This window comes from Oryza sativa, chromosome 12, assembly GCF_034140825.1.
Source record: "Oryza sativa Japonica Group chromosome 12, ASM3414082v1".
Classification (NCBI taxonomy): domain Eukaryota; kingdom Viridiplantae; phylum Streptophyta; class Magnoliopsida; order Poales; family Poaceae; genus Oryza; species Oryza sativa.
Window position 1 is genome coordinate 6,305,185 of NC_089046.1, and position 72,089 is coordinate 6,377,273.

The 72,089-nt window shown below is 42.7% G+C and overlaps 2 pseudogenes; both read left to right on the forward strand.

The window, feature by feature from the left end:
* The first annotated feature begins 24,697 nt into the window (after nt 1-24,697).
* LOC136354778 (uncharacterized) lies at nt 24,698-31,714 on the forward strand (annotated as a pseudogene).
* Nucleotides 31,715-40,805: 9,091 nt separating this feature from the next.
* Nucleotides 40,806-44,516, forward strand: LOC136354779 (uncharacterized; annotated as a pseudogene).
* The last annotated feature ends 27,573 nt before the right edge of the window (nt 44,517-72,089 follow it).

Here is a 72,089-nt window from a genome sequence, read left to right on the forward strand (position 1 = left end):
AATGCATTAACATTATTTAAAGTACAAAGATTAATGACAATTACTTCGAAAAATTATTTTTGTCTGTAAGAAATTAAGTGGATAAATCGTAATAAGCAAATATATGACTTATAATTAATAAAAATTCCAATAATCATATATACTTAGCATATATATGAATGATATTATTATATTGGTAAAAACTCTAATTAAGATATGTATGTACATACTGCATGATTTAAAATTAATAAAAATTGTAATCATCATATGTACTTAGCGTAGGAATTATATTAAATTAAATGCTAAAAACTCTAATTAACATATGTAAATGCCACATGCATGATTTAAACCTTTTAAAAATTCGAGTAGTCATATATAAGTAGCATATGAAAGATAGTAAATTAAATTGTGAAAAACTCTAATATATGAATGATAGTTTTAAGAATATATTAAATTTAATACTTTTTAAAATTCTCCAGTCAATTATAATTAGCATATGAATGATAGTAAATTAAATGTTAAAAACTCTAATTAACATATGAAATTGCCACTTGCGTGATTTAAAACTTTTAAAAATCCTCTAGTCAATTATAATTAGCATAGGAATGCTAGTAAATTAAATGTTAAAAACTTTTAAAAATCCTCTAGTCAATTATAATTAGCATAATTACGGCACGTACTTTCTCCTCACTATTGTTCCCTCCTTGTAATCGCTGCGTGAGTAAGGGGTGTCTTCATTTGATAGGAGGATGCTAGGGTCAATCGTCACCGTGAAAGGGGGTTGCCCATCCAACTGATCGTAATCCTCGTCAGTCTTGTCCTCAACTCCGACGATTTTTCTTTTGCCTGGAAGAACCACTTGACGCTTAGGCTCATCAGGCCCTCTGCCCTTCTTTCCTTTGCTAGACATGTCCTTCACGAAAAAGACTTGCGTTACATCATTGGCAAGGACAAAAGGTTCGTCCGAGTATCCAACCTTGTTAAGGTCAACAGTTGTCATCCCACTGTCATCAATCATTACGCCTCCACCAGTCAACCTAACCCATTGGCACCGGAACAGAGGAACCTTGAGAGGACCATAGTCAAGTTCCCATATGTCCTCGATGGCACCGTAATACGTAGCAGTTGTTCCATCGTGTCCCATGGCATCGACACGAACAGCGCTGTTTTGGTTCGTGCTCTTCATGTCTTGGGCTCTCGTGTAGAATGTGTACCCATTGATCTCATATCCCTGGAATGTCGCGATCGACCCAGACGGTCCCCTCGCCAGGAAGGCAAGTTGTTGGTTGATCGACTCGTTACCCATGAGATGTTGTCGTAGCCACGCGGGGAAAGTATCAATGTGATGCCGTGTAATCCATGCATTGGACTTACCGATGTTCCTGGCGCGAACTAGAGCCAAGTGCTCCTCGATGTAAGGAGCTACCAATGAAGAGTGTTGCAGAACAGTGAAATGGGCTTTACGGAATAAATTGTTGTCTACCGTCGTTATTGCTTTCCTTCCGAGAGTTCCCTTTCCCCGTAGTCTCCCTTCATGGCGTGATTCAGGTACCCCGATTGGGCGAAGGTCTTCGATAAATTCTACGCAAAATTCGATGACCTCCTCTGTTCCATAACCCTTGGTGATGCTTGCCTCTGGACGAGCACGGTTACGAACATACTTCTTCAGAACGCCCATGTACCTCTCGAAAGGAAACATGTTGTGTAGGTACATAGGCCCGAGAATACGGATCTCTTTCACAAGGTGACAAAGCAGATGCGTCATTATATTGAAAAATGAAGGTGGAAATATCAACTCAAAACTGACGAGACATTGCACCACTTCATTCTGAAGGGCTTCTAATCTATCCGGATCGATGACCTTCTGCGAAATTGCGTTCATGAATGCACATAGCTTTGTTATTGTTGCCCGGACATTGTCTGGAAGGATACCCCTTATTACAACTGGTAGCAGTTGTGTCATCAACACGTGACAGTCATGAGACTTTAGGTTTGTGAACTTCTTCTCCTTTGTGCTTATTATTCGCTTGATATTCGTGGAGTATCCAGACGGTACCTTTATGCTCTCCAAGCATTCAAACATACTTTCCTTCTCTGCCTTGCTAAGAGTGTAGTTGGCTGGACTCAAGTAATGGCTTCCTTTCTCCTTTGGTTCCGGGTGAAGGTCGCCGCGTTGTTCCATATGCTTCAGATCATTACGTGCTTCCAGTGTATCTTTCGACTTTCCGTATACACTTAGGAAGCCAAGAAGGTTTACGCAAAGGTTCTTAGTGAGGTGCATCACGTCGATTGCGTGGCGTACGTCCAAGAATTCCCAATATGGTAACTCCCAAAATATAGAGTTCTTTTTCCACATCGCCGCGTGACCATCTTCGCTCTCTATATGCTGGCTTCCAGGCCCCTTTCCGAACACTACTTTAAGATCTTTAACCATAGCAAACACTGTTTTCCCGCTGCGATGTTTAGGCTTCGTACGGTGGTCGGCCTTATGTTGGAAGTGCTTGCCTTTCTTCCGTACCGGGTGGTTTGCTGCAAGGAATCGACGATGACCCATGTATACAACCTTCCTACAGTGCTTAAGATACGTACTTTCTGTTTCATCCATACAGTGAGTGCAAGCCTTGTACCCCTTGTTGGACTGTCCGGATAGGTTGCTAAGTGCAGGCCAATCGTTGATGGTTACGAACAGCAGCGCTCGTAGGTTAAACTCCTCCTGTTTGTCCTCGTCCCACACGGGGACACCTTCCTTCTTCCACAACTGTTTAAGATCTTCGACCAGTGGTCTTAGGTACACGTCGATGTCGTTACCAGGTTGCTTGGGGCCTTGAATAATAATCGGCATCATTATGTACTTCCTCTTCATGCATAGCCAGGGGGGGAGGTTGTAGATACACATCGTAACGGGCCAAGTGCTATGACCGCTGCTCATCTCTCCAAAAGGATTCATGCCATCCGTACTCAAACCAAACCGTATGTTTCGTGTGTCCTTTCCAAATTCTTTAAATTTTCTGTCGATGTTTCGCCACTGCGAACCATCGGCGGGGTGTCTCAGCATCCCGTCCTGTTGACGCTCTTCAGCGTGCCATCGCAACATTCTAGCATTCCCCTTGTTCCTGAACAAACGCCTTAGCCGTGGTATTATAGGGAAATACCACATCAACTTAGCAGGAATTCTCTTCTTTGTTAGCTGCCCGTCAACTTCTCCTGGATCGTCCTGTCTAATCTTGTATCGTAGTGCTTTGCAAACAGGGCATGCTTCTAGGTTCTCATACTCCTCACCGCGATATAGGATACAATCGTTCGGACATGCGTGAATCTTATGAACTTCCAGTCCTAACGGGCAGACTATCTTCTCAGCCTCGTACGTTGTCTCGGGCAATTTGTTTCCCCCCGGAAGAATGTTCTTGACGAGTTTCAATAAATCGCCAAATGCCTTGTCACTAACCCCATTTTTTGCCTTCCATTGCAACAACTCCAGAGTGGTATCCAACCTTTTGTGCCCCTGCTCGCAACCTGGTACAACGAAGTTCTGTGGTCCTCCAACATCTTGTCCAATTTATGGGCCTCCTTTTCACTTTCGCAGTCCTCCCTGGCGTCCTGCAACATCTGACCAAGATCATCCGCAACGTCGTTACCATCAGCAACTATTTCCTCCTCGCCCGTTTGATTTCCTTCAAATCCAACATACTGAGAAAAGTCCGGAATATTGTCGTCTTCCACTTCATCTTCTTCCATTTCAACACCTTGCTCTCCGTGGGATGTCCAACAATTATAGCTTGGCATGAACCCCGACTCAAACAAGTGGAAATGAATAGTCCTGGATGCAGAATACTCCTTCTGATTCTTACACTTATTGCATGGACAACAAATAAAACCCCTTTGCCTGTTAGCTTCGGCCACTCTCAAAAAATAGTGCACGCCGTCAATAAACTCTTTGGACCGCCGGTCAGCGTACATCCATTGCCGATCCATCTACATGAGTCAAAAAAACCGTACACAAATAATTATTCTTACAATAATGACAGTCAGACAATAATTATAAGATATCTTTATTCATACAAAAATCATAAAATATTACACCAAATAATTCTTAAAAACTATTTGTAAAGTTTTAAACTAATTTTAATGTGTTTTACTTCTTTTAATTTTCATTTTAGTTTGTTTTCTATTATTTAAGATTAACTTTCACTAGAGTTTTCCTTCTCAACTATTTTATAAAACCTTGTTTAGCAAATGAACTAAATTTCTATATATTCTTTCTTCCCCACACACATTTTCTCTCTCATCAACTTACAACTAAATTTTGGAGACAAAAAAAGTGTGCAAAACATAGTTGCAAATGTAGTATGACAAAAAAAAACATTGGAGGATGAAGTTGCAAACCTTTTAGGCACCTCCGATTTGTATGTAATCACCAAAATAAATTCAATAGAAATTTTGGCATGACCTCCCCTCTTTTTTGAAGAAATTTTGAAGCTTGCTCGGGCAGCTGGAGGAGGAAGAAGACATATATATAGGGGTGGGACTTTAGTCCCGGTTGGTAGCACCAACCGGGGCTAAAGATCACCGGGATCTTTAGTCCCGGTTGGTATATTACCAACCAGGACTAAAGTTACGATCTTTAGTCCCGGTTGGTGTTAACCAACCGGGACTAAAGATCCCGGGGGGCCTGACAGGCCCTGACAGCATTCAAACCGGGACTAAAAATGATCTTTAGTCCCGGTTGGTAACACAAACCGGGACTAAAGATCAAATATGCCCGTTACCCTTTTGAACCGGGACTAAAGATCATCTTTAGCCCCGGTTTTTATTGCATCCGGGACTATTGTGGAAATCGGCCGACCGACGAAAGATGGTTTCTCTACCGGTGCAAAGTTTAATTCTTTTTGGATGGAAAAAGTATGTTCCTAGCACAAACACACAAGCAAGCGCAGCAAAGGAATACCTGCTCTACTAAAATAAGTCCCATCACATATATTGCATTAAGTCAAGCAAGTTAATTAAGTTTCATCCATAATACATTTTTAGATATTTATATTCTTGCAGAGTGAACTTAGATTTAAAATTCTGTGACACTTCAAATACCGGGTTAATCCGAAATGAGAATTTGTAGTCTCATGGGTTTAATTTAGTTGCTGGGCTTATTAATTTTGTGCATGTTTCATAGCCATATATATAGAACGAAAAAAAAATGTAAGAGAGAGTGATTAAGGCACAATTAGTCTCCGGATAGTCAAGTCTTTGGACTTTTGTTTAGATTCCACCAGAGTGCAACACTGACTAATGACTAATTTTTTTTTGACAAGAAACAGTAATGTGAATGTGCAACATAGTACTGTATGCCTCAGTGCCTGATTCAAGTCAACCTGATCAGTCTCGGTTCGATACGGAATATTCGATACGCACAAGGCAGAGATGATCACTAGTTGGACTGCTAATATGTTTCTAGCACACAAACACAAGCAGGCAACGTTGAATTACCTACCAGATGATGTGCTATAAAATCTATGTGATTTTAAAATGTTTTTTCAGTTGAACTTTTTTAAGTGAATTGGGGGTTTATCCCATCATTACCTTATGGCTTTATGTTTAGATACCAAAGCTTATTGATGTGAGTTTTTACAACATAGAGTAAAGACAGAGGCGGAGCTAGCACCAAAACAACTAAGGTGGTAGTGCACAACTATTGAAAACCTAAAAAACTTCAATATAAACGCTGTACGTTCCAGTGTTTTTAAAGTGAGAAATCTTGGCTTTAGGGGGGTTCCTGTGCACCATCTAAACTGAACGTGGCTCCGCCACTTACTAAATATGTAAACCATTTCTATTAATTATTAAAAACCACACAAGCAGGCAGCAAAGGAGTACCTACTCTACTAGAAACGAGTGCCATCACAAAAAGAGTTTTCACCATAATATTGTACTTGCATTAAGTCTAGCAAGTTAAGTTTCACCATAATATATTTAAGGATTCCTATTCTTCGCACAAAGATAATATTGATATATTTGTCTCAAGAGTTTTCAGAATATTGTAGTTTTTCCTTTTTTCTATCAAACAAAGTAATTACCTGTTGTTTTACGTTTTTGTTTAGTAGTTGCCACACCGTCCCCAAAATTTATACCATTTCTGAACCTTTTGTAATTTTGATCCTAGTTCTAAAGTGCATCTGTGGTACACAAACAACAAATTGAATAATATAAATCAAATGGAAACATAAGGCCAGATAATTAGTCCTTGCAGAAAGAATAACCTGCAGTAACTGGACACAAATGAGCCACACACAACTTGTATGTATTAATGTAACCGGACACAAACGAGCCATATATATTAGGGCTAATTTTCTTAAAAAATTAACATTTGAAAAAATCTCTATAACTTAAAAGATCAGAAACATTTAGTGATTATTGTAAATATCGGTTAACTTGGTTACCTATATACAGAACATAAGAAATATGATGTTTTAATTATTTTTTCCTGAGGTACATATGGGATAATAGAATAAGGAAGAATCGAGGCTATAGCGCGCACAACTCCACAACAATCCTATTTCATCTCTCATGGAAGACAATGGTTACCTCACCAATTTGCTTCATACAGACATACACAATGCATTAATTCTAACGATCGAGGTAAAGAGAACCATGAGGCCATGTGCAGCACGGTGCTATTCTGGATCCAATACTTCTTACTTAGCCTCTGCAACCTAGCTAACAGTGCAATAAAACAAGTGTCAAGACAGGCTATGTCAAGAAATGCCAAGAAAAGTTTGACCCGAAATTTGTTGAGAGTCCAAGTCAAGGAAAGTTTGTTGAACAAAAATAATTGTGAGCTCGATCTCCAGTTTTTCACTGCTGCATGCTGGTCTCCGTACAGGTTTATGTTACCGTCGGTAACCACGTGGTTACTGTGGTTACCGGGTTTACCGCGGGGTACAGTAATATAAATACCATGGTAACATCCTTAAATTCAAATAAATTTAAAAAATAATTTAAATTTTCGATAAATTTTTCACGGTTTTTTATGGTAACTGTGCTTACCGCCGGGACGCGGTAACCCCGGCCTAGGCGGTTTGGGAAACCCTGCTCCGTACTGCCATCAGAGAATCGTACCTCCTTGGTCCCACTTCTTTGGAAAATGGAGATACTGAGGGCCTATTTTAGGCGTAAATTACACAGATTACATGTAAGTTGGAAGACGAATCTTTTAAGCCTAATTACTCCAATAATTTTACAATGTGATGCTACAGTAAGCATTTGCTAATGATGGATTAATTAGGCTTAATAAATTTGTCTCGCAGTTTATAGGCGAAATCTGTAATTTGTTTTGTTATTAGTCTACGTTTAATACTTCAAATGTGTGTCCGTATATCCGATGCATGTGACACGTGGAAACTTTTCACCTCTGGAACTTAATGGGGCCTAAATCAATAAGGGACAATTCATGGAGTTGGATGGAAATTTCCCGCCCAAGCAGCCAAAAACGGACAATGCATGCGATGCTCCATATCCCTACTGGTCGAGGAACCAAATCAGGAGCGAAAGTTCCGATACCAGTTCTTCCCATAGGCCGTTAGTGATATGACTCTACTGGACCATCCTTTCTGTTACTAGACGGTCTGGACAGTTAACTTCCCTATCGGCCCATATATGAATTCTGTAGTGATTCTGTTACAAAATAGATAGGGCTCTAGATCCAGCCCCCAACCTGAGCATATAGCAATCATTCTCAGGCAAAAGGCACATGTGGTGAATTTTTGTCTAGAAAACCATTTTGGGACAATTTAAACCTACAATTTGATTAGAGATATCTCACTTTTCGTTAGGTGCTTCAAAGGTTAGTGATACTAATTTTGTGGAACTTTTTATCAAAACTTGCTTAATAATATCACAATATTGTCTTGGTTCATTATGTGGATTTTAAAATAGCCTTGAATCATAGATATTTAATTTTGTTCAAATTTATCGTAGAATCTAAAGCCTCACATGTTCGGACCGTCGATGAACAGAGAGGTTTTTCTTTTTTTTTTTTTTTTTTTTTTTTTTTTTTTTTTGGAAAACCATGAACGGAGAGGTTGGTGCTCACTCTACTACCAAGCAGACGACGACCGTCCATGGACCATGTGAACTGTCCTTGACATCCTATGATTAATTTAGTTTCTGAATTATTTTTTTAAAACAATTACAATTTCGGACAAATTTTCTTAATTTTGGTCGAGTAGCATGTCTCTGAGTAGATTTTTCTGTTTATGTAGAATGTTTATGAGTAGAGAATTTGTACGAAAAGTCTCTCTCTCTATATATATGTACGTATGTATGTAAGCATGCATGCAGGGCAGGCAATTTATTATTCACATACGAAGTTTGTGTAGAAAAACTATTAGTCCTGTATAAAATTTATGTGTAGTCGTGTAGAAAATATATAGGCTAGGGACAAGTGAGAAGAAGAAATACAATGACTTAATTCAGTAGGAAAAAATTAGGAGTTGTTTGGATCATGGCCACACTAGCTTTACCACGCCATAGTTTTAGCAGTCACAGTTTGTTAGGCATGTGTTTAGTTCGCTATCATAGTTGTTGTTTGCTACATTTTTTAATAGCATGTCCCACACCTCATAGACTTAATTTTCCTGTCAACTTTGTCACACTTTATGGCTAGTATTTTATCCACCACACTTTTGTGGCTGCTACAACTTACCTAATCTTAGTTGTGGTAAATTGTGGTCGGCAACCAAACACAGCCTTAATAGAAGTTGTGCACATGCCGCGTGAGTGAGGAAAAAAAGATAAAAAATTATTGCCCCACATTAATTAGATAATAGAGAAAACTATAGATAATTTCATTTTGTATATAGTATGATACTCCCTCCGTTTCAAAATGTACGATACTGTTGACTTTTTAACACACGTTTGATCGTTCGTCTTATTAAAAAAATTACAAAATATGTAAAACTATACATCATGAAAATATATTTAACAATGAATCAAATGATATAAAAAGAATAAATAAATAATTAAATTTTTTGAATAAGACGAATGGTCAAACACGTACTAAAAAGTCAACGGTGTCAAACATTTTGTAACTGAGGGAGTATATGGAAGAGCAATTAACACATAGAAATATATAAAAACATTGTTGCCTCACACTGCAGCTTCCACTGGTCGTAGGATAGGTTGTAGTACACGCAGATCGATCGGGATATTGCATATTTGCATGGCTCTCAAACATGCAAATAAATACTAGTATTTTATTTCAACTGTATCTTAAGTTGTAGAAGAAACTCTGTTGGTACGATAACTAACAATAATACTGAATTCCTTCTGATTCTTTTTATATGAGATGTTGGTTGATTAGAAGTAAAGTAATAACCAACGCCTTACAACTTATGTATAATCACTGGTAGAGAAACCATCTTTCGTCGGTCGGCCGAATTCCACGATAGTCCCGGTTGCAACAAAAACCGGGACTAAAGATGGTTAAAAAAGGTAACGGGCATATTTGATCTTTAGTCCCGGTTGGTAACACCAACCTGATCTTTAGTCATGGTTCAAATGCTGTCAGGGCTTGTCAGCCCCCCGGGATCTTTAGTCCCGGTTGGTGTTACCAACCAGGACTAAAGATCGTAACTTTAGTCCCGGTGATCCTTAGCACCGGTTGGTAACACCAACCGGGACTAAAGTCCCACCCCTTTATATATGTCTTCTTCCTCCTCCAGCCCGAGCAAGCTTCAAAATTTCTTCAAAAAAGAGGGGAGGTCATGCAAAAATTTATAGTGAATTTACTTTGGTGATTATATACAAATCGGAGGTGCCTAAAAGGTTAGCAACTTCATCCTCCAATGTTTTTTTTGGTCATATTACATTTGGAGCTATGTTTTGCATACTTTTTTGTCTCCAAAATTTTGTTGTAAGTTGATGAGAGAGAAAATTTGTGTGGGAAAAGAAAGAATATATAGAAATTTTGTTTATTTGCTAAATAAGGTTTTATAAAATAGTTGAGTAGGAAAATATAGTGAAAGTTAATCTTAAATAAAAGAAAACAAACTAAATTGAAAATTAAAAGAATTTAAAACTTAAAAAATAATAAATAAGAATTATCTGGTGGAATATTTTATAATTTTTTGTATCAATAATGATATGTCATTATTGTATGACTGTTGAAAGAGTTTGTGATTATTTTATCATTATTGTATGACTATCATTATTATTATTGTACGAATGATTATTTGTGTACGATTTTTTTTTCATTTCATGTAGAATCGGCAATGGATGTATGCTGACCGGCGGTCCAAAGAGTTTATTATTGATGGCGTGCATTATTTTTTGAGAGTGGCCGAAGCTAACAAGCAGAAGGGTTTTATTTGTTGTCCATGCAACAAGTGTAAGAATCAGAAGGAGTATTCTGCATTCAGGACTATTCATTTCTACTTGTTTGAGTCGGGGTTCATGCCAAGCTATAATTGTTGGACATCCCACGGAGAGCAAGGGGTTGAAATGGAAGAAGATGAAGTGGAAGACGACAATATTTCAGACTTTGCTTAGTACGCTAGATTTGAAGGAAATCAAACGGGCGAGGAGGACATAGATGCAGATTATAACGATGTTGCGGATGATCTTGGTCAGATGATGCAGGATGCCAAGGAGGACTGCGAAAGTGAAAAGGGGGCCCATAAATTGGACAAGATGTTAGAGGACCACAGAACGTCGTTGTACCCAGGTTACGAGCAGGGGCACAAAAAGTTGGATACCACTCTGGAGTTCTTGCAATGGAAGGCAAAAAATGGTGTTAGTGACAAGGCATTTGGCGATTTATTGAAACTCGTCAAGAACATTCTTCCGGAGGGAAACAAATTGCCCGAGACAACGTATGAGGCTAAGAAGATAGTCTGTCCTCTAGGACTGGAAGTTCAGAAGATTCACGCATGTCCGAATGATTGTATCCTATATCACGGTGAGGAGTACGAGAACCTAGAAGCATGCCCTGTTTGTAAAGCACTACGATACAAGATTAGACGAGATGATCTAGGTGAGGTTGACAGGCAGCTAACGAAGAAGAGAATTCCTGCTAAGGTGATGTGGTATTTCCCTATAATACCACGGCTAAGGCGTTTGTTCAGGAACAAGGGGAATGCTAGAATGATGTGTTGGCACGCTGAAGAACGTCAACAGGACGGGATGCTGAGACACCCCGCAGATGGTTCGCAGTGGCGAAACATCGACAGAAAATTTAAAGACTTTGGAAAGGACGCACGAAACATACGGTTTGGTTTAAGTACGGATGGCATGAATCCTTTTGGAGAGATGAGCAACGGCCATAGCACTTGGCCCGTTACGATGTGTATCTACAACCTTCCCCCTTGGCTATGCATGAAGAGGAAGTACATAATGATACCGATTATTATTCAAGGCCCCAAGCAACCTGGTAACGACATCGATGTGTTTCTAAGACAACTGGTCAAAGATCTTAAACTGTTGTGGAAGAAGGAAGGTGTCCCCGTGTGGGACGAGGACAAACAGGAGGAGTTTAACCTATGAGCGCTGCTGTTCGTAACCATCAACGATTGGCCTACACTTAGCAACCTATCCGGGCAGTCCAACAAGGGGTACAAGGCTTGCACTCGCTGTATGGATGAAACAGAAAGTATGTATCTTAAGCACTGTAGGAAGGTTGTGTACATAGGTCATCGTCGATTCCTTACAGCAAACCACTCGGTACGGAAGAAAGGCAAGCACTTTGAACATACAGCGGACCACCGTACAAAGCCTAAACATCGCAGCGGGAAAACAGTGTTTGCTATGGTTAAAGATCTTAAAGTAGTGTTTGGAAAGGGACCTAGCAGCCAGCCTATAGAGAGCGAAGATGGTCACGCGGCGATGTGGAAAAAAAACTCCATATTTTGGGAGTTACCCTATTGGGAATTCTTGGACGTCCGCCACGCAATCGACGTGATGCACCTCACTAAGAACCTTTGTGTAAACCTTCTTGGCTTCCTAGGTGTATATGGAAAGTCGAAAGATACACTGGAAGCACGTAATGATCTGAAGCATATGGAACAACGCGGCGACCTTCACCCGGTACCACAGGAGAAAGGCAGCCATTACTTGAGTCCAGCCAGCTACACTCTTAGCAAGGCAGAGAAGGAAAGTATGTTTCAATGCTTGGAGAGCATCAAGGTACCGTCTGGATACTCCACGAATATAAAGCGAATAATAAGCACGAAGGAGAAGAAGTTCACAAACCTAAAGTCTCATGACTGTCACGTGTTGATAACACAGTTGCTACCAGTTATAATAAGGGGTATCCTCCCAGACAATGTCCGGACAACAATAACAAAGCTATGTTCTTTGATGAACGCAATTTCGCAGAAGGTCATCGATCCGGATAGGTTAGAAGCCCTTCAGAATGATGTGGTGCAATGTCTTGTCAGCTTTGTGTTGATATTTTCACCTTCATTTTTCAATATAATGACGCATCTGCTTTGTCACCTAGTGAAAGAGATTGGTATTCCCGGGCCTGTGTTCCTACACAACATGTTTCCTTTCGAGAGGTACATGGGCGTTCTGAAGAAGTATGTTCGTAACATGCTCGTCCAGAGGCAAGCATCGCCAAGGGGTATGGAACAGAGGAGGTCATTGAATTTTGCATAGAATTTATTGAAGACCTTCGCACAATCGGGGTACCTGAATCACGCCATGAAGGGAGACTACGGGGAAAGGGGACTCTCGGAAGGAAAGCAATTATGACGGTAGACAACAATTTATTCCGTAAAGCCCATTTCACGGTTTTACAATAATCTTCATTGGTGGCTCCTTACATCGAGGAGCACTTGGCTCTAGTTCGCGCCAGAAACATCGGTAACTCCGATGCATGGATTACACGGCATCACATTGATACTTTCCCCGCGTGGCTGCGACAACATCTCATGGGTAACGAGACGATTAACCAACAACTGGCCTTCCTGGCGAAGGGTCCATCTGGCTCGATCGCGACATTCCAGGGATATTAGATCAATGGGTACACATTCTACACAAGAGCCCAAGACATGAAGAGCACGAACCAGAATAGTGCTGTTCGTATCGATGCCATGGGACACGATGGTACAACTGGCACGTATTACGGTGTCATCAAGGAGATATGGGAACTTGACTATGGACCTCTCAAGGTCCCTCTGTTCCGGTGCCAATGGGTTAGGTTGACTGGTGGAGGCGTAACGATTGATGACAGTGGGATGACAACGGTTGACCTTAACAAGGTTGGATACTCGGACGAACCTTTTGTCCTTGCCAATGATGTAACACAAGTTTTTTACGTGAAGGACATGTCTAGCAAAGGAAAGAAGGGCAAAGGGCCTGACGAGCCGAAGCGCCATGTGGTTCTCCCAGGCAAAAGAAAAATCGTCGGAGTAGAGGACAAGACTGACGAGGATTACGATCAGTTTGATGGGCAACCCCCTTTCACGGTGACGGTTGACCCTAGCATCCTCCTATCAAACGAAGACACCCCTTACTCATGTAGCGATCACAAGGAAGGAACAATAGTGAGGAGAAAGTACGTGTGGACAACCGTCACCGCCAATCTATTGCCGTAATTGTTGTAAACTATTTTGGATGTATTGAATATGCTAGTTATATATGATTAATTACAATTTTTAACAATTTAATATCATGCATATACTAATTATATACGATTATTAGAATTTTTAAAAGTTTTAAATCATGCACGTGGGATTTACATATGTTAGTTACAATTTTTGACAATTTAATATCATGCATATGCTAATTATATATGATTATTAGAATTTTTAAAAGTTTTAAATCATGCATGTGGGATTTACATATGTTTGTTACAATTTTTAACAATTTAATATCATGCATATGCTAATTATATATGATTATTAGAATTTTTAAAAGTTTTAAATCATGCATGTGGGATTTACATATGTTAATTAGAATTTTTAATGCATTATTTACTATTTTAGAAACATATATGCAACGAAATTCAATATTCAGTGCTATTAACTTTAGTCCCGGTTCTTAACCCTAACCGGGTTTAAAAAAGAATTTGGAAATAGCGGGAAAATATCTTTACTCCCGGTTGGTGAGAAGAACCGGGAGTAAAGATATCTTTACTCCCGGTTCCTAACAACAACCGGGACTAAAGATATCTTTAGTCCCGGTTGTTGTTAGGAACTCGGTTGGTGAGAAGAACCGGGAGTAAAGATATCTTTAGTCCCGGTTGTAACAACAACCGGGACTAAAGATATCTTTAGTCCCGGTTGTATATCTTTAGTCCCGGTTGTTGTTAGGAACCGGGAGTAAAGATATCTTTACTCCCGGTTCTTCTCACCAACCGGGAGTTCTTATTTTTAATCCCGGTTGTTGTTACGAACCAGGAGTAAAGATATCTTTACTCCCGGTTCTTCTCACCAACCGGGAGTAAAGATCCGGAGGTATATATATTCCCGGTGCGCCCTCGTCTTCTCCTTCGCCGCCACTGCCTAGGGCAACCCCTCGCCGAAGCCGCCGTCGTCTCTCACCGTCGCCTAGCGGTCCTCGCCGCCTCCGCCGCAGACGCCGCCGCCGCGTCTCTTGGGTGAGAGCTCCCGCCCTCTCTCTCTCGATGTAGCTCTCTGTCTCTGTCACATCCTGATTTTTGTTTCAGGATTTATAAATTATTTAATAAATTAATTATAGAATTTATATTAAGTGTTCTTTAATTTACAAGTGAAGTTAAATGTGGGAAATAAAATTTCCTAAATGTAAAGCATGGATGGATTTAATTTTTGTTAAATTCTCCATGATTAAGTCAACTCTCTGAAATTTTCTCGGATTTTTCAGAGCTCAATTCTTAAATGATACAAAGAACAGTTCAGTAATTATTTGATCATTAATGATCTAATTAGATTTGTTAAGAGCTTTTCTTGTTTAAAAATCCTTAAATTATAAATTGTTGTTTAAAAGGAATTATTAGAAATGATTTTAAAAGCCTAGAAGAGAAGATCTAATTTTAATTTGTTAAATCTCAATATAAAATTGGGCCAGATAAAATTTCATTAAATACTTTGCTTAATTCTATAATTCCTAGATTTTTCTGGGATTTATTTGAGCTAAGGAAGTATTTTTAATAAATGGAATTGCATTTAAGAAATAATTTAAATTGAAAAGGTTTTAAAAGTCTTCTTTTGGCTTTGGGCCGAAAGCCGACCCAAAACCCTCTCTTCTCTTTCCCTCGGCCCAAGTCGGCCCAGTCCGCCGAGCCGCCGCTCTCCTCTCTCTCTCAGCCGCTGACAGGTGGGCCCCGCTTGTCGGATCCGTCTTCCTCGCGCCGCCGCCGCCGCCCGAAACCCTAGCGCAAGCCGCCGCCGTCTCCTTCCAAATTCGGCCGCGTCTTTCCTTCTCCGGTCAAATCAATAGAGGGGAAATGATCTCCGAGATCTCCTCTTCCTTTTCTCTTTTGGAAGCGTCGCCTAATTCGGTTTGGAAACTCGTGGATTCGATCTCGAATCGGATCGACTTCTCTCCTCCGAATCCCCGACCTTTCCTTCTCGCCGCCGGTCGCCGTGGGCCTCCGTCGCCGCTCGCTAGCCCCTTTAAAAGGACCCCCGAGCTCTCCTCTATCCGCCACCACCTTTGCCTTAGCCCGCCGTCGCGTCTAGCGCCGCCTCCGCGTAGCCCTAGCCGCCGCCGTCGTTGCCGTCGGTTCAGCCGCGTCGCGCCGCCGTTGCAGCCGCCGTCGTCGGTCGCCGTCGCCACCATCGGGTTCGCGAGGTCGTCGCCGTCCCCGTCCACCGCTTCGCCGCCGCCGAAGACCGCCCGAGCACCGTCGCCGTCGTCGACCCGAAGAGCTTCGCCGCTTCCTCCTCGTCGCCGGCGCCGTCCTTTGCTCCTCCGCTGTCGTTTTGGTCATCGGTGAGTTCGCCGCGCCGTGATCTACGTCCTGGTGCTCTCCGTTTGCGCCGCCGCGCCGTCGTTCGCCGGCGAGCGTGCGCCGCCCGAGCCGTCCGCTCCGCCGAGCCGCCGCCGCTGGTAGGTGACGTCATCGCCGACGTCATCGGGGTCGTCCGTCGTGAGCCGGTCGTGGACCGATCGATCTCGGCCGTCCGTTTTGGATTGGATCGATCTCGGCCGTCCGTTCGCGTGAACCGCCGCCCGTGCGCCCGGTCCACCGAAACCCTAGCCGCTGACGCAATAATCTTTCTTTTCCTTTTCAAAAATAATTCATTATTGCGTCATATTTCAATTAAAATCAGTTTAAAGGTTTTAATCCGATTTAATCTTTAAAAATTCATAACTAATTCATCTTAACTCAGTTTAATGTGGTTCAAGTTGCAAAAGTTGTATAAAATAAAGATCTACATATTAAAATTGTCCATAAATTGAATTAAATTTATTTAATTCTTTTTAAATGGGCTTTAAATAGATTTAATCTTGTAAAATTCATAATAAATTCATTTGAAGTCAGAATGAGGCCGTTCAAGTCTCATAATTCATCTAAAATTATGATCTACATGTTTGTTTACTTTTTATGTATTGTTTATTTGGTTTTTATTAGTCTTTTCCTTGTTTTGCGTGTTAGCTTGTCGTTTCCGTCGTTGTGAAGGTTCGCGAGTGCACCGGAAGTATTCAAGATGATTAATTGAAGATCGATTATTGCAAGGCAAGTCACACAGATCCTAAACACAATTCCTTTGAGCATGTTGATCCTATATTTAAATTCTCTATTTATTTCAACTGTGCATTTATTTTCGAATGTCACTGGGTGGTGTGAACCTATTCCTTTGTTATGGCCTGTTTGCATTGATTACTTTATTCCTTGATACCTTGGGTTATTATAATTGGACTAGTTGAGTTTTATATATATTGGTTCAACTAGATATTAGATATGATTGCTTAGCCATGCTTAGAAACCTTAGCACACAATTGGGATAACTAATGTTTCACTATCACTTATGGTTATATTTAATGGTAGCTCACGATGGTCAATCGTGATTGGTTAATTAATTACTTGCCAACTAAAACTTGATAATGGTGGGTTGTGAGCACATGGTTTTGAGAGTCGTGCTCATGACAATTAAGGACCGGTTCGCGAGCTACTGTTGTGAAACATTAACCGTGCCAACCACAAGCCAGCGTGGGCAACGGCTTTATCTTTTGTATAGCATGGTTCATTGCGGGGCACCAGACTGAGAAGTGGCGGAGATAAGCCCACGGGGGTCGCTGGGGAGTCCATGCCTCTGGTTTTTGAGGGGGTGATTATGATCCAGGAATGGTGCGCTGCGGTGGATTGTGTTATGCAAGGGGTACTGTCACAGCCCCTTTCCGAGGTACCGTGGTGGTACTGAGGCACATGGTGACATGATGTGGGGCTGTGTCTTGTGGGTACAGTGGTACACCTCTGGCCAGAGTAAAACTATTCGAATAGCCGTGCCCGTGGTTATGGGCGGGTTGAGCAATGTTTTTCGTGATTAGTCTCACACCTCTCACAATAATTATGGATGCTATAACTGGTAATAATTTGCTTAGCTCCTGGTTTGGAGTTAGATCTGTACAGCCGGGTATGGTTGTTCAGGATGGTTGGGCCTGTGCAGCATGGGTATGCTGTTCAGTGTTGATTAAAATTTCTGATCAATTACTCCACTGTTTTACTTCTCTTAAATGTTTTGCTAAAATGCTGCTTTTGCAAATGAGCCTATATTATGCCATCCTTTGGTATCCTTGTGCACTTGCATATTTGCTGTGTGGCTTGCTGAGTATGTCATATGCTCACCTTGCAATAATCAATCAACCTCAGTTGAAGAAAAAGGATCCAGAAGGAGAAGACGTTTGTCTTATATCCCAGTTGAGCTGCCTGTGGGAGTGGAGCCGGAGCTTCGCTAGATTTTATTTTCCGCTGCAGTTTTCTTCTTAGTGAGGACTAAGTGCCTCTTAAGTAAGTATTTATCGTTTTAGTTAATTTGATGAATCTGTATATTAAATTGTCAGTTTGTGTACCTCGGCTGATTCCTGGACGAGGATTTTATGCACAAATATGTTCGGAAATAACTAGTGAATTTCCGGGCGTGACAAGTTGGTATCAGAGCCATCTTGACTGTAGGATAAGCCAAATGGTCAAACCTTAAGGACTAATTTTCCGAAAACATGATTTGTGAAAATTTTCCTTTCTTCCTTCTCTAGAATTCTCTATAAATCATTTTTTCATCCTCTCCCCTCCTGCTTTCAACTGGAGTAGTTCTGAAACTAGTTGTTGAAACTTGAAGACGCCAATGTGGTCTACTTGTGGAGGTTAAGTCAAGTGGATCGATGAATAAGAAGGTGATGGTCGATCTGAAGTGCCCAGATGTCAAGATGGAATGAAGTTTGGATCCTACCTTAGAACCTATGCCGCCAAAGTGTCCTTGGAGAATAGTTAGTAGGGTAGAACGCTTGTTGCTTGCTTGTGTGTAGGTATGGTTGCATTCCCGTCATTGGTGTGATTCAATGATGAGTGTGTAACTATACTAGGTTGCTTGCTTAATCAACTTGAACAATATAATGGTCTACACACATCAGATCAGTGTTAACCTGGTTAAGGTCTTGTCTTTAGTGTAACCCCTCTCCTTCTATCCTCTCTAATAAGCAACAGATGGTGAACACTCGCGCCAGTGGAAGTGGAAACAATAACAATGAAGGGAACCCAACTCTTGCTCAAGTTCTGGCTCAACAGACTCAGTTAATGAACATGATGATACAGCAGATGCAGAACCAGCTCAACCAAGGGAACAACAATGCTCCACCGCCGCAGAACAAGTTAACTGATTTTCTTCGTGTGAGGCCACCTACCTTTTCTAGCACTACCAACCCAGTAGAAGCAGGTGATTGGCTACACGCTGTTGAGAAGAAGTTGGAACTGCTCCAGTGTACGGATCAGGAGAAAGTCGTGTTCGCTTCACATCAGTTGCAAGGACCTGCATCAGAATGGTGGGATCATTTCCGGATGAACAGAGCAGAAGGACAACCAATCACTTGGGCGGACTTCACGGAAGCATTCAAGAAGACACACATACCTACAGGAGTTGTTTCTTTGAAGAAGCGTGAGTTCAGGGCATTGAAGCAAAAGGATCAAACTGTGGCAGAGTATCTTCACGAGTTCAATCGTCTGGCACGTTATGCTCCAGAAGATGTGCGTACTGACGAGGAAAGGCAGGAGAAGTTCTTGGAAGGCTTAAAGGATGAACTGTCAGTTACGTTGATCTCTCATGACTATGCTGATTTTCAGCAGTTGGTTGACAAAGCAATTCGACTTGAAGACAAGAAGAACAGGATGGATAACCGTAAAAGGAAAATGACTGTATTCCAAGAGGCACAAGGCAGTAGCCAGAGGCAGCGTATCAAGCCACTCCAAATTGGTGAACCTTTTTCCGCTGGCCAAGGACAATCGCAACAGTTGAATATCGGTGGTGAGATCAAATCAGAGACTAATGAAAGCAATGAAGTTAACATCGAGCAAGCTAATCAGCCGGTGCCAGTTCAGCAGGACCAGACTCAGGAGAATAACAGTAGTAGAAGGGAGCAGCAGGTATGTTTCAACTGTTACAAGCCAGGCCACTTTGCAAAAGAGTGTCCGAAGCCGAAGCATTAGCAGCCGCAAGGTCAAGTCAACAACATTGTCGTCACAGGAGCCAATGCAGTGCCAGTTGCATCTTCAAGAGTTGTGTCTTCAAGTGTTGCAGCTCAGCCACCAGTTTCAAAGAAGCAGTAGTTTTCTTTAAAGCCTTAGAATAATTATCGGAGTTATGGAATAATAAGATAGACTGCAGTTTACCTATTCCGTTTTTCTTTCTAGCCGTTCCGAATCTCGGGACGAGATTCTTTGTAAGGGGGGTAGATTTGTCACATCCTGATTTTTGTTTCAGGATTTATAAATTATTTAATAAATTAATAATAGAATTTATATTAAGTGTTCTTTAATTTACAAGTGAAGTTAAATGTGGGAAATAAAATTTCCTAAATGTAAAGCATGGATGGATTTAATTTTTGTTAAATTCTCCATGATTAAGTCAACTCTCTGAAATTTTCTCGGATTTTTCAGAGCTCAATTCTTAAATGATACAAAGAACAGTTCAGTAATTATTTGATCATTAATGATCTAATTAGATTTGTTAAGAGCTTTTCTTGTTTAAAAATCCTTAAATTATAAATTGTTGTTTAAAAGGAATTATTAGAAATGATTTTAAAAGCCTAGAAGAGAAGATCTAATTTTAATTTGTTAAATCTCAATATAAAATTGGGCCAGATAAAATTTCATTAAATACTTTGCTTAATTCTATAATTCCTAGATTTTTCTGGGATTTATTTGAGCTAAGGAAGTATTTTTAATAAATGGAATTGCATTTAAGAAATAATTTAAATTGAAAAGGTTTTAAAAGTCTTCTTTTGGCTTTGGGCCGAAAGCCGGCCCAAAACCCTCTCTTCTCTTTCCCTCGGCCCAAGTCGGCCCAGTCCGCCGAGCCGCCGCTCTCCTCTCTCTCTCAGCCGCTGACAGGTGGGCCCCGCTTGTCGGATCCGTCTTCCTCGCGCCGCCGCCGCCGCCCGAAACCCTAGCGCAAGCCGCCGCCGTCTCCTTCCAAATTCGGCCGCGTCTTTCCTTCTCCGGCCAAATCAATAGAGGGGAAATGATCTCCGAGATCTCCTCTTCCTTTTCTCTTTTGGAAGCGTCGCCTAATTCGGTTTGGAAACTCGTGGATTCGATCTCGAATCGGATCGACTTCTCTCCTCCGAATCCCCGACCTTTCCTTCTCGCCGCCGGTCGCCGTGGGCCTCCGTCGCCGCTCGCTAGCCCCTTTAAAAGGACCCCCGAGCTCTCCTCTATCCGCCACCACCTTTGCCTTAGCCCGCCGTCGCGTCTAGCGCCGCCTCCGCGTAGCCCTAGCCGCCGCCGTCGTTGCCGTCGGTTCAGCCGCGTCGCGCCGCCGTTGCAGCCGCCGTCGTCGGTCGCCGTCGCTACCATCGGGTTCGCGAGGTCGTCGCCGTCCCCGTCCACCGCTTCGCCGCCGCCGAAGACCGCCGGAGCGCCGTCGCCGTCGTCGACCCGAAGAGCTTCGCCGCTTCCTCCTCGTCGCCGGCGCCGTCCTTTGCTCCTCCGCCGTCGTTTTGGTCATCGGTGAGTTCGTCGCGCCGTGATCTACGTCTTGGTGCTCTCCGTTTGCACCGCCGCGCCGTCGTTCGCCGGCGAGCGTGCGCCGCCCGAGCCGTCCGCTCCGCCGAGCCGCCGCCGCTGGTAGGTGACGTCATCGCCGACGTCATCGGGGTCGTCCGTCATGAGCCGGTCGTGGACCGATCGATCTCGGCCGTCCGTTTTGGATTGGATCGATCTCGGCCGTCCGTTCGCGTGAACCGCCGCCCGTGCGCCAGGTCCACCGAAACCCTAGCCGCTGACGCAATAATCTTTCTTTTCCTTTTCAAAAATAATTCATTATTGCGTCATAATTCAATTAAAATCAGTTTAAAGGTTTTAATCCGATTTAATCTTTAAAAATTCATAACTAATTCATCTTAACTCAGTTTAATGTGGTTCAAGTTGCAAAAGTTGTATAAAATAAAGATCTACATATTAAAATTGTCCATAAATTGAATTAAATTTATTTAATTCTTTTTAAATGGGCTTTAAATAGATTTAATCTTGTAAAATTCATAATAAATTCATTTGAAGTCAGAATGAGGCCGTTCAAGTCTCATAATTCATCTAAAATTATGATCTACATGTTTGTTTACTTTTTATGTATTGTTTATTTGGTTTTTATTAGTCTTTTCCTTGTTTTGCGTGTTAGCTTGTCGTTTCCGTCGTTGTGAAGGTTCGCGAGTGCGCCGGAAGTATTCAAGAAGATTAATTGAAGACCGATTATTGCAAGGCAAGTCACACAGATCCTAAACACAATTCCTTTGAGCATGTTGATCCTATATTTAAATTCTCTATTTATTTCAACTGTGCATTTATTTTCGAATGTCACTGGGTGGTGTGAACCTATTCCTTTGTTATGGCCTGTTTGCATTGATTACTTTATTCCTTGATACCTTGGGTTATTATAATTGGACTAGTTGAGTTTTATATATATTGGTTCAACTAGATATTAGATATGATTGCTTAGCCATGCTTAGAAACCTTAGCACACAATTGGGATAACTAATGTTTCACTATCACTTATGGTTATATTTAATGGTAGCTCACGATGGTCAATCGTGATTGGTTAATTAATTACTTGCCAACTAAAACTTGATAATGATGGGTTGTGAGCACATGGTTTTGAGAGTCGTGCTCATGACAATTAAGGACCGGTTCGCGAGCTACTGTTGTGAAACATTAACCGTGCCAACCACAAGCCAGCGTGGGCAACGGCTTTATCTTTTGTATAGCATGGTTCATTGCGGGGCACCAGACTGAGAAGTGGCGGAGATAAGCACACGGGGGTCACTGGGGAGTCCATGCCTCTGGTTTTTGAGGGGGTGATTATGATCCAGGAATGGTGCGCTGCGGTGGATTGTGTTATGCAAGGGGTACTGTCACAGCCCCTTTCCGAGGTACCGTGGTGGTACTGAGGCACATGGTGACATGATGTGGGGCTGTGTCTTGTGGGTACAGTGGTACACCTCTGGCCAGAGTAAAACTATTTGAATAGCCGTGCCCGCGGTTATGGGCGGGTTGAGCAATGTTTTTCGTGATTAGTCTCACACCTCTCACAATAATTATGGATGCTATAACTGGTAATAATTTGCTTAGCTCCTGGTTTGGAGTTAGATCTGTACAGCCGGATATGGTTGTTCTGGATGGTTGGGCCTGTGGAGCATGGGTATGCTGTTCAGTGTTGATTAAAATTTCTGATCAATTAATCCACTGTTTTACTTCTCTTAAATGTTTTGCTAAAATGCTGCTTTTGCAAATGAGCCTATATTATGCCATCCTTTGGTATCCTTGTGCACTTGCATATTTGCTGTGTGGCTTGCTGAGTATGTCATATGCTCACCTTGCAATAATCAATCAACCTCAGTTGAAGAAAAAGGATCCAGAAGGAGAAGACGTTTGGCTTATATCCCAGTTAAGCTGCCTGTGGGAGTGGAGCCGGAGCTTCGCTAGATTTTATTTTCCGCTGCAGTTTTCTTCTTAGTGAGGACTAAGTGCTTCTTAAGTAAGTATTTATCGTTTTAGTTAATTTGATGAATCTGTATATTAAATTGTCAGTTTGTGTACCTCGGCTGATTCCTGGACGAGGATTTTATGCACAAATAAGTTCGGAAATTACTAGTGAATTTCCGGGCGTGACAGTCTCTCTCTCTTTCGCCGACGAACGCCGACGACGCCGACACCGACGTACGCCGCCGGGCCGCAACGTTACGCCGCCGCCGCGGCACGCCGCCGCCGCGCCCCCACGCCACCGGGCCCCCATGCCGCCGCCGTGGCCCGCCGCCGCGCCCCCACGCCGTCGGGCCCCCACGCCGCCGCGAGACGCCGCCGCCGCGAGACGCCGCCACGCCCCCACGCCGCCGGGCCGGCCCACGGCGCCGCACCGCGCCCCCACCGCCGCGAGACGCCGCCGCCGCGAACGAACGCTTAACGAACGTGACCAAACGCGAACGAACGCGAACGAACGTGAACGAACGCGAACGAACGCTTAACGAACGCGAACGAACGCGAACGAACGCGAACGAACGTGACTGAAACATGAATGAACGTGAGTGTTAGTGAACGAACACGAACGAACGTGAATGAAACGTGAACGAACGTGATTGAAACGTTAACGAACGTGAATGCACTTGAACTAAAAGTGTGAGAACGAACGCGAGCGAAATGTGTACGAACGAGATAATTAAACTATTGTTGAACTTACCATATATATATGATTATATATACTTGAAAACATGAAATACATTATATGTTCCTTTGCATTTAGACTAATACATTTTTTTTGCATGTTGCAGAGAAGACGTCGTCGTTGTCGTCCCTCAAGCCGAAGTGGTAGCTAGCCCTCGAAGGAATTCACGCAGGCAAGTGATGTAAAGATGTGATTGTTAGAGATATAATATAAGATTGTTAGATTTCTAATATAAGATTATTAGATTATTAGAGTTAGCATATGTGAGTGTTAAAGATTATTAGATTATTAGACTTAGCATATTTGAGTGTTAGAGATAGTTAGAGATTTAATATAAGATTCTTAGAGGTTTAATATACGAAACTTAATTAGACTTAGCATATGTCAGTGTTAGATATTTAATATAAGATTATTAGAGATATAATATTCGAAACATATTTGATTGTTAGAGATTTAATATAAGATTATTAGAGATGTAATATTCGAAACTTAATTAGACTTAGCATATATGATTATCTACCGTACAAATACACGACACTTAGACTTAGCATATTTGAGTGTTAGAGATAGTTAGAGATTTAATATAAGATTATTAGAGGTTTAATATACGAAACTTAATTAGACTTAGCATATGTGAGTGTTAGAGATTTAATATAAGATTATTAGAGATGTAATATTCGAAACATATTTGATTGTTAGAGATTTAATATAAGATTATTAGAGATGTAATATTTCAAACTTAATTAGACTTAGCATATATGATTATCTACCGTACAAATACACGATACTTAGACTTAGCATAAATGATTATTTGAGTTTTAATACAAGATTAGTAGAGTGTTAATATTACGCTTAGCAAATATTTCTTCTATGAACAGATGGCTGATCGCGATGAGGAACAGATACTGTACGATACAATCGCATCGGGAAGCAGCCAGTACTGGAACGAAGAAGAGGGGAACGAGGATCCAAACCAGTACTTGAACGAGGAGAGGGATGCAGAGGGGAACAAGGAGGGAAACGTGGAGAGAGATGCGGAGGGGAATGAGGAGGAGGATAGTGGAAGTCATCCCTCCGCTGGACAGAAGAGGGCACGCGGACAACGAGGTGCCGCGAAGAAGATAGAGGGTCGGCACATCATAACTGAGGTGGACGCAGACAGCCGACCTAGTGCCCCGGCACAAGCAGCCAAGAATTTTGTACGCCACAGCGGTTGGGTTGTGAGGGATAACGTGCCTGTCAGCAAGGTGTACTAGCGCAGAACAAGGGCACGCGGGGATAATGACAGCTTTGTCCCGAAATCAGAGAAAGAGATGCTGTGAACCACAATGCTCGAGACGTTCACGCTCCCTGCGGGTACGGAGAACATAGTGAAACAGTGGACTCTTAAGAAAATGGCAGAACAGTTCCAGACCTTCAAGGGAGATCTGTACCGGAAATACATCCTGAAGGGGCAGACACCGAACTTCGACGTATTCCCGAAGCTAAGGGATCACTAGGACGAGTTCGTTGCTTACAAGACAGGTCAACAAGGGCAGGCGATGATGGAAAGAAACAAAGAAAATGCCGCCAAGAAGAAGTACCATCACCACTTGGGGTCAGGCGGCTATAGCGTCGCGATGCCGAAGTGGGAGGAGATGGAGGCAAGCTTGCTTGAGAGGGGTATCGAACCGGCCACCGCTAAATGGCCTGATCGATCGAAGTTCTGGTACTATGCTCATGGTGTAACGCTCAACCCAGTTGATGGCTCCTTGGTCTTCAGCGATCAGATACGCGAGGCTGCGAGTCGACTAATGGACGCAGTGGAAGCCTCTTCTCAGGGCACGTTCCGACCCGACAGAGAGAAGGACGAGCTGTCACTCGCCCTACAGACTCCCGAGCATCCAGGACGAACACGAGGGAAAGGCGTGATTCCCTGGAAGATGGGATTCAAGGAGGACATCCACACGTATAGGAGTCGGATGAGGAGCAAGAGAGATACCGAGGCGAAGATTGCAGATCTTGAGTACAGGGTATCGAGCTACGAGCTCAGCTTGCAAGAGGAGGTGGCCCGGAAGGTGGATGAACGCATGGCAGCACATCGTTCACACGATCCCCAGCCGTACATACATCCTCCAATGGTCAGCCCATCAGGCAATCGTAGCAGCTGCGCCTCAACGGGGCAGGTAGTATCACATAGCATGGACGCCATGCAAACCCAGGACGAAACCACCTGCCCCGTTGATGAGATCACGCATCGGACACCATGTGAGCTGCATATTCCCTTTAAGAACTTATTAATCAAGGTATGCTCGATGTAATATATGATTTTTGATTCGTACGTTCCGCAAGTTGCTGCTTAGGTTGATTACTAATAGATAACCTCTCATCACGTGAAGGTGGCGTCAGGAATGGCCATCCCAACGGACATTTCAGGGACTTACCACTGCAGGCCGATTCCAGCAGGATACTCGAGGGTCAAAGTTGAGCTGGTGGAAGCCGTGTACGAGGACATCGAGTTGGACTACCCGGGAGGAGACGGTGAGACGCATCTACGAGACACAAGCCACGCCATTATACTTGTCACATCCTGATTTTTGTTTCAGGATTTATAAATTATTTAATAAATTATTATTAGAATTTATATTAAATGTTCTTTAATTTACAAGTGAAGTTAAATATGGGAAATAAAATTTCCTAAATATAAAGCATGGATGGATTTAATTTTTATTAAATTCTCCATGATTAAGTCAACTCTCTGAAATTTTCTCGGATTTTTCGGAGCTCAATTCCTAAATGATACAAAGAACAGTTCAGTAATTATTTGATCATTAATAATCTAATTATAATTGTTAAGAGCTTTTCTTGTTTAAAAATCCTTAAATTATAAATTGTTGTTTAAAAGGAATTATTAGAAATGATCTTAAAAGCCTAAAAGAAAAGATCTAATTTTAATTTGCTAAATCTCAATATAAAATGGGGCCAGATAAAATTTCATTAAATACTTTGCTTGATTCTATAGTTCCTAGATTTTTCTGGGATTTATTTGAGCCAAGGAAGTATTTTTAATCAATGGAATTGCATTTCATGAATAATTTAAATAGAAAAATGTTTTTAAATCCTCTTTTGGCTTTGGGCCGAAAGGCGGCCCAAAACCTTCTCTCTCCCTCCCCGGCCCAGTCCGCCCAGTCCGCCGCGCCCCTTCCTCCTCTCTCTCGGCCGCTGACAGGTGGGTCCCACCTGTCAGGTTCGTCTTCCTCGCGCCGCCGACGCCCGAACCCTAGTTGAGCCGTGCCGCCGTCTCCTTTCCAATTCGCTCGCCCCTTTCCCGATCCGGTGAAATCAATAGAGGGGAAATGATCATCTCGATCTCCTCTTCCTTTTCTCTTTTGGAATCATCTCGCCTAATTCGGTTTGGAAACTTGTGGATTCGACCTCGAATCGGATTCATCTCTTTCCTCCGAACCCTAACCTTTCCTTCTCGCCGCCGGTCACCGTGGGCCTCCGTCGCCGCTCGCTAGCCCCTTTATAAGCACCCCCGAGCTCTCCTCTATCCGTCGCCACCTTTGCCTTAGCCAGCCGTCGTGTCTAGCGCCGCCTCCGCGTAGCCCTAGTCGCCGCCGTCGTTGCCGTCGGTTCAGCCGCGTCGCGCCGCCGTTGTAGCCGCCGTCGTCGGTCGCCGTTGCCACCATCGAGATCGCGAGGTCGTCGCCGTCCCCGTCCACCGCTTCACCGCCGCCGAAGACCGCCGGAGCACTGCCGTCACCGTCGACCCGAAGACCGCCGCCGCTTCTTCCTCGTCGCCGGCGCCGTCCGTTTCTTCTCCGCCGTTGTTTTGGTCACCGGTGAGTTCGCCGCGTCGCGCTCTACGTCTTGGTGCCCTCCGTTTGCGTCGTCGTGCCGTCATTCACCGGCGAGCATGCGTTGCCGAGCCGCCGCCGGTGCTGACGTCATCGCTGACGTCATCATCGCTGTCTGCCGTGGCCCGGTCGTGGACCGTTCGATCTCGGCCGTCCGTTTTGGATAGGATCGATCTCGGCCGTCCGTTCCCGTGAGCCGTTGCCGTGCACCCGGTCCACCGCAAACCCTAGCCGCTGACGCAATAATTCCCTTTTCCTTTTCAAAAATAATTCATTATTGCGTCATAATTCAATTAAAATCCATATAAATGCTTTAATCCGGTTTAATCTTTAAAAATTCATAACTAATTCTTTGTAACTCAGTTTAATGTGGTTCAAGTTGCAAAAGTTGTATAAAATAAAGATCTACATATTAAAATTGTCCATAAATAGAATTAAATTTATTTAATTCTTTTTAAATGGGCTTTAATTAGATTTAATCTTGTAAAATTCATAATAAATTCATTTGAAGTCAGAATGAGGCCGTTCAAGTCTCATAATTCATCTAAAATCATGATCTACATGTTTGTTTACTTTTTATGTATTGTTTATTTGGTTTTTATTAGTCTTTTTTTTCGTTTTGCATGTTAGCTTGTCGTTTCTGTCGTTGCGAAGGTTCGTGAGTGCGCCGGAAGTATTCAAGAAGATTAATTGAAGACCGATTATTGCAAGGCAAGTCACACGGATCCTAAACACAATCCTTTGAGCATGTTGATCCTATATTTAAATTCTCTATTTATTTCAACTGTGCATTTATTTTCAAATGTCACTGGGTGGTGTGAATCTATTCCTTTGTTATGGCCTGTTTGCATTGATTACTTTATTCCTTGATACCTTGGGTTATTATAACTTAACTAGTTGAGCTATATATATTGGTTCAGCTAGATATTAGATATGATTGCTTAGCCATGCTTAGAAACATTAGCACACTATTGGGATTACTTATGACTCATTATTATTTAATGATGGCTTAATGATAGTTCACGATGGTCAATCGTGATTGGTTAATTAATTACTTGACAACTAAAACTTGATAATGGTGGGTTGTGAGCACATGGTTTTGAGAGTCGTGCTCATGACAATTAAGGACCGGTTCGCGAGCTACTGTTGTGAAATATTAACCGTGCCAACCACAAGCCAGCGTGGGCAACGGCTTTACCTTTTGTATAGCATGATTCATTGCGGAGCACCAGACTGAGAAGTGGCGGAGATAAGCCCACGGGGGTCGCTGGGGAGTCCATGCCTTGTTTTATAAGGGGGTGATTATGATCCAGGAATGGTGCACTGTGGTGAGTTGTGTTGTACAAAGGGTATTGTCACAGCCTCTATTCGGGTACTTTCCAGTATCGCGACGCATGGTAGACATGATGTTGAGGCTGTGTCTTGTAGGTACAGTGGTACACCTCTGGCCAGAGTAAAACTATTCGAATAGCCGTGCCCGCGGTTATGGGCGGGTTGAGCAATGTTTTTCGTGATTAGTCCCACACCTCTCACAATAATTATGGATGTTATACCTGGTAATAATTTGCTTAGCTCCTGGTTTGGAGTTAGATCTGTACAGCCGGGTATGGTTGTTCAGGATGGTTGGGCCTGTGCAACATGGGTGTATTGTTCAGTGTTGATTAAAATTTCTGATTAATTACTCCACTGTTTTACTTCTCTTAAATGTTTTGCTAAATGCTGCTTTTGCAAATGAGCCTATATTATGCCATCCTTTGGTATCCTGGTGCACTTGCATATTTGCTGTGTGGCTTGTTGAGTATGTCATATGCTCATTCTTGCAATAATCAATCAACCTCAGTTGAAGAAAAAGGATCTAGGAGGAGAAGACGTTTGGCTTATACACAGGTTGAGCTGCCTGTGGGAGTTGAGCCGGAGCTTCGCTAGATTTTATTTTCCGCTGCAGTTTTCTTCATGGTGAGGACTAAGTGCCTCTTAAGTAAGTATTTATCGTTTTAGCTAATTATGATGGATTTGTATATTAAATTGTCAGTTTGTGTACCTCGGCTGATTCCTGGACGAGGATTTTATGCACAAATAAGTTCGGAAAATACTAGTGAATTTCCGGGCGTGACAATACTATGGCGCAAGTGGTACATCATCCTCCCGGGGCGACAAGCGGCGTCTCGTGCAGCATCTCCTCCGGCTCCGCCGTCTCCTCCGGCACCATCTCCTCTGGCTCCTCCGCCTCCTCCTCCACCGTGTCCGCCTGCACCTCCCAAGACAAGGTCTCGCCAAGCTCCACCTCCTGCCAGCACAAGGGCAACGAAGAAGGCCAAAGTTGACACCACCAAAAACAAGGAGCCACCGTACGGTTGCAGTCAAGTGGAGCTTGACGCTTATGTGGCAGGAGAAGTGAAGAGGCAACTCAAGCCTCGGAGTCCTGAAAAGAAGATACCTATTGACCCGAGCGTGAAGAATTTCTTCAAGGGAATGTCCACCGCAAACAAGGAGGCCTTAAAGCTATCGGATTGTGACCGAACACTTAGGAAAGCCTATTACAAGAAGTCCAAACCAGTTCCTCAGCTTGGAGAACAACCACACCAAGTGGTCGAGCCGTTGGTGACAGGCGAAGACTTTAGCATAACGGATTTTATTTTGGACACCGGTCTACCCATGGCTCAGTTGGTTGGAGGCGCACCAATCCCGAAGGCGGAAGTGGCATACAAGTTTGAACTCGGTAAACCGCTTGTCAGGCCTGACCAGCTGCAGTCCCTACCGACAGAAATGTACAAATTCCATGAACGGTACATGGAAATGAGCGCCAATGGTAGAGAGATGTTCGGAGCGAGGATCAGAAACCCCGACTTCTTGCAAGGAGAAGATGTTCTATGGATCCATTTCAAGGATGTCTTCGATCTGTACCATCGGGACACCCTCGACGTCTCTCTTCTAAGCGCATGGATTTTGTAAGTATCTTGGAGTTCGATTTGTTTCGTTCAATAATTAGCTCCTGGCATATATGTAAGCAATAATAATTTCCTTTCATTGTTGTAGAATGGAGATTCAAAGGGCCCGACGGCGGGGAGTTTACGATACTGGGTTCATCGACCCTCGGAAAATCAACACCGAAATGCTCGACAAGTACGAGAAAGACACAGAGGACAATCTCGTCCATCTCCTAACGCAGCAGCATTTCAAAACGTTCATACTATTGCCGTACAACACAGAGTAAGTTTTTATTGTCGTTCGAACAAATTTTATTCCCATACATATAACATGTACATTCTGATATTTATCTCATCTCACGCATATTCTAGATTCCACTGGGTCCTGTTCTTTTTCAACTTGGACGCATACAGAGTCACTGTGTACGACTCAATCAATAAGGAGGAGAAGGTTTTTTACAAGGTCTTCCAACTGATAGACAGGTAATATAATGCCATCTATTCCAAAGTCGCGGGACTCTGTTGCTATTATGTTGATCTCGGGTAATATTTAATTAATCATAGCTTGCAACTGCCCATGTAGGGCTTGGGATCGGTTCCGTCAATTGGTCCGCGGGACTTGGAAAGAAAAACTTGGACGGAGGTTTCATTTTCCAGTGAGTACATGCATGATCTAAAATTATATTGAATTGAATCTCTAGTTACAGTTAATATAAAGAGTATATTAAATCTCTCATCGTTTCTCATGTAGTGTGCAAAGCAGGACAAGGGAACTAATTTATGCGGCTACTACGTATGCGAGTATGCCCACTGCCTATCAAACCAAATATACACCACACGAGAGCTCGATGTACGTATACTTAAACCATTCAAAATTTCATTGCGTATCGATTTGTTAAGTTGTTTATTAATTTTATATATTGATATGTCATTATTTTTCGAATGATAGCGTATTCACATGAGGGAAAAACTCCCACACAAGGATTTTATCACGGCTGTTCAAGAACAACTGATGGGGTTCATCAACGAAGAAGTCCTTAATCCCGATGGTGAATTCTACTACGACGGATCGACAATTCGTAACGTCGGTCCTTCCTCTTCTGACGTAACGCAGGCATCGAAGTCGTAGCTATAGCTAGAGAGCAAATGAATTGTACTATACATGCATGTATATATATATATTTATATATGTACGTATATTTACTTTAGTGTTAATATATATTTTGGTAACATATATGTACATAAAATGTTAAGTGCTTTAAATTATAAATATATGTGTAATATATGTATTTATACATATATACATACGCATATATATATATATATATATATTATATATATATATATATGTATTCTATATACATGCATAATATATATATTACAATGCATATATATGTATTGTAATATATATATATATATATATATATATATATATATATATATATATATATATATATATATATATATATATATATATATATATATATATATATAATCAACCATGCAGCAAACATGGCAATGCAAATAAAAAAAATGGTACATAGATCTTTAGTCCCGGTTGGTAACATGGATCAGCCGGCCACGTGGCTGACCGATCTTTAGTCCCGGTTGTGTTACCAACTGGGACTAAAGATCGATCTTTAGTCCCGGTTATTTCACCCGGGACTAAAAATCGCTATTTTTAGTCCCGGATTCGTAGTCCCGATTAGACAACCGGGACTAAAGAGGGGTGACGAACCGGGACTACAAACGATTTCTCCACCAGTGAATCATGGCACAGTAGTACGCGATGGGCATGGATATTGGCCTGGATTGCAGGTCGGATACGGAGTCGGAAGCTGTCCACTTTGAAGCAACACCCTCGCGGCGGAGGCCATCGCCGGCGCCTCCAGCAGCGCTGCCGCCAAGACGAACATCATCATGACGAGCACCTCCGCCAGCCGCCGGCCGCCGGTGGTCCTGAGCGCCGCCGCCATCGCCGATCCTCCGATGATCTTTGCTATCTAAGCTACTAATTAACTGATTTTGAGACAGTTGTTTGGGTTAATCACTGAATTTTTCTGCACGTTTAATTTAACTATGTCTGGTTATATAGGACGAGCTGAGCGTACCTAGCTAGGAGAGATGTAGAAAAAACACCGGTGGTCATGCATTGGTTTGACCGGCAGCGTAGTAGCTAGTATATAGTAGTATCTAGGGTGGTGTTTGGATCTAGGGACTTAACTTTAGTCTCTGTCTTTAGACACTAATTTAGGGTATTAAATATAGACTACTTACAAAACTAATTACATAAATGAAAACTAATTTGCGAGATAAATTTTTTAAGCCTAATTAATGCACAATTAGAGAATGTTTACTGTAGCATCACATAGGCTAATCATGGATTAATTAGGCTCAATAGATTCGTCTCGCGAATTAGTCCAAGATTATGGATGGATTTTATTAATATTCTACGTTTAATATTTATAATTAGTATCTAATCTATACGGGCCCTAGGTTATCTGTCTGGAATTTAGTTCAGTTTTCCACCAGCACATTAAATTATGCATGACTAACTGATGACTAATTAACTGAACTGAAAGAGTACAGTACAATTAAACGGTTTGACTATATATTTCTCGTCAAATTTTCTCTAAAAAGATTTGCCAGATACAAATCCAATACAATTATGATGTAATCACTTTTAAACTTTTATCGACGACATCACTTGTACGTAACATTTAAAAACACTCCAATTTTGCGTTTGTTTCTCCAACAAGAATTGGATGAAATTTTGGATACTCGTGGCACGTTTTTTAAACTATTAAACGGTGTGTTTCGTACGAAAACTTTCTATATGAAAGTTGCTCTAAAATATCATATTAATCCATTTTTCAAGTTTATAATAATTAAAACTCAATTAATCATATATTATAGCCACCTCGTTTGCGTGAAACATTTAATATTTATCTCCATCTTCATCTTCAGGACATTATTCATACACCACCTTTGTGTGTACCATGTGTTTTTTTTTACCCCCAACTAGCTATTGTATATCCAGCTTGTCTGTCTGGAGTTTAATTTAGTTTTCCACCAGCACATGCAAATTATGCAAGACTAACTGATGAGTAATTAACTAAACTGAAAGAATATAATATTGTGATCACTATGCAATAGTGTGTACCTAACTTATCAAGACAAGTCGATCGGTCAGTCCCGATCATCTTGGAAATCTATTAGTCCTATATAAAGTTTATGTGGTCGTGTAGAAAATATATAGGCTTGAACTAAGAGAGAAGAACAAACACAATGACTTGAACTGTGACAATCGCATGTTTTATTTCTATGCCATAATCAGAGGCCATTCGGTAGGAAAGAAATTAGGAGTTGTTTGGTTCATGGATACACTTTGCCACATCATACTTTTGGTAATCACAGTTTGTTATGTATGTGTCTGGTTCGCTATTATAGCTGTGGCTTGCCACACTTTTTTAAGTAGCATGACCCACATGTCATAGGCTTATTTTTCTTGTCAACTTTGTCACACTTTGTGGTTAGAAATTCATCCAAAATACTTTTATGGCTGCCACAACTTGTCTAATCTTAGTTGTGGTAATGTGTGACCGGCAACCAAACACACAATAAAAGTTGTGCACATAGCACAAGGAGTGAGGAAAAAAAGATAATATAGAAAATTTCCTTTTGTACATATATAGTATGATATATGGAAGAGCAATTAATACATAGAAATATAAAAAACATTATTGCCTCATTGCAGCTTCCACTGGTCGTAGGTCAGGCTGTAGTACACGCAGATCGAGGTATTACATATTTGCATCGCTCTCAAACATCACATGCAAATAAATATTTTATTTGAAATATATCTTAAGTTGTAGAGAAGAAACTCTGTAGGAACGATAACTATTTCATTATATGCTGTTGGTTGATTAAAAGTAAACTAATAACCAACGGCGTACAGCTTATAATCATGGCACAGTAGTAGGCGGTGGGCATGAATATTGGCCTGGATTGCAGGTCGGATACGGAGTCGGAAGCAGTCCACTTTGAAGCAACACCCTCGCGGCGGAGGCCATCACCGGCGCCTCCTGCAGCGCCGCCGCCATGACGAACAGCATCAGGACGAGCAGCGCCGCCAGCCGCCGCCGGCCACCGGTGGCCCTGAGCGCCGCCGCCATCGCCGATCCTCCGATGATCCTTACTAACTAATTAAGCTACTTAACTGATTTGTCACAGATGTTTGGGTTAATCTGAATTTGCTGAAGGTTTACCTATGGCCGTTTATATAGGACGAGCTGAGCTACGTACCTAGGAGAGAGATGTAGCAAAAACACAGACGGTCATGCATTGGCTTGACCGGCCGGGTAGCTATATATCTAGGTTATCTGTCTGGAATTTAGTTCAGTTTTCCACCAGCACATTCAATCATGCAAGACTAACTGATGACTAATTAACTGAACTGAAAGAGTAGAGTATAAAACGGCCTGACTATATATATATCTCGTCAAATTTTCTCTTAAAAGATTTGCCAGATACAAAATCAATACAATTATAGTGTAACTACTTTTTAACTTTAACTATCTTATTACTTATACGTAACATTTATAAACACCGCAGTAATTTGTTTCCAAGAAATGGAGGTCATGGGATTGAATCCTGGCCCTGTTCACTTTGTGTGTGCGATGTGTTTTTCTTTTCTTTTTAAAGTCTATCACCGGTACCTAAACTTATACCGCTGTGTCATCTCAGTCCCTAAACTCGCAAATCGACCGTTCAGGTCCTCAAACTTGTTCGATTGTGTCATCCTGGTCTCTAAACTTGCAGATCACACGTTTAGGTTTTCCAACTTGTTCAGTTGTGTCACCCCGGTCCTTGCCTAAACAAGACGGTCTAAAAACTTTATATCAAAAAATAATTGATAACTTTTTCATGTGAACTCTAATGAAGACAAACTTTATATCAAAATTGTAGCCCTCGACGCGACCTACAACTTTGTAGTTGAAAAGTTTTTGAATTAAAACTATTTAGGGTCCCAAAATATTATTGCATGTTTATAGATTTTGAAATTTTAATTTTAAAATTATATTTTGAGACAAAAAATGACTTAAAATAAAAAAAATTCAACTACAAAGTTGTAGATCGTGTCGAGGGCTACAGGTTTGATATAAAGTTTATCTTTATTAGAGTTCACATGAAAAGTTATGAATTATTTTTAAATATGAAGTCTTTAAACCGTCCTATTTGACCCAGATGATATTCAAATCCAAGTTTAGTGATCGGGGTGACACAAGTAAACAAGTTGGAGAATCTAAACGAGTGATATACAAGTTTAGGGACCGGGATGACACAGTCGAACAAGTTTGAGGACCTGAACGGTCGATTTGCGAGTTTAAGGACCAGGATAACATAGCGATACTAGTTTAGGGACTGACGATGGACTTTACTCTTTTTTTTTTTTACCGCCCAACTAGCTACTGTACATATCCAGCTTGTCTTTCTGGAGTTTAATTTAGTTTTCCACAAGCACATGCAACAATTATACAAGACTAACTGATGAGTAATTAACTAAACTAAAAGAATATAATATTGTGATCACTATGCAAGATTGTGTACCTAACTTAAGACAAGTCGATCGGCCAGTCCCAATCATCTTGGAAATTGGAATGGGATGTATATATAGAATTTCTTAACACGTACTACGTGCGAGGCAGAAATAATCTTTGGGCTATAATGTTTCTAGCTAGCAACAAAACACAAGCAAGCAAGCAGCAGAGGAGTATACCTCCGCTAGTAAAAAGGAATTAAGTTTAACCAAATATCTATCTATGTAAATTGTACTCCACACTGGTGGAGAAACCATCTTTCGTCGGTCGGCCGAATTCCACGATAGTCCCGGTTGCAACAAAAACCGGGACTAAAGAGGTTCAAATGCTGTCAGGGCTTGTCAGGCACCCCCGGGATCTAAAGATCGTAACTTTAGTCCCGGTTGGTGTTACCAACCAGGACTAAAGATCTCGGTGATCTTTAGTCCTGGTTGGTAAGTCCCACCCCTTTATATATGTCTTCTTCCTCCTCCAGCCCGAGCAAGCTATAAAATTTCTTCAAAAAAGAAGGGAGGTCATGCCAAAATTTATAGTGAATTTACTTTGGTGATTATATACAAATCGGAGGTGCCTAAAAGGTTAGCAACTTCATCCTCCAATGTTTTTTTTTCTCATATTACATTTGGAGCTATGTTTTGCATACTTTTTTGTCTCAAAAATTTTGTTGTAAGTTGATGAGAGAGAAAATTTGTGTGGGAAAAGAAAGAATATATAGAAATTTTGTTTATTTGCTAAATAAGGTTTTATAAAATAGTTGAGTAGGAAAATATAGTGAAAGTTAATCTTAAATAAAAGAAAACAAACTAAATTGAAAATTAAAAGAATTTAAAACTTAAAAAATAATAAATAAGAATTATTTGGTGGAATATTTTATAATTTTTGTATGAATAATGATATGTCATTATTGTATGACTGTTGAAAGAGTTTGTGATTATTTTATCATTATTGTATGACTGTCATTATTGTACGAATGATTATTTGTGTACGATTTTTTTTTCATTTCATGTAGATGGATCGGCAATGGATGTACGCTGACTGGCGATCCAAAGAGTTTACTGACGGCGTGCATTATTTTTTGAGAGTGGCCGAAGCTAACAAGCAGAAGGGTTTTATTTGTTGTCCATGCAATAAGTGTAAGAATCAGAAGGAGTATTCTGCATCCAGGACTATTCATTTCCACTTGTTTGAGTCGGGGTTCATGCCAAGCTATAATTGTTGGACATCCCACGGAGAGCAAGAGGTTGAAATGGAAGAAGATGAAGTGGAAGACGACAATATTCCAGACTTTGCTCAGTACGCTAGATTTGAAGGAAATCAAACGGGCGAGGAGGACATAGATGCTGATTATAACGACGTTGCGGATGATCTTGGTCAGATGTTGCAGGATGCCAAGGAGGACTGCGAAAGTGAAAAAGGGGCCCATAAATTGGACAAGATGTTAGAGGATCACAGAACGTCGTTGTACCCAGGTTGCGAGCAGGGGCACAAAAAGTTGGATACCACTCTGGAGTTCTTGCAATGGAAGGCAAAAAATGGTGTTAGTGACAAGGCATTTGGCGATTTATTGAAACTCGTCAAGAACATTCTTCCGGAGGGAAACAAATTGCCCGAGACAACGTGCGACGCTAAGAAGATAGTCTGCCCTCTAGGACTGGAAGTTCAGAAGATTCACGCATGTCCGAATGATTGTATCCTATATCACGGTGAGGAGTACGAGAACCTAGAAGCATGCCCTGTTTGTAAAGCACTACGATACAAGATTAGACGAGATGATCCAGGTGAGGTTAATGTGCAGCTAACGAAGAAGAGAATTCCTACTAAGGTGATGTGGTATTTCCCTATAATACCACAGCTAAGGCGTTTGTTCAGGAAAAAGGGGAATGCTAGAATGATGCGTTGGCACGCTGAAGAACGTCAACAGGACCAGATGCTGAGACACCCCGCAGATGGTTCGCAGTGGCGAAACATCGACAGAAAATTTAAAGACTTTGGAAAGGACGCACGAAACATACGGTTTGGTTTAAGTACGGATGGCATGAATCCTTTTGGAGAGATGAGCAACGGCCATAGCACTTGGCCCGTTACGATGTGTATCTACAACCTCCCCCCTTGGCTATGCATGAAGAGGAAGTACATAATGATACCGATTATTATTCAAGGCCCCAAGCAACCTGGTAACGACATCGATGTGTTTCTAAGACAACTGGTCGAAGATCTTAAACTGTTGTGGAAGAAGGAAGGTGTCCCCGTGTGGGACGAGGACAAACAGGAGGAGTTTAATCTATGAGCGCTGCTGTTCGTAACCATCAACGATTGGCCTACACTTAGCAACCTATCCGGGCAGTCCAACAAGGGGTACAAGGCTTGCACTCACTGTATGGATGAAACAGAAAGTATGTATCATGCACGTGGGATTTACGTATGTTAGTTACAATTTTTAACAATTTAATATCATGCATATGCTAATTATATACGATTAATAGAATTTTTAAAAGTTTTAAATCATGCATGTGGGATTTACATATGTTAGTTACAATTTTTAACAATTTAATATCATGCATATGCTAATTATATATGATTATTAGAATTTTTAAAAGTTTTAAATCATGCATGTGGGATTTACATATGTTAATTAGAATTTTTAATGCATTATTTACTATTTTAGAAGCATATATGCAACGAAATTCAATATTCAGTGCTATTAATTTTAGTCCCGGTTCTTAACCCTAACCGGGTTTAAAAAAGAATTTAGAAATAGCGGGAAAATATCTTTAATCCCGGTTGTTGTTAGGAACCGGAAGTAAAGATATCTTTACTCCCGGTTCTTCTCACCAACCGGGAGTAAAGATCCGGGGGTATAAATATTCCCGGTGCGCCCTCGTCTCCTCCACCAACACTTAGACGTTTTTCCATCGAGATCGAGCATCGGCTTCTCCTTCACCGCCACTGCCTAGGGCAACCCCGCGCCGACGCCGCCGTTGTCTCTCACCGTCGCCTGGCGGTCCTCGCCGCCTCCACCGCAGACGCCGCCGCCGCGTCTCTTGGGTGAGAGCCCCCGTCCTCTCTCTCTCGATGTAGCTCTCTGTCTCTCTCTCTTTTGCTGACGAACGCCGACGACGCCGACGCCGACGTACGCTGCCGGGCCGCTACGTTACGCCGCCGCCGCGCCCCCACGCCGCCGGACCGCGCCCCCACCGCCGCGAGACGCCGCCGCTGCCACGCCTCCGCCGCTGCCTCGCCGCCGCCGCACCCCCACGCCGCCGGGCCGGCCCACGGCGCCGGACCGCGCCCCCACCGCCGCGAGACGCCACCGCCGCGAACGAACGCTTAACGAACGCGAACGAACGCGAACGAAACGTTAAAGAAACGTGAACGAAACATGAATGAACGTGAACGAACGCGAACGAACGTGACTGAAACGTGAACGAACGTGAGTGTTAGTGAATGAACGCGAACGTAGGTGAACGAACGCGATCGAACGCTCAACGAACGCGAACGAATGTGAACGAACGCGAACGAAACGTTAAAGAAACGTGAACGAACGCGAACGAAACGTGAACGAACGTGAACGAACGCGAACGAACGTGACTGAAACGTGAACGAACGTGAGTGTTAGTGAACGAACATGAATGAACGTGAAAGAAACGCAAACGAACGTGATTGAAACGTTAACGAACGTGAATGCACTTGACAAGTGTGAGAACGAACGCGAGCGAAATGTGTACGAACGAGATAATTAAACTATTGTTGAACTTAGCATATATATATGATTATATATACTTGAAAACGTGAAATACATTATATGTTCCTTTGTATTTAGACTAATACATTTTTTTTGCATGTTGCAGAGAAGACGTCGTCGTCGTCGTCCCTCAAGCCGAAGTGGTAGCTAGCCCTCGAACGAATTCGCACAGGCAAGTGATGTAGAGATGTGATTATTAGAGATATAATATAAGATTGTTAGATTTCTAATATAAGATTATTAGATTATTAGAGTTAGCATATGTGAGTGTTAGAGATTATTAGATTATTAGACCTAGCATATTTGAGTGTTAGAGATAGTTAGACATTTAATATAAGATTATTAGAGGTTTAATATACGAAACTTAATTAGACTTAGCATATGTGAGTGTTAGAGATTTAATATAAGATTATTAGAGATGTAGTATTCGAAACATATTTGATTGTTAAAGATTTAATATAAGATTATTAGAGATGTAATATTCGAAACTTAATTAGACTTAGCATATATGATTATCTACCGTACAAATACACGACACTTAGACTTAGCATATTTGAGTGTTAGAGATAGTTAGAGATTTAATATAAGATTATTAGAGGTTTAATATACGAAACTTAATTAGACTTAGCATATGTGAGTGTTAGAGATTTAATATAAGATTATTAGAGATGTAATATTCGAAACATATTTGATTGTTAGAGATTTAATATAAGATTATTAGAGATGTAATATTCGAAACTTAATTAGACTTAGCATCTATGATTATCTACCGTACAAATACACGACACTTAGACTTAGCATATATGATTATTTGAGTTTTAATACAAGATTACTAGAGTGTTAATATTACGCTTAGCAAATATTTCTTCTATGAACAGATGGCTGATCGCGATGAGGAACAGATACTGTACGATACAATCGCATCGGGAAGCAGCCAGTACTGGAACGAAGAAGAGGGGAACGAGGATCCAAACCAGTACTTGAACGAGGAGGGGAACGCGGAGAGGGATGCAGAGGGGAACGAGGAGGGGAACGTGGAGAGGGATGCGGAGGGGAACGAGGAGAAGGCTAGTGGAAGTCATCCCTCCGCTGGACAGAAGAGGGCACGCGGACAACGAGGTGCCGCGAAGAAGATAGAGGGTCGGCACATCATAACTGAGGTGGACGCAGACGGCCGACCTAGTGCCCCGGCACAAGCAGCCAAGAATTTCGTACGCCACAGCGGTTGGGTTGTGAGGGATAACGTGCCTGTCAGCAAGGTGTACTGGCACAGAACAAGGGCACGCGGGGGTGATGACAGCTTTGTCCCGGAATCAGAGAAAGAGATGCTGTGGACCACAATGCTCGAGACGTTCACGCTCCCTGCGGGTACAGAGAACATAGTGAAACAGTGGACTCTTAAGAAAATGGCAGAACAGTTCCAGACCTTCAAGGGAGATCTGTACCGGAAATACATCTTGAAGGGGCAGACACCGAACTTTGACGTATTCCCGAAGCTAAGGGATCACTTGGACGAGTTCGTTGCTTACAAGACAGGTCAACAAGGGTAGGCGATGATGGAAAGAAACAAAGAAAATGCTGCCAAGAAGAAGTACCATCACCACTTGGGGTAAGGCGGCTATAGCGTCGCGATGCCGAAGTGGGAGGAGATGGAGGCAAGCTTGCTTGAGAGGGGTATCGAACCGGCCACCGCTAAATGGCCTGATCGATCGAAGTTCTGGTACTATGCTCACGGTGGAACGCTCAACCCAGTTGATGGCTCCTTGGTCTTCAGCGATCAGATACGCGAGGCTGCGAATCGACTAACGGACGCAGTGGAAGCCTCTTCTCAGGGCACGTTCCGACCCGACAGAGAGAAGGACGAGCTGTCACTCGCCCTACAAACTCCCGAGCATCCAGGACGAACACGAGGGAAAGGCGTGATTCCCTGGAAGATTGGATTCAAGGAGGACATCCACACGTACAGGAGTCGGATGAGGAGCAAGAGAGATACCGAGGCGAAGATTGCAGATCTTGAGTACAGGGTATCGAGCTACGAGCTCAGCATGCAAGAGAAGGTGGCCCGGAAGGTGGATGAACGCATGGCAGTACATCGGTCACATGATCCCCAGCCGTACATACCTCCTCCAATGGTCAACCCATCAGGCAATCGTAGCAGCTGCGCCTCAACGGGGCAGGTAGTATCACATAGCATGGACGCCATGCAAACCCAGGACGAAACCACCTGCCCCGTTGATGAGATCACGCATTGGACACCATGTGAGCTGCATATTCCCTTGAAGAACTTATCAATCAAGGTATGCTCGATGTAATATATGATTTTTGAGTCGTACGTTCCGCAAGTTGCTGCTTAGGTTGATTACTAATAGATAACCTCTCATCACGTGAAGGTGGCGTCGGGAATGGCCATCCCAACAGACATTTCAGGGACTTACCACTGCAGGCCGATTCCAGCAAGATACTCGAGGGTCGAAGTTGAGCTGGTGAAAGCCGTGTACGAGGACCTCGAGTTGGACTACCCAGGAGGAGACGGTGAGACGCATCTACGAGACACAAGCCACGCCATTATACTATGGCGCAAGCGGTACATCATCCTCCCTGGGCGACAAGCGGCGTCTCGTGCACCATCTCCTCCGGCTCCGCCGTCTCCTCCTGCACCAACTCCTCCGGCTCCTCCGCCACCTCCTCCTGCACCATCTCCTCTGGCTCCTCTGCCACCTCCTCCTGCACCATCTCCTCCGCCTCCTCCGCCTCCTCCGCCTCCTCCTCCACCGTGTCCGCCTGCACCTCCCAAGACAAGGTCTCGCCAAGCTCCACCTCCTGCCAGCAAAAGGGCAACGAAGAAGGCCAAAGTTGACACCACCAAAAACAAGGAGCCGCTGTACGGTTGCAGTCAAGAGGAGCTTGACGCTTATGTGGCAGGAGAAGTGAAGAGGCAACTCAAGCCTCGGAGTCCTGAAAAGAAGATACCTATTGACCTGAGCGTGAAGAATTTCTTCAAGGGAATGTCCACCGCAAACAAGGAGGCCTTAAAGCTATCGGATTGTGACCGAACACTTAGGAAAGCCTATTACAAGAAGTCCAAACCAGTTCCTCAGCTTGGAGAACAACCACACCAAGTGGTCGAGCCGTTGGTGACCAGCGAAGACTTTGGCATAACGGATTTCATTTCGGACACCGGTCTAACCATGGCTCAGTTGGTTGGAGCCGCACCAATCCCGAAGGCGGAAGTGGCATACAAGTTTGAACTCGGTAAACCGCTTGTCAGACCTGAGCAGCTGCAGTCCCTACTGACACAAATGTACAAATTCCATGAACGGTACATGGAAATGAGCGCCAATGGTAGAGAGATGTTCGGAGCGAGGATCAGAAACCCTGACTTCTTGCAAGGAGAAGATGTTCTATGGATCCATTTCAAGGATGTCTTCGATCTGTACCATCGGGATGCCCTCGACGTCTCTCTTCTGAGCGCATGGATTTTGTAAGTATCTTTGAGTTCGATTTGTTTCGTTCAATAATTAGCTCCTGGCATATATGTAAGCAATAATAATTTCCTTTCATTGTTGTAGAATGGAGATTCAAAGGGCCCGACGGCGGGGGGTTTACGATACTGGGTTCATCGACCCTCGGAAAATCAACACCGAAATGCTCGACAAGTACGAGAAAGACACAGAGGACAATCTCGTCCATCTCCTAACGCAGCAGCATTTCAAGACGTTCATACTATTGCCGTACAACACAGAGTGAGTTTTTATTGCCGTTCGAACAAATTTCATTCCCATACATATAACATGTACATTCTGATATTTATCTCATCTCACGCATATTCCAGATTCCACTGGGTCCTGTTCTTTTTCGACTTGGATGCATGCAGAGTCACTGTGTATGACTCAATGAATAAAGAGGAGAAGGTTTTTTACAAGGTCTTCCAACTGATAGACAGGTAATATAATGCCATCTATTCCAAAGTCGCGCGACTCTGTTGCTATTATGTTGATCTCAGGTAATATTTAATTAATTATAGCTTGCAACTACACATGTAGGGCTTGGGATCGGTTCCGTCAATTGGTCCGCGGGACTTGGAAAGAAAAACTTGGACAGAGGTTTCATTTTCCAGTGAGTACATGCATGATCCAAAATTATATTGAATTGAATCTCTAGTTACAGTTAATATAAAGAGTAGATTAAATCTCTCATCGTTTCTCATGTAGTGCGCAAAGCAGGACATGGGAACTAACTTATGCGGCTACTACGTATGCGAGTATGCCCACTGCCTATCAAACCAAAGATACACCACACGAGAGCTCGATGTACGTATACATAAACCATTCAAAATTTCATTGCGTATCAATTTGTTAAGTTGTTTATTAATTTCATATATTGATATGTCATTATTTTTCGAATGATAGCGTATTCACATGAGGGAAAAACTCCCACACAAGGATTTTATCACGGCTGTTCAAGAACAACTGATGGGGTTCATCAATGAAGAAGTCCTTAATCCCGATGGTGAATTCCACTACGACGGATCGACAATTCGTAACGTCGGTCCTTCCTCTTCTGACGTAACGCAGGTGTCGAAGTCGTAACTATAGCTAGCGCGTAAATGAATTGTACTGTACATGCATGTATATATATATATTTATATATGTACGTATATTTACTTTAGTGTTAATATATATTTTGGTAACATATATGTATATAAAATGTTAAGTGCTTTAAATTATAAATATGTGTGTAATATATGTATTTATACATATATACATACGCATATATATATATATATATATATACTATATAGGACACTCATATGGGGCACCATGGTGCCCGGGCACCATGGTATCTAATGCACAAAATCACTCAAATTTTTCAAAATTTTCAAATTGTGAGTATATACCTAGTTATAATAATTTGATTCATACCTATACTTATCAACAAAACAACTCAAATTTAACTTTATTTCACAATCCATGATTACATACCTAACTAATTATATGTATGGATGCTATATACCTAGAATCAAAATCTAACAAAAACAAGTTCAAATTCAGTTCAAACTTGCTTTAAACTAGTTAGTAAAGTAGTTAATGTTAATACCTAAGTAATTGAAAAAGTTTCATACTTATTTGAATTGGGTATATACTCAATTTCAACAATGGTGCCCGGGCACCATGGAGCACCAAACAAATTTACTATATATATATATATATATATATATATATATATATATATATATATATATATATATATATATATATATATATATATATATATATATATATATATAATCAACCATGCAACAAACAGGGCCATGCAAATAAAAAAAAATGGTATATAGATCTTTAGTCCCGGTTCGTGTTACCAACCGGGACTAAAGGGAGGTTACGAACCGGGACTACAAACGATTTCTCCACCAGTGCCACATTCCTGAACTTTGCTCATTTTTGCAAACAGATATCACCATTTTTTTTTTTGGCAAAGCAAGGCCTCCCGGCCTTTCCTCTAAAAGCAAATTAATTACGGGCCTGTCAGAATTTGGTTGCAGTCACTCATTTGGGCCGCTGGTAAGTTTCACTGATTAATATCTAGTAGAATTTTATCTGTCTTGGTTTCTGTGGTCAGAAAATTCTATTACTTTTGTCCCAGTTTTATGTCGAATGGAACACAGAGTTAATTAAGTGAATTCGACAGGCCAGGCCTTCAGCACTTTTGAGATAATTAAAAGTCTTATATTTTTTGGCCTCTGTATCGGGTAATGATTTAGGTGTACATAGCCGATTGTTATAAAATAAAAAGCATAACGAGTTTAAGATTCTGATAAGCAACTGATTGATAGTCAGCTTATAAGAATCTAAAAAAGCTTAATTTCTAACTTCTGACTTCTAGTTTATTTGCTAGATTTTATAATTACAGTTTCTCAGAATTTAGATCAAAAGCTGGATTGTTTAAAGAAGCTTCTAATTCTAAACGAAACTACAACAGCTAATAGCTCTCCAAAACAGGCTATATATCTCTGAAATATATGAAAAGGAAAAAGTTGCTTTGGTAATTCTGAGAGTAACAGAAACAATAAAATTCTAATCCATATTAGCCTACTATTATTACGCAAATCATAATAAGAAAAGAGACCCCGGTGACACCTATAGATGGCCAAATGAATCGTCCGGCTCGTGCCCGTCCAAATGGCATAGGAATGGCCCAATAGGACTCAACCGTGCCGGGCCAGTCTGAAGGCACGAAAGTCTATTATGCGGCTCCTAGGAAAAAGTCCATTTTGGCTCCCTCATTTCTATGGGCCATCTCTACTATGGCTAATAAAGTCTATTTATCATCCCTCATATCTTTGGACCAGGTGTTATATGGATGGAATAAGTCCATTTTGTCTCCCTCATCTATTTGACTCCTTCATCATTGGACCGGGCTGGCCCATCGTGCCGAGGAAGAGGCCCAGGCACAACCCAAAGGTCGGGCCGTGCCGGCACAACCCATGCCGTGCTTGGGCCGGGTTGTCGGGCCTCAGGCCTAGTGCGCTCCTATTTTAAAAGCATGCATCATACAGATTTGGAGTCAATTGGTAAAATATGTAACGTGCATTAGATTAGAAATAATATCTCTGTTGTTTAATATATGACGCTATTAACTATTTGACAAACGTTTGACCATTCGTATTATTTAAAATTGTTATTCAAATATAAAAAATATATTAACTCATGCTTAAAGAACATCTGATGATAAATTAAATTATAATAAAATAAATAATAATTACTAATTTTTTAATAAGATAAATGGTCAAACGTATCTAAAATAGTCAATGGTGTCATATATTAAAAAACGAATGGAGTATCTTCTTTTTTGAAAGCAATATCATTGTGATAAAGCCAGATAGACCAATAAAGAGTATTAGCGCCAATCGAAAGATATAGATATACACGAATTGGTGCCCAAGCTTCAAGGTTTGGAATACACAAACTGGCTCAATATTTTTGAGAATTTTCAACTTCTGGGTGTATACCTAAGCGTAGGAATTTCATTCATACCCATAGCTAACAATAGAACAACTTAACTTCAACTTTATTTTGCAAACCATTATTACATATACTTAACTAGAAATTGGATTAAATTCAGTTCAAACTGGTTTGAACTAATTAGTAAGCTAGTTAGCAAGCAAGTTAATGATCGTACAAAAAAATTTAAAAATTGTCCATACTCATTTAAATTGGATATATAATCAAATCGAACCTCGAGGCCTAGGTAGGGATGAAAATGGTTTTTGGAAGTTTCCGGTTTTCGGAAGTGTATTCGGTAATGGAAAGCATCAGTCGGAATATTTTTGGAAACGGAAACAAATTTGAATTTTCTTACTTAGAACCAGAAATGAATACGATAAGGCTTCTATCCGTTGGAAAACCAGAATTGGTCGGAAACTTTTTCGGAAATGAATTTAGATTTTTGTTCCTCGGATTTGGGAACAAATTACTTTTCATATACAGTTGATTAGTTTCAGCATTCTCTCCTCTAAATATTCAGATTTGTACTCATTATGGAGGTGGTTAGTTGAATGGAGGTTTTTTTTTTTCCATTCCGGGGCATTAGATCTATCTTTCTCTTGCCTAGTGACTTTTTTATTATTTTAATAGGTCATGCCATACTCAACTATAGATGAATATAGTTCTTGTTCTCCTAAAAGCTATTTGAAGTGCACAACTATTTATATTATTGATAAAAATAAGAAATGTGGATTTGTTGTTTTAGAAAAATAATGAGGTATATCTCTGCGTTGATATGAGAAGTTCAGTTTGAGGGTTTTCCTATTCCGATAAATATCTATTACCGTATTCGCTCCAATTCGTGTTTGCTTCGTTTTCATATTCGATTCTATTTTTGTATCCGAGGTTTTCAATTCCGATTCCGGTTCCAAAAGAAAGGTATGAAAAAAGAAATGGTAGAGGTGGTTTTTGTCCGTTTCCGAGCTGTTTTGAAATGAACAAGTTTGGTTTTCTTCATAAGGGACCCTCTCTAGTTATGAGTTTCGATGACTTCTTAGCTTTCATTTTCAATACTGATAGTGAAATACCATGAGCAGCAGGATGTTGAGGTCTTCAGCCGGATGTTGAGGACCGGAATTTGAAGTGAAATTCTTGATTTTGCTTGCCTTCTTGCCTGACTTAACTCAGGTTTTCGAGTCCTTTTATAGCTAGCGAATATATTTACGTCGATCCCTCGAGGGTCGATAAAGTCTTTATCCTGGGGGACGATTTCAGATAGGTTTTGTCATAAAAAAAGGCCATGAGAGTATGTTGCAGATGACCGGAACAGACACCGCTAGAAGACCAGAGGAAGAAACCGAAGGCAAGAGCATGTCGTGAAAGACGCACATAGGGTGGGCGTGCTTCGACCACACTTCCCTAGGCCCAGCCACTCACTACTATAGAAACGCACAAAAGAAACAGCTCTATTGGTGCCATAAATCCTAAAACCGATACATATAGACCTTTCTGTATCTCCACAGGATGGAAAATTATAGAACCGACACCTTCAATCTACTATAGGTACCGGTGATAGAGAAAAACTAGCACAATACTTTAGGTGCCGTTTATTAAAAAACCAAAACCTTTAATAAATTGTAGTAGCCGCTAAATAAAAATCGACACCTATACTTATATTATAGTGCAAGTTCTAGATAAAAACCAAAACCTATATAAAAAAAAGTAAAGTGCATTGGCGGTCCATAAACTTGTAGGGTTATGTCATACAAGTTACTAAAATATCAAAATGCATATCTAGGTCTCAGAACTTATCAAAGTGTATCATCTAGGTCCCAAATCGACACATCTCCTCTAGGATCCTACATGACGCCACATGGACATGACATGTTCTTTTCTTTTTTTTTCTTCTTTTGTTTTTTCTTTTTCGTTTTCTTCTCATTCTTCTTTTTTTCCTTTCTTCTGCTCTGGTCACAGATAAAGGAGAAGAAAGGGAAAAAAAGAGAAGAAAAATGAAAACTGAAAAATTTTAAATGGGTACCATTTGTCATTCAAAATGATGCCACGTCATGTCTGTGTAGCATGCCACATCAACGCCATGTAGGATCCTGAATGGGTTGTAACGATTTGGGACCTAGATGACACACTATGACAAGTCCTGGGACTTAGATATGCATTTTGAGAATTTAGGGACCTAAAAGACATACCCCTACAAGTTTTAAAGACCGCCCGTACACTTTACTCTAAAAAAAAATAAAAAACCGCTATGAGAGCCGACCGAGCAAACCATATCCGTGCCTACTCACATCCTCATCTCCGTCTCACATGACGCTCCTTCTTTCTCCTCCTCCTCTCCGTCCGCAATCCCCTCCCTATTCCACCTCCACCTTCCGCCTCCCCCAACTAACCTCCTCCACTAGCTGGCGGTGGTAGCTGCGAGCCACCAATTGCAGTTTGCCGCCACGTCCTGTCGCCCTTTGTCTATGGCAGCGGCGCTTGTCCGCGCGTGACCCTTGACCTGTGGAAGCGGTGGCAGTGCCCATCCGCCCGTGACTCATCTGCCTTCGTATGCAGCGGCGGCGGTCTCCATTCGCGCGCTGTCCGTCACCCTTCGTTCGCGGTAGCGGCTGTGGTGCCCTTCCACGCGCTGCTCCATCTGCATCCTGGACGTGTGGCGGGGTTCTTGGAGGAGTGGTGTCAGAGTACCGCTGGAACGCCTGGAGGAGAAGGAGCATGGCGGCAATGAGCTGGGTGAACAACAGAGCGAAGGTGGGAAGGCGGAAGCCGTCTTCCAGAAGGAGAAGCGCAAGCGCAAGGCTAACACTAAATATATGTCTTCGGAGAGGGTTGTGTAACTGGGCCGTGTGATTAAGCCTATGTAAGAGAGTTGGTGAGAGGGAGAACCTGTATATCTAACGAGTAGGAGTTCAAAACGAATCTATCGACTGGAACCTGGTGGCGACGACGACGGCGGCGGCTCCGATCCTGTCGGATCGTGAGATAGTTCTTGGTTCCAAAGCTATTTCGTGTGTGTGTTCTTGAGTTCATGTTGCTTGCGAAGTTATGGTTCTTACAATCTAGTATCAGAGCTCGTTCGATCCAAAATCTCTCGGTTCGACCGTAGAATTACTGATCGGGGATTGGATTCCGCCTTCGGGTGGAAACCGTGAAAAGGCAACTTGCCTCGATCGGGTTGGCTGAATTTGGATTGGATTGAGAGCTGTGATCCTGGAGAAGCCACGCTACGTTACCAAGCAAGCAGCGCAAATCATGGTGCAAGAGGGAATGCTAGATCTCCTACTCAAAACCTTGGAGGACAACAAGAAGAAAAGAATGGAGGCAGAGGAGAGGAATCGGATGGACATGAAGGAGCTCAAGGCGGTGTGGAAGCTAGGCTACCTCAAGTTGAGAAGCAGGTGGTGGATCTGCATGCATCAATGGGAAATTTGAGCGTGAAGGTGGAGCAATTGGAGAGTGCCCTGCTTCATCAAGCACAAGAGGGATCCCCTGCTCAACTCTGCTTCTCCTTTGGTGATTGAAACACAGTCAGAAAATCTGGGTGGATCTGGGGTAATTGCTGGTAGCATTCCAACCATGACCTGTCCGCAGTTTACTGGGGATAATCCACAGATGTGAAAGGCTAACTGTGAAGTCTATTTCGATGTTTATGGGATACCTTCGGGTCAGTGGGTAAAGGTGGCCACCGTGAATTTTGTGGGAAATTTTGCATATTGGTTACAATCAGTAAGGAACCAGCTAATAGGGGTGACTTGGTTTGATTTATTTGAAAGAGTATGTGCTCGCTTTACTAGGGACAGGCAGGAAGCTTTGGTGAGGCAATGGTTCCACATTAGACAAACTAATACAGTAGCTGAGTATGTGGAGAAGTTCGATTCCCTAATGCATCTGCTGTTGGCTTATGAACAGTCAGTTCCTCAAGTGTATTTTGTTCAGAAATTTATTGATGGACTTAAGGATGAAGTGAGGAGGGTAGTGATTATTCATAGACCATAGGACATGGATACTGCCAGCTTAGTGGCTCTCTTGCAGGAGGAAGCGTTGGAAGGGGTTAAAATCGGGGTATTCAGGAGGAGTGACTGTACCAATTATCTGAGACCTATGCACAAGGTGAATTTCCAAGTGAATTTACAAACCACTCCAACAAGGAACAACTAGGTTACTCAAGGGGAGGAGAAAAAGGGAGCTGAATCTGCCAAGACAAAAGAGGACAGACTTGCAACATTGAAATCTTATAGAAGATCTACGGGGTTATGCTTTACATGTGGAGAAAGATGGGGAAAAGATCACAAATGCTCTCCTTCTGTACAGTTGCATGTAGTACATGAGCTCCTGGATATTCTGCAAGAGGACACTGAAGAAATATTGTCTGCTGAAACTGCGACACAGAAGGAGGATTTAATAGTCATGGCAATTTCTCAACAAGCAGCAAATGTGACAGAGTCTGGTAGTACTAATTCTTTCATTGATGAGCAAGTTGGCATGAAAATGATTGGAGTGGAAGAGTTCCAGCATTCCCTGAAGGTACAAATAGCAGATGGAGGACAGTTGATTTGCTCTAAAATTCTGCCTGGCTGTAATTGGTGTATGCAAGGTCATAGCTTCAAAAATGATTTCAAGTTGATTCCTCTGGGAAGTTATGATATAATTTTAGGCATGGATTGGCTGCAGCAACATAGTCCTATGCAGATAGATTGGATTCAAAAATGGGTTGAGTTCCAATATCAGAATCAGTTGATTAGGCTCCATGGCATTAAGAAGCAAAGTAGTACCTATGCTAACATTTCTATAGAGCAACTGGTGGGAATGGCTAAATCTGGAGCTATAATGTACTTGGTGAAGATAGCTGAGACTACTCATGAGGAAGAATTTCCCATACCTGAAAAAATTCAGCAAGTCCTTCAAAGCTATCAGGATGTGCTTGCAGAGCCTAAGAACTTGCCACCTCGTAGAAATTGTGACCACAAGATTCCTCTTATTGAAGGGGCTCAACCAGTCAACCTGAGACCATACAGGTATAATCCTGAGCTCAAGGATGAGCTAGAGAAGCAAGTTAATGAGATGTTGGAGTTGGATGTAAAACAACCAAGTCAGAGTGCATGGTCTTGACCTGCTCTTTTGGTTAGAAAGAAGGATGGGTCGTGGAGACTATGTGTGGATTACAGACATTTGAATGCCTTGACTATTAAAAGTAAATACCCAGTCCCAATTATTGAAGAACTTTTGGATTAATTGTCTGGTTCTAAGTGGTTCACCAAGCTCGATCTTAGAGCAGGTTACCATCAAATAAGAATGATGCCACGAGAGGAACCAAAGACTTCCTTTCAAACACACTATGGCCACTTTGAATACAAGGTCATGTCATTTGGACTGACAGGAGCCCCAACTACTTTTCAAGCAGCCATGAACAACACATTAGCCCCAGTCCTGAGAAGGTGTGCCCTGGTTTTCTTTGACGATATTTTGATATATAGTCCTGATTTGCAGACTCATGTTGCTAATGTATCACAAGTTCTCCAACTACTTCGCAAGGATCATTGGCAGGTGAAGTTCTCAAAGTGTTCCTTTGCCCAGCAGCAGGTATCATATATGGGACATGTGATTGGTATTAATGGAGTGGCCACTGAACCAAAAAAGATTCAGGATGTGGTGAATTGGGTGGTTCCAACTACAGTTAAGAAGTTAAGAGGGTTTTTGGGTCTAGTAGGCTACTATAGAAAGTTTGTCAAAAACTTTGGTGTGCTGTGTAAACCCTTAACTCAATTGTTAAGGAAGGGAGAGAAGTTTAAGTGGACTGCAGAAACTTAGACAGCATTTCAAGCAATTAAACAAGCTCTTGTTTATGGCCCTGTATTAGCACAGTATTAGCACTCCCAGATTTCTCTAAGTCATTCACTGTTGAGACAAATGCAAGTGACTTTGGCATTAGGGCTGTCCTGTCTCAGGAGGGTCATCCAATTGCCTATCTCAGTAAGCACTAGGATCAAAATCAAGGGGGCTATCCACATATGAAAAGGAGTGCATGGCTGTTCTGTTGGCAGCAGAGTGTTGTAGACCTTATTTACAACATCAAGAATTTGTCATAATGACAGATCACCATATTTTGGTCCATTTATCTGATCAGAGACTTCATACACCCTGGCAGCAGCGAGCATTTACTAAATTGATGGGGTTACATTATAAAATCTGCTACAAGAAGGGTAGTACTAACTCAACTGTTGATGCTTTATCCAGAAAGGATAACCTAGGTGATGAGCAGGCAATGGCTATTTCTAGTGGAGTTCCTATGTGGATACATGAGGTAGTTCAAGGGTATGATAAGGATGAATATTCTTCTCAATTGCTTACTGAACTTGCTGTTCAGCCTATTGCGAGCATTTTTCCCTTCAGAATGGTCTGCTTCATTATAAGGGCAGACTCTGGGTAGGAGACAACTCTGAATTGTAGCACAAACTAATTGTGGAAATGCATGATAATCCAGTTGGAGGTCATTCTGGAAAATTGAAGCACTTGTTTGCTTGGAAAGGAATGAAAGAGCAAGTCAAGTAGTATGTGTCACAATGTCAAGTTTGCCTTCAGGCTAAACCAGAGAGGGTTATATATCCAGGAGTACTACGACCACTTCTAGTTCCTGAGGGTGCGTGGCAAGTAATCTCGATGGACTTCATTGAGGGGCTGCCAGTTTCAGAGAGGTACAACTGCATAATGGTAGTGGTTGACAAGTTTTCTAAGTTTGCGCATTTCCTACCATTGTCACATCCTTATACTGCAGCAAGTGTGGTTGAGGTTTTCACAAGAAACATCTATAAACTGCATGGCATGCCTAAAATCATTGTGTCTGATTGGGATAGCATTTTCACCAGTCAGTTCTGGGAGTATCTATTCGCTAAGGTAGGAACTAAGTTACACATGAGCTCCTCATACCACCCTCAGTCCGATGGTCAAACAGAGCGTGTCAATCAGTGCTTGGAGATTTTCTTGCGATGTTTTATACACTCTGTTCCCCGCAAGTGGGCTGCTTAGCTATACTTAGTTGAATTTTGGTACAATACCTCCTATCATTCAGCTGTTCAAAAGACACCATTTGAAGTAACTTATGGCTACCAACCAACCCATTTTGGTATTAGCCTGGAAGATTGTTCTGTTCCAGATTTGGAGGAGTGGTTAAGGGACAGAAAGTTTGTGCATCAGCTAATTCAACAGCATTTACATCGGGCTCAACAACAGATGAAAGCTTTTCCTGATAAGAACAGATCCTTCAGAGAGTTTGCTCCAGAAGATTGGGTATATTTGAAACTTCAACCATATGTGCAATCTTCTGTGGCCAAGAGAGCTAATCACAAATTATCCTTCAAGTTCTTTGGCCCCTTCCAGATTTTACAAAAAGTGGGTTCTTTGGCTTATAAGTTGGACCTGCCATCCGATTGCTTCATTCATCCGGTTGTTCATGTGTCCTAGTTGAAATGAGCTCGGGGTTATGCTCCGACAATCCAGCACTCATTACCTTCGCCTCTAGATTCTTTGAGTGTCCCTGTTGCCTTTCTGGATTATCGTCTTACTAGGAAAGGTAACACCGTTATTCCTCAACTTCTAATTCAATGGACAGGTGGTGATACGGTGGACGCTACATGGGAAGATCAAGCTAATTTGCAGACCAGATTTCCATGTGCGCCGGCTTGGGGGCAAGCCGGATTCCAAGGAAGGGAGAATGTCAGAATACCGCTGGAACGCCTGGAGGAGAAGGAGCATGGCGACAACGAGCTGGATGAACAACAGAGTGAAGGCGGGAAGGTGGAAGCCGTCTTCCAGAAGTTGAAGCACAAACGCAAGGCTAACACTAAATATATGTTTTCAGAGTGGGTTGTGTAACTGGGCCGTGTGATTAACCCCATGTAAGAGAGTTGGTGAGAGGGAGAACCTGTATATCTAACGAGAAGGAGTTCAAAACGAATCTATCGACTGGAACCTCGTGGCGATGGCGCGGCGGCTCCGATACTATTGAATCATGAGATAGTTCTTGGTTCCAAAGCTATTTCGTGTGTGTGTTCTTGACTTCATGTTGCTTGCGAAGTTAGGGTTCTAACAAGTGCCAGCGTCTCAAGATTACCATCATTGGGTTCGCCACACGCTGCTCGCCCACTCCTGCTCTGACTACTCCCCTGCCGCCTCCAGCGACTAGTTCCGCGCGATGTAAGATTTGGATTTGCATTTGGGATTTAAGGATTTGCATTTGTAAGAACATCAGAATCAAACGATGGGATTTTGTTCTTTTCAATTGATTTGAGACAGCGGGAGCAACTCAATGCAGTGGTTCGATTCAAGCCGTTTTTTTTTCTCGTGTGTGCATCAGAGGTGCTGGTTGTGGAACCAGCACCAATGACCTAGAGTCATCAGTGTCGCCACTGTGGTGCCGGTTGAGAAAATCCAACACCTATGAGGGTTCCAATCGACACCAATGATGTTTTCTATAGTAGTGACTAGGTCACGTGTTGTCAGCTGATTAAGTACGATAATAAAGCGATGACGACATTAATTGGACCTGGTCGGCCGCACCTTCCTCTCCGACCTATATAAACTTGTTATCGTGGCTGTTGATTTCTGTACAAAGAAGTTACACTACTTATCCCTTCCGGTAGCAAGAGTAGCCACTATTTGGATAGTGACTGCCGATTCTACGCTAGTGTTACTTTTGCCATGATTCAACAAAAAGTGGCAACGATTTTTCACTTAATATATAGTTTATTTTTCCACTTAGTTGAATGCCTCCACCATTATCTCCGTGTCTAACTCGCCAACATCGATTAGTTCAACGATCAGGTCTGTTTGAAACAATGGAAAATGTCTAACATGGTAAGTCAGCAGCTAGGGCACTAACTAAAACGTAACTGAACCATTTTTTTAGATGTGTATTACGTTTACAAAAACGATTTTGCTATCCATCTCAGTGTGATTTTTTTGCTGGCATAAGTTCTCTGTCAGAAAACTAGCTTTAAAAATGGACAACACTAAAATTGGTAAAAAAAAAATCGTAACTCCTTTATATGAAATCCTTTGTACGAAAATTGTAGTGCTCGACGATTGCTACAACTTTCAACATATTAATATATCATCTCACATAGAGACTACATGATATAAGTGAATAATCTTATTAAAAGAGGTATTCAGGGAAATATATATGTAACCATCCATATTAATAGAGAACATCAATCGTAAAGATCATATAGAACTTTGGTTCACCTCGATTGGATCTATAATGATTTTTCTATAAATTTTTAAAATTTATTCATTTTTTAAAGAAGATGGAAAAATGATTTTTGCAGGTGATGAACTTCTTCATGAACCAGCCTTAAAAATGATATTTTACGTGCTAATTAACTTCTTAAAGAGCTGACCTTAAAATATTTTTTTACGGACGGTTCTCATAAGACCATGGATTTTAATATCGTGGGTGGTTTAAGAAAGTCGGCCTTGAAATTAAATGCAGTTGTAAGGCTATTCCCAACCCAACATACTAGACATAGTTTTCATAAACTCCACATCATTAAGAAACTAGTACTAGACACTACTCTTCCAATGCAAACTGGAAATGCTGTTCGGCGATCGATCGCCCTGGGGATGGGGCAACGATCGATCCCCTCCCCCCTCCCTCCCTCCACCCCTCCACCTGGTTTTCTTTTGTAACACCGCATTACTTTCCTATTTTAGTAAATTTATATACCTAAAGTTTATACACCTCAAGTTTACACATCTGAAGTTTAGAGACCAAAAGTTTATAAGTCAAAAGTTTATAAATCCGATTCAAATTTGAATTTGAATTCAAATATTTTTTTATATATAGTATTTCTATACATCTAAAGTTTATATATCAAAAGTTTATACACCTAAAGTTTATAGACCTAAAGTTTATAGACCTAAAGTTTATAAGTCAAAAGTTTATATACCCGTTTCAAATTTGAATTTGAATTATATCTGATTCAAATTTGAATTTGAATTTGAATTCAAATATTTTCTATATATAGTATTTCTATACATCTAAAGTTTATACACCTAAAGTTTATAGACCCAAAGTTTATAAGTCAAAAGTTTACATACCCAATTCAAATTTGAATTTGAATTATATCTGATTCAAATTTGAATTTGAATTCAAATATTTTCTATATATAGTATTTCTATACATCTAAAGTTTATACACCTAAAGTTTATAGACCCAAAGTTTATAAGTCAAAAGTTTACATACCCGATTCAAATTTGAATTTGAATTCAAATTTTTTATATATAGTATTTCTATACATAAATTTTTCTAACTTTTGTTTTTTAAAAAAATTTGTGTGGTGTACTGTAGTAGAAAGAAAAGAAGGGGAGAAGGAAGGGGGAGAAGAGGGAGGAGTATAGGGGGGGGGCAAACTGATCGCTGGGCAATCGATCGCCCATTAGCCCCCCCAATGCAAACACCACTGTTCATACTTAAATTTAATATTACTTATATTACATGATGTCTTGAATGTTATGTAGAAACTATGTCTCATGCAGGACATTGTTTCCTTCTCTTCTCTTATTTATTCGTTTGCCACATCAATTTTTCATTCTAGGTGACAGTCTATTTAATGCTATGGACACCATCCTAATTATTAGGTTGGGAATGGTCTAACCAATCCGTTGATCGGGGTCGTAGTCCATCGACAGAAATTAATTTCTCGGTGGCTCGCATTTCCACTCTCTCTATATCTTGTGTGGCGCACTTGAAGCTTAGCTTTCAAACTCTCCATTAATTCATGCAACAAAGCCCTACAAATATGTGTTAACGCAGGCACAGCATTCAGTATACATACTCGCTCGATCTCGTAGTAGACATCGCCTACACACATATACATATATTAATAACTAATCGTCCGACCGATCGATCGAGATGGCGAGGAGAGCGACCGCGCGCGGGGCTGGGCTGCCGGCGCCGTTCGTCGTCATCGTCTCTGTACTGCTGCTGCTGCTGCTGGGATCGCTGCCGCTCCACGAGGTCGCGGCGGCGGAAGACGAAGATCAGATTGGTGGCGGTGGGCTGGAACATGGTGCAAGTGCGTTAAAACCGGACCGCGGCCCCCTTTGGCGGGGGTGCTGCAACCAGTATAAAGAGGGAGGTAGCTACACAGGGAGAGGGAGGTTTGGACCTTGCATTCCTACGCAGCCATGCCCCAAACCAATACCATAGATGCCATCATCATCACCACCAGTGGTGAGTATAGTGCGGGTGACACTGATCACGATAAGCACACGTACTATACGTATATACGGTTATATATAAATACATAGGCACATCTGCGAATAAATGTACTCGATCGCTCTCCCTCTCCTGGATAATACTCCCTCTATCCCAGAATATAGCAACCTAAGCCATCCTAGGTTGCTATATTCTAGGACGGAGGGAGTATATCCCTCCGTTAAGTTGTCCTTCCATCATTGTTAATGGCAATATTATATAATATTACATTGTAATATGTTTTGACTTTATATGCTACGCGTTCGAGAATCTAACATGAATATTACTAGTAAAAATGTCTGTGTGTTGCAACATGTGAAAAATAATTTTCACGATCGATAAAAAACTATGCCAATTTAAACGACAAATCGAAATAAGACAAACAAAAAAATAGCAAAGCAAAGTCATAAATCATATGCAGCATTGAACCCGGTTGCGCCCACTTCATGTGTCATCACACGAATAATCCCTTATACACACCATTATATAGCCTCAAAAATCGATCGGGTGACCATTCCATAAGTTGACGCATGTGCATTTTACTATACCTCATAAACCAAAGATTGAAATTTTGATTATTCAATTAGTTACTGTATATGGAAAGCATTTGCAAAGTAACAAATTTGCCCTATGCACACCTTTTAACAATGATAGATTCCAAAGGAAAATATTTATGAGTGAAATTTGGAAGAGAGAAAGGAGGGAAAAAGAGAAAAGAGAGGAAATTGCAAGGAGAGGGCGAGTATAAGGATTATCAGGAGAAAAGAAAAGGAGAAAAAAACAAAGAAAAGGAAGACAAAAAAAAAAGAAGCCAATCGGGGGAGAGGCACACACGGCGCCGAGTAGAGGCAGCGACATGGGTGATGGGATGGTGTGGAACGGTTGAGTTGGGTTGTGATAGTGATGTATAATATTTATTCTAAACTCATGTTGAATTGGATACGGAGGACATATAACCAACTCAACCACGGATGACGTACCAAAATTTCGGTGAAAACATCTTCAATTTTTATAATAATAGAGAAGTGTCGGTATGCAAAACGAGAAAATCATTAGTGTAGGATTAATTGAGGTTTAATTATTTCAAACTTGTAAAATAGATTTATTTGATATTTTTAAAGAAGCTTCTATATAGAAAGTTTTCACACGGAACGCACCATTTAGCAGTTTCAAAAGCATGCTAACGGCAACCAGGGTAGAATTTGTATCTTAATCAGAACAGAACAGGGCAAACTTTAAAAAGTTTAACCTAGTTTATAGAAAAATGTAGCAACATCTATTAATTTTATTAAATCCACCATCAAATGTATTTTTGTAGTATATTTGTTTTATGTTGGAAATGTTGCTACACTTTTTATACAAACTTGGTTAAGCTTAAATAAGTTTAACATGGCACGGACCGAAAATGACTTTTAATATATAACTGGGAATGAGGGTATTAATTAGAGAAAATTCCCTGTGTACCCCTGAAATTTCACCTAATCCCTTCTACGCCCTCGAATTTTGTTCATTCCCTTACATACCCATGAATTTTAGTTTGTATCTCTTCCATGCCCTTTCCGCAAGTTGACCGTTAGTTGACCGTTAAATTCTTATGAAAAAGTCCATTTTACCCTTTGCTATGAAGAAGCATATAAATTAATAGAGTGTATTGTTGGAGCGCAAAATTGGTTAGATGGGACTATTATATTTATGAGTTAGTTATACACTGTATTATTTGCGATAAATATACTTTTAGATATGACATAAAAATACTTATTTATTAGTTATTAAAAGTTGTTTATGTAGCATATAAATATATTTGTCTTATACAACAAATCTGTTGTATTCCTATCAAAACATATATGCTACATAAAAAAACTTTTAATAACTAATAAATAAATATTAACTTTTTATGTCATATCTCAAAGTAAATTTGTCATAAATAATATGGTGCATAACAAACTCATATATAATAGTCTCATTCAACAAATTTCTACACTCCAACAATGCACTCTATTAATTTATTATGTTTCTTCATAGCAAAGGGCAAAATGGACTTTTTCATAAGAATTTAACGATCAACTAGAGAAAAGGGCGTGGAAGTGATCCAAACTAAAATTCAGGGGTACGTAACGGAATGAGCAAAATTCAGGAGCATATAAGGGATTAGGTGAACTTTCGTGGGTACATAGGGAATTCAGGAGCATATAACAGATGTTCCTTTCTTTTTAATTAAAGTTTAGTTTTGTTATGGACCCAAGCTTCAATTGGCCTTTCTCTCTTTTGAGCTCTTAATTCCTCCTTGCCTCCTCAAACTACTCATCATGCTGGCTAACCAGAGAGGCTCCACGATTCCGCCCTAAGTTCATGCTCCCTCTTCGGACCACACTTGACTCAGGAAGAATTGGTTCACTTTCTGTTTATAACTACTTCCTCTGTTTCATATTATAAGATGTTTTGTGTTATGAATTATATGCTTCATAAGTGTCCAAATTCATATGTGGACATGAGTTAATCTAGACTAGAGATGGAGAAGCCAAAACATCTTACAATATAAAACGGAAGGAGTAGCATTGGTGTACGTTTTTGAACCAATCGTAGGCTCATGCCACCTACCGACGATAATCTTGGGTCCTAATATTCAAGTTTGGTGATATAAAAAACCTATGAAAATAATTTGGTGATGATGGTGTGGATATTATGGGTACCCCATACCCATACGGCATGGTTATCCGACTAGTCATAGGGGATAACTTATATATATGGAATATGTAACAGATCATGACTTGGGTATTACGTTTCCTTATATATTACGGAACAGCCTAAAGTCCTGGTTTGATAATATTGTAAAGTAGATTTAGGAAACCGATACCGTATTGGTTAAGGTTTCTATCTTGTAATCCTGCCCCCCACCCTATATAAGGTGGGCAGGAGGCCCTCTAGGGGGCATGAGACAACCTGATCGTCAGATCTATACTACACTCGGCGGATTCAAATCCCCAAACAGGAGTAGGGTATTACCTCTCATTGAGAGGGCCTGAACCTGTCTAAATCCTTTGTCTCTGCATCCATCCACTTTTAGGTCTCGTGCGCTACCCCGTTTTATTATTGCCGAAATCATGTTTCGACAGTTGGCGCGCCAGGTAGGGGTTGCGTCGAGTTTCCTATCAACGAGCGCGATGGAATTAACTTCATGAGTCGCCGACTTCGTTTTCGCTTCGAGAGTTTTCACTTCCTTTCCGTCGACCACTTCTTCAAGCTCCTCTTCTCTGACTTGATCCAAATCAGTCAGGGGGAAACTCAATCGAGGGATTACAACAATCTACCGCGGCAAGTTTCAGATTCAATCTCCTATGGCTGCCGTCAGCACCGCCTTCATCTTCGGACCGGTTCTTTTCTTCTGGAGTTCGGCTTGCATCGCCGCCGCCGGAAATTCCGACGGGACGTCAGTCGTCAACTTGATCGTTTGACATGCCGAGTCCATCATCTGATGATGTCAAATCTCCTGGCGATATTCAATTACTAATCTAAATTGGAGTCGACGTGGAATCTGAGCCAATCAATAGGAGCAATTTTCACGCAGGGAAGTGCAGCACTCATGCATGTATTGCATGTCTGTCACAAGCTGCCGATATGATCTCCTGTCCACCCATTAACACATATATACGGAGGACACTGAGAAAAAAGCTAAGTGCCTTTATTTTTCCTCTTTATGTGATATTTTCCATTGAGCAATTTTTTTATATCTACTCATGCTAACTACTCGTCCAGCGCCGGACGCCTAGTTTTATCATTATTTATCATATTGATTTTTAATCTCAGATTAATCTCTTGTTATTTTTTGTTGTTGTTCGCATATAATTACGCGGCACTATTGAGGCGATTAATGCTGGTCATGGAGTCGAGGAGTCTCAGCTTTCCGGTCGATCGGCCGCGAGTCCACTTTGCCGGCTTGTCTTCGCCACCGCCATTGCTGATAACAACAACGATTTCACCGCCGGCCTGCCTCCGTCGCCGCCGAGTGGTGCCTCCGCCTACACGGCTGGCCTATTATGCCGCCGCTGTTCGGCGTCTACGACTTCACCGCCGGCCTGCCTCCGTCGCCGCCGAGTGGTGCCTCCGCCTACACGGCTAGCCTTTTATGCCGCTGCTGTTGGGCGTCTACGACTTCACCGCCGGCCTGCCTCCGTCGCCGCCGATTGGTGCTTCCGCCTACACGGCTGGCCTATTATGCCGCCGCTGTTGGGCGTCTACGACTTCACCGCTGGCCCGCCTCCGTCGCCGCCGAGTGGTGCCTCCGCCTACACGGCTGGCCTATTATGCCGCCGCTGTTGGGCGTCTACGACTTCACCGCCGGCCCGCCTCCGTCGCCGCCGAGTGGTGCCTCGCCTACACGGCTGGCCTATTATGCCGCCGCTGTTAGGCGTCTACGACTTCACCGCCGACCTGCCTCCGTCGCCGCCGAGTGGTGCCTCGCCTACACGGCTGGCCTATTATGCCGCCGCTGTTAGGCGTCTACGACTTCACCACCGGCATGCCTCCGTCGCCGCCGAGTGGTGCCTCGCCTACACGGCTGGCCTATTATGCCGCCGCTGTTAGGCGTCTACGACTTCACCGCCGGCCTGCCTCCGTCGCCGCCGAGTGGTGCCTCGCCTACACGGCTGGCCTATTATGCCGCCGCTGTTAGGCGTCTACGACTTCACCGCCGGCCTGCCTCCGTCGCCGCCGAGTGGTGCCTCCGCCTACACGGCTGGCCTATTATGCCGCCGTTGTTGGGTGTCTACGACTTCACCGCCGGCCTGCCTCCGTCGCCGCCGACTGGTGCCTCCGCCTACACGGCTGGCCTATTATGCCGCCGCTGTTGGGCGTCTACGACCTCACCGCCGGCCTGCCTCCGTCGCCGCCGACTGGTGTCCTCGCCTATACGGTTGGTTGGTCATACCACCGTTCATGGGCGTCCACGTCTTCGCCGACCGGCTGGCCTTCGCCGCCGCCGACTGGTGTTTCTGCCTACACGGCTAGCCTATTATGCCGCCGCTGTTGGGCGTCTACGACTTCACCGCCGGCCTGCCTCCATCGCCGCCGACTGGTGTCCTCGCCTATACGGTTGGTTGGTCACACCACCGTTCATGGGCGTCCACGTCTTCGCCGACCGGCTGGCCTTCGCCGCCGCCGACTGGTGTTTTTGCCTATACGGTTGGCGGACTTCGCCGCTGTTAATGGGCTTCATCATCTACATCACTGGCTTGGTTCCACTGGCGCCGACTGGTGTTTTTGTCACCATTGATGGACTGCTTCGTTCCCACATCGGCTACTTTTGCTGTCACCGAGGGAATATTACAAAGCTAAGTCATCATTTATTTTATTCTTTATATGATATTTTGTCTTTTCCTTCGCCTCACTACATCAACTGGTTCGCCGTTGACTAGTGAGTCGGGGGCTATAGATGTTATATCGTATTTTTTAAACAATTTTCATAATATTTATCTTGATTGCTTGCGACATAATCTGAGTACAAAAGTACCTATCGAGTTATGGAGTTCTATGTTCCTATGCTTTCCGTTTGGTTTGCCAATGGATGGTTGCCTTTGGGCCGATTCCTAGCACCCGGGGGCTCGTTGGATGGACCGAGTAACGCAAGGTGCTAAGTATTATTCGGAATAAATCAAAAGCATAGAGATGAGATAAATTTATTTTCTGCTCTTAATAATTGCAAAAGTACCCGAGTAGTAAATTCTGATCCGTGAAACTTTGTTCCATTAATGACGAACTCATGTCACTCATATGCATGTTTGGGAAGTGCCTAGGCCGACTCCCGATGCTTGGGGACTATGACTAGTCGGGCAGAGTGTTTAAACGTAAGGAGTCATCTGCTCGGGGAAATCAAAATTGATAAGAGGAGAAATACATATTTATAAATATTTTAAAATACTTGATTTTTTCTCGAGTATTATATTTATATCAGATACTACTCATCCTATATGTTTGTTCTGCAGGATCCAAATCCAGATATGCATAAAAGGGATTCATGGTTTTAAGCTTATCTCTTACGCTCTAGGAATGGATCTGTCAGAACATCACCGACCGGCTTGCCTTCGCCGCCGCCGACTGGTGTTTCCGCCTGCACGTTGGCCTATTATGCCGCCGTTGTTGGGCATCTACGTCTTCACCGACCGGCTTGCCTTCGCCGCTGCCGACTGGTGTTTCCGCCTGCACGGCTGGCCTTTATGCCGCCGTTGTTGGGCGCCTACGTCTTCACCGACCGGCCGCCTCGTCCGCCGCCGACTGGTGCTTCCGCCTGCACGGCTGGCCTTTATGCCGCCGTTGTTGGGCGTCTACGTCTTCACCGACCGGCCGCCTCGTCCGCCGACTGGTGTTTCCGCCTGCACGGCTGGCCTTTATGCCGCCGTTGTTGGGCGTCTACGTCTTCACCGACCGGCCGCCTCGTCCGCCGCCGACTGGTGCTTCCGCCTGCACGGCTGGGCTTTATGCCGCCGTTGTTGGGCGTCTACGTCTTCACCGACCGGCCGCCTCGTCCGCCGCCGGCTGGTGTTTTCGCCTGCACGGCTGGCCTTTATGCCGCCGTTGTTGGGCGTCTACGTCTTCACCGACCGGCTTGCCTTCGTCGCCGCCGACTGGTGTCCTCGCCTGCACGGCTGGCCCATTATGCCGCCGTTGTTGGGCGCCTACGTCTTCACCGACCGGCTTGCCTTCGCCGCCGCCGACTGGTGTTTCCGCCTGCACGGCTGGCCTTTATGCCGCCGTTGTTGGGCGTCTACGTCTTCACCGACCGGCCGCCTCGTCCGCCGCCGACTGGTGTTTCTGCCTGCACGGCTGGCCTTTATGCCGCCGTTGTTGGGCGTCTACGTCTTCACCGACTGGCCGCCTCGTCCGCCGCCGACTGGTGCTTCCGCCTGCACGGCTGGCCTTTATGTCGCCGTTGTTGGGCGTCTACGTCTTCACCGACCGGCCGCCTCGACTGCCGCCGACTGGTGTTTCCGCCTGCGCGGCTGGCCTTTATGTCGCCGTTGTTGGGCGTCTACGTCTTCACCGACCGGCCGCCTCGTCCGCCGCCGACTGGTGCTTCCGCCTGCACGGCTGGCCTTTATGCCGCCGTTGTTGGGCGTCTACGTCTTCACCGACCGGCCGCCTCGACTGCCGCCGACTGGTGTTTCCGCCTGCACGGCTGGCCTTTATGCCGCCGTTGTTGGGCGTCTACGTCTTCACCGACCGGCCGCCTCGACTGCCGCCGACTGGTGTTTCCGCCTGCACGGCTGGCCTTTATGCCGCCGTTGTTGGGCGTCTACGTCTTCACCGACCGGCCGCCTCGTCCGCCGCCGACTGGTGCTTCCGCCTGCACGGCTGGGCTTTATGCCGCCGTTGTTGGGCGTCTACGTCTTCGCCGACCGGCCGCCTCGTCCGCCGCCGACTGGTGTTTTCGCCTGCACGGCTGGCCTTTATGCCGCCGTTGTTGGGCGTCTATGTCTTCACCGACCGGCTTGCCTTCGTCGCCGCCGACTGGTGTCCTCGCCTGCACGGCTGGCCCATTATGCCGCCGTTGTTGGGCGCCTACGTCTTCACCGACCGGCTTGCCTTCGCCGCCGCCGACTGGTGTTTCCGCCTGCACGGCTGGCCTTTATGCCGCCGTTGTTGGGCGTCTACGTCTTCACCGACCGGCCGCCTCTCCGCCGCCGACTGGTGCTTCCGCCTGCACGGCTGGCCTTTATGTCGCCGTTGTTGGGCGTCTACGTCTTCACCGACCGGCCGCCTCGACTGCCGCCGACTGGTGTTTCCGCCTGCGCGGCTGGCCTTTATGTCGCCGTTGTTGGGCGTCTACGTCTTCACCGACCGGCCGCCTCGTCCGCCGCCGACTGGTGCTTCCGCCTGCACGGCTGGCCTTTATGCCGCCGTTGTTGGGCGTCTACGTCTTCACCGACCGGCCGCCTCGACTGCCGCCGACTGGTGTTTCCGCCTGCACGGCTGGCCTTTATGCCGCCGTTGTTGGGCGTCTACGTCTTCACCGACTGGCTTGCCTTCGCCGCCGCCGACTGGTGTTTCCGCCTGCACGGCTGGCCTTTATGCCGCCGTTGTTGGGCGTCTACGTCTTCACCGACCGGCCGCCTCGTCCGCCGCCGACTGGTGCTTCCGCCTGCACGGCTGGCCTTTATGCCGCCGTTGTTGGGCGTCTACGTCTTCACCGACCGGCCGCCTCGACCGCCGCTGACTGGTGTTTCCGCCTGCACGGCTGGCCTATTATGCTGCCGTTGTTGGGCGTCTACGTCTTCACTGACTGGCCGCCTCGTCCGCCGCCGACTGGTGCTTCCGCCTGCACGGCTGGCCTTTATGTCGCCGTTGTTGGGCGTCTACGTCTTCACCGACCGGCCGCCTCGACTGCCGCCGACTGGTGTTTCCGCCTGCACGGCTGGCCTTTATGCCGCCGTTGTTGGGCGTCTACGTCTTCACCGACCGGCCGCCTCGACTGCCGCCGACTGGTGTTTCCGCCTGCACGGCTGGCCTTTATGCCGCCGTTGTTGGGCGTCTACGTCTTCACCGACCGGCCGCCTCGACCGCCGCCGACTGGTGTTTCCGCCTGCACGGCTGGCCTATTATGCTGCCGTTGTTGGGCGTCTACGTCTTCACCGACTGGCCGCCTCGTCCGCCGACTGTTGTTTCCGCCTGCACGGCTGGCCTTTATGCCGCCGTTGTTGGGCGTCTACGTCTTCACCAACCGGCCGCCGCATCCGCCGCTGACTGGAGTCACCGCCTGCACGGCTGGCCTCTTATAACGCCAACTGATGCTATCTTCTTCACGGCTGGCTACATCGCTGTCACTACTAATAGGCATCAGTATCTTCAACACAAGCTGCCTACGTTTGCCATGGCTGCCGACTGGTTTCTTCACTTCCATGGCTGCATGATTCTGCCAGTGTTGATTGGCCTTACCATCTTCATCGCCGGTCGTCTCGTCTGTTGCTGACTAGTGCCCTTACCTCTACGTCTGGTTTATACAGCTACCACTACTGATGGACATCATCATCTTTTGTCGCCGACTGGTTATGTTGTCGCCGACTGGTGCTTTTATCTTCACAACTGCGCGTCTTCACTACCGGTTTGCTTCTGTTGCCGCCGACTTGTGTTCACTTCATTACGGCAATACAACTTTGTCATCATGGTGGAGCGACTTCATCTTTATTATCTTCGGCACCGGCAAACTCTATTGTTGCTACTTCGCAAGTTTTACTACTTCACCACCCACGACGTCTTTGTGAACCTCGACATCTCGGCATGCAATGCCATGTTATTTTACTACAACAAGTGGCTCTCCAATATTCAGGATTTCTACTTGGACATCTTCAACACATATCTTCAATCAAGTGATGACTACTCGACAACAAGAAGCTATAATTCTCGACTCTATGTTCAGTTGTTTCCCAACTAATCAAAGAGTCGGGGGCTACACAAATACATGGCTCAAAATTTGACAAGCTTTATGTCAAGATGAAGCAATCAATTAATCAGCCAACAAGTCAACTCTGGGAGTCATCAATTTTGTCTTCGCTTCAGAGCAGTAGGTCAAGATTAAATTGGAGTCATCAACCAATCAACTCATATCAGATTCAATGAGTTGAACAACAGCATATACTTTCCTCCAAGTGAAGCATCTACAACAGTTTGATGGATTATTGTCACTGACATCATCACCAGCACATCTGCTTCATCAGCTCTGACATTCCGCCGTTGCTAATGGATGACTAAGACTTTGCCAACTTGCTATTCCGCCTTCACGGTTGACCTACTATGCAAACGCTGATGAGCGTCTTCGTCATTATCATCGGCTATTACACCGCTATTGACTGGATCACCGACATCGTCATCTTCATTACTGTCGGTTACATTTGTCGTCGCCGACTATTTTCCTCATCTTCATGATTGGTGGATTTCGTCATCGCCTTTGATCTGCCTCGTCTGTCACCGACTGATTATTTCGCTGCCATGGCTACACAACTTTATCGCTGGGCGCCTTCATTTTCATTGATGGCTGACCTGACTGTTGCCGACTAGTTTCTTCGTCTCCACGGCTGTGCAACTTCATCACTTTTGATTGATATCACTATCTTCACTACCACCAATATTTTTGCCACCTCTGTTGGGCAATATTATCTCTATATTGGTCGTCTTGTCTCTATGCCAACTGCGTCAGCTACCATCAATGAACAATTGTGACTACGTGCTCAGGGGCTTACTAGCTCAAATACAAGTATTATATCTTCAATTTGGACCTGCTCCGGATACATGCAACATGAATTCATGATCATGGATCAATTTTCTATGCTCAAAGACTGGACTATTTATTATTCCCCGTAAGGGTTATCAACCGAATACTTGCGCCAGTCGGGATTCAATTATTATATTTATTTTGGAGTATCCTATAAGGGATAATCATTCAGATCAGAAGCTATTCATATGAGCTACACTTGGTCTATATTACCCGGAAGATTTATTACTCGGGAGCATGTTACATGCGTCATCCTTTAAAGGGTGTCGAAGGCATATTTTTTGGCCTAGGCCTAATATGTCTGCAGCCCATATTTTCAGGTGTGGCCTGTCACGTTCTTTTAGGGACTTAGGCACTTTTTGCTTAGGCCAAAGTGCGCGTGATCAAGTGCCCAATACCTTAAAATCCTTTTATACCGCAGTTACTCAACTTTTTAGGAGTTGGTACAATGCATCTTAAAAGGTGTCAAACAGTAAAGCTTTATATAGCTGCCCCGCTGACTTTTTAATATAGTCATGGTGCTGTTTGGGTTTTTAAGCAATTGATTGGATACAATATCGTTGCTTTTTGCCACGTAAGTGTGCATTTTTATTGACCAATATTATGGCTTAGGCTGATTATATATTGTGGTCATTTTTCAGGCGGTTGGTAAATCCTTTATGAGTTTATTTACTCGGATTTTATACCACATATGCCATATATTTCCAGGTGTGGTGGAACCATGTGTCTTCTAGGGACTTAAGCACATCTGTTAAAGCAGTGTGCGCATGGCGTATGCCCAATACTTTGGAAATTTCTTTATTCACAACATACAAGCTTTTTTATAGTTGTTTTGCTATGTGAATTTTCAATAATGTAGCCAACTTTAGGTTACACTCATCATATTTTACAAAGCAGTCGGTATATCACTCGGATCATGTTATTTGGAGGATTCACACCGCATATGCTATATATTGATATCAAGTCACTTGGTTGATTACGATTATCAAAACCACTCGGTTGGTTGGATTATTTATTCCTTGGCTATATGCTTGGTTTGTTCAATTAACCACATTGTCAGGGGCTACACCTATTAGGTGCATCTAGTCGGTGCACCTGACTTTATTTTCCAGCCCTCCACAGTCTTCAGATTTGGTAAAAGTACTCGGGAGACCATGATAAAGATGATTGAAGCACTCGGCTTTGGAGTAATCTGGTTCGAGAGAAGATTATCTTTTCGACTGCGAAGGTCTCAGGGGCTACTGTGGATATTATGGGTACCCCATACCCATACGGCATGGTTATCCGACTAGTCATAGGGGATAACTTATATATATGGAATATGTAACAGATCATGACTTGGGTATTACGTTTCCTTATATATTACGGAACAGCCTAAAGTCCTGGTTTGATAATATTGTAAAGTAGATTTAGGAAACCGATACCGTATTGGTTAAGGTTTCTATCTTGTAATCCTGCCCCCCACCCTATATAAGGTGGGCAGGAGGCCCTCTAGGGGGCATGAGACAACCTGATCGTCAGATCTATACTACACTCGGCGGATTCAAATCCCCAAACAGGAGTAGGGTATTACCTCTCATTGAGAGGGCCTGAACCTGTCTAAATCCTTTGTCTCTGCATCCATCCACTTTTAGGTCTCGTGCGCTACCCCGTTTTATTATTGCCGAAATCATGTTTCGACAGATGGAGTTATTGGGATGATATAAAAAAAATATAGTAATAGATATTATACTATTGCCACAGTTTTAACTTTCTTGGTAACTCCGTACGTACTACAATCTATGTCCACAATGTTGTTTTGTTGTTTTCATCACAATACTTTTTTTGGTAATAACGCAATACTTTGACACAATACATGATTCCATGAAAGAGTCGCTAAATGACCAGATTATTATAGAAATTGTAATTGTAGGCTATATATTGGGTTTCAACCAAAGAAGACAAGATGGCCGGGGGAAGAGAAATGCGTGTCAAGTGTTGTGTAATAATCTAATCTCTTGGATTCACTAACGAAACCAAGTAGTATGTGTGGTAACTTCAGTCTTCCATTCTAAAGGAGTAATAAGGGTGTTCTACAAATATCTTGTCGAAAGGGAACTAGCGAACACTGGTTCATATCTATGATTGTCTCCCTCATTCCAACTGATGAGCTCAATCAATATTCCCCCTTAAAAAAGAAAAGCTCCGAATAATGTAGATGCCCTCTTTATGCCCCTCCTTCCCATGTCTTACTCGCAAGCCACAACTCCCGTAAGATCTGGGGTATACTCTTCCACCTGTTTGCGGTTTGAAATTGTAATTCATTTTGGAAGCTTAAGATGTTGGGAAAAGTTTTGTAGATTTCTATTACCTGCTCTCAAGTTTTGAAATAGAAAATTTTGTGATTTGAGTAAAAACTTTAAGGTCATGAGTAGAATTATTGTGATTTGAGTTGACATTGTCAACTTAACATTAGAAAATTCTAAACTTTTGAGTTGATATTTTTTTAAATTGGCAGAAGTTGATTTGAATGTACAATGTTTGAGTATGAAGTTTTGAGTCTTAGTTGGAAGTTTCATATTTTGAATAGAAAATCATGCAACAACAAAATACAAGTTAAAAACATGAAGCATCCACTAATACAGAAAACATATGTGCAAGGAAGTTCAAAACCTATTTACACATGCGTTTTTTTAACCGTATGCAACTTACGGCCCATAGAAATCGAGGATTTACACATGCGGATTCCACAACAAACTAATTTTCACGGAAGGTTGTGGAATGAATTAATATCCAGTTTTTCATTTTTGTGGACGAATAAAAACTGAAATAAATATTTCATATTTTTAGGCATCTATAAACACTTGCAAGTCGTGCGATATTACGTGTGCGTGTGGTATAGAGGATTCGAACACTTGACCTCACTCTACATATATCCTTCTTACCATCTCACCTATGACACTCAGTGATTGTGGGGTGAATGTTATTCTTTTGACTTCTCTAAAACTTGTAACACAGTCTAAGTGACATCAAATGAAAAAGTCATCAACTACAAATTTGTGTAGATCTCATCGAGCTCAATACTTTGGTAAAGAGAATCTCTATCCAAGCTCACTAAAAAACTCAAACATTCAAAAAAAATTTCAAATAATATAAATGAGAGTTTGTAACAAATATTTAGGCTCATAAATGATCTTAGATGAAAAAACATACTCAATTATAAATTGTAGATCTCGTCGACAGCTATAATTTCATATAAAGTTTATCACCATCCGACTTTATATAAAATATCTACTCCCTAGGTTGTTATATATCCGACAAAAAATTTAAACCCTAAAAAGTTGTTTTATTTAAGAACGGAGGAATGTGATTTTTTTTAAATTTTATTAGTGCTCATATTTTCACAAATGGCAGTTTTATTAACAGAAATGCCCACAAAAATCAAACTTTACATGTTTCCCTTATCAGAACTGGCCGTAAATTCGCCCCTTTTTTATTGGCAGTTTTTCTTAAGAAACCGCCCGCAAAAATAGGCCTAATTTGGTAGGCAGTTTTCCTAAGAACTCATCTGTAAAAATAAATTTTCGCAGGTGGTTTATGACCCTTAGTTGGCCTTGCTTCTATAGTGAGTTTTCCTTTTGCACCACATGTGAAAAAGCAAGTCAAGGGCCTA